Source organism: Pristiophorus japonicus, chromosome 6 (genome assembly GCF_044704955.1).
Source record: "Pristiophorus japonicus isolate sPriJap1 chromosome 6, sPriJap1.hap1, whole genome shotgun sequence".
In the NCBI taxonomy this organism is placed as follows: Eukaryota; Metazoa; Chordata; class Chondrichthyes; family Pristiophoridae; genus Pristiophorus; species Pristiophorus japonicus.
This window is the reverse complement of record NC_091982.1, coordinates 146539775-146611863: the sequence shown is the minus strand read 5'-3', so window position 1 is coordinate 146611863 and position 72089 is coordinate 146539775. Positions and strand designations below refer to the sequence as shown.

Sequence of the window (72089 nt, the reverse complement as noted above, 5' to 3'; positions counted from 1 at the left end):
GCAAACGTGGTGTCTTGCTGTTCTGGAACTTGCGTGATTGCCTTAGGGAGACAGAGGGGAATTTCCAAGAGGTTTACCTATATTGGCGGCTGTAATGCGTGCACCTGTGAGTATGCTCACAGGTGTGTAGGGCTGTTGTGGGCGTGGCTTGGAGCTGTGAACTTGTGGAGGAAGGTCTGCCTGCAAACTGAATCCCCAGGAGAGGAGGAAGGGCCCTACTGTTTCAACACCTTGAGGGAGAGGAGGAGAGGAAGAAGTACAACATTACTGCCAGAGAGTTGGAGAGAAGGGAAAAGAAAAAGCTGCAACTCAAAACATCATCATCTGTGTGGAAGGAGGGAGAGCCATCTACAACAATGTAGGGGTGGGTGTCTCCAAAAAGACTTTGTTTTGTAGGTGGAGGGAGAAAGAAGAGTATTAAGAAGGCTGGAATATTGTGAGGGGGGTGGGTTGGGGGGTGTAAGTGTGTGGGCTCTTGCCAATAACTAGGCCCCACACACCTCTAAAACACCTCTCCCCCATTGCCAGGCACGGGACAGTTGGAGCTGCCTGGGTGAAGTGTTATGTATTTAACCCCTTGTAACCTGTATTACACTACCTGTTGGAGTCCCAAGGGATCCCAGCATCCCTTGGGAGCACGGTATATAAGCAGGCCGCCCACGAGGTACCTGCACTCTGGAGTCTTATTGAAGAAGCTAAGATCACACTTGCTCATTGTACACAGAACTCAGTTTCATCCTTTATTATGAGTGTACCAATTGGCGATGAGATAATGAACAACCACACAAAAATGCAAAGAACAGTTGGGATCCTGGAGAAGTTCTCAGAAGTGGACGATTGGGAGGCCTTCGTGGTGAGACTCAACCAATACTTTGTGGCCAATGAGCTGGAAGGGAACGAGAATGCTACCAAACGAAGGGCAATCCTTCTAACTGTCTGTGGGGCAACAATCTATGGCCTCATAAAGAATCTCCTAGCTTCGGCAAAACTAACAGCTAAATCCTATGAAGAATTGTGTACGCTGGTCCAGGAGCACCTAAATCCTAAGGAAAGTGTTTTGATGGCGAGATTATCGGTTCTACATGTGTCAGCGGTCGGAGGGCCAGGAAGTGGCGAGCTATGTCGCTGAACTAAGGTGCCTCGCAGGACATTGTGAATTTGAGGGATTCCTAGAACAAATGCTGAAAGACTTTTTTGTATTGGGCATTGGCCATGAGGCAATCCTTTGCAAACTGTTGACTGTTGAAACTCCGAATCTAAGTAAAGCCATAACGATAGCCCAGGCATTTATGTCCACCAGAGACAACACCAAGCAGATTTTGCAGAGTAAAGAAGTTTCGGCCAGTACTGTGCACAAAGTAACGTCGGTTTCGAGCAGGAATATACATGGCAGAACGTACACACCGGCTGCTGCCCGACCTCAGATGACCCAGAGTCCACCATCAATCGTTAATGCGAGGCAGTTAACACCTTGTTGGCGTTGTGGAGATGATCATCGGCCCCATCAATGCCGCTTCAAGCACTATGCGTGCAACGGTTGCAGAGCAATGGGACACCTCCAGCGAATGTGCAGGCGAGCTGCAAACCCTGCAAACCTCCACGTTGCAGAGGAAAATCGATCCACTGTGGATCAGGCTGAATTGGAGACTCGTACCAAGGAGGCAGAAGTGTACGGGGCACACACATTCACTACAAAATGTCCACCAATAATGTTGAAAGTTGAACTGAACGGAATTCCAGTATCGATGGAACTGGACACGGGTGCGAGTCAATCCGTAATGAGTAAAAAGGCCTTCGACGGCTGTGGGGCAAAAAGACACACAGGCCCAAGCTCAGCCCCATTCATATCAAACTAAGGACTTACACCAAGGAACTAATCCCTGTAATTGGCAGTGCAGAAGTCAAAGTCTCCTATGATGGAACGGTACACAAAATCCCACTGTGGAGTGTGCCGGGGATGGCCCCACGTTGTTTGGCAGAAGCTGGTTGGGAAATATCCACTGGAACTGGGACGACATCCGAGCGCTTTCGTCCATCAACGATGCCTCATATGCCCAGGTTCTGAGCAAGTTCCCATCGTTGTTCGAACCAGGCATTGGAAGCTTCTCGGGGGCAAAAGTGCAGATCCATTTGGTTCCCGGTACTCGACCCATCCACCACAAGGCACGGGCGGTACCGTACATGATGCGTGAGAAAGTGGAAATTGAGCTGGACAGGCTGCAGTGAGAAGGCATCATCGCGCCGGTGGAATTCAACGAGTGGGCTAGTCCGATTGTCCCGGTACTTAAAGAGGACGGCACGGTTAGAATTTGTGGGGACTATGAAGTAACGATTAACGCTACAGGACCAGTACCTGCTACCCAAGGCAGACGACCTATTTGCGACCCTGGCTGGAGGGAAGACGTCCACCAAGCTGGACCTGACGTCGGCCTACGTGACGCAGCAGCTGGAGGAGTCTTTGAAAGGCCTCATCTGCATCAACACGCACAAAGGTCTGTTTATCTATAACAGATGCCCGTTCGGGATTCGATTGGCAGCGGCGATCTTCCAACGGAACATGGAGAGCCTGCTAAAGTCGGTTCCTCGCACCGTGGTTTTCCAGGACAACATACTGGTTACAGGTCGGGACACCATCGAACACTTGCAGAACCTGGAAGAGGTTCTTAGTCGGTTGGATCACATGGGACTCGGGTTGAAACACTCGAAGTGTGTTTTCCTGGCGCAGGAGGTCGAGTTCTTGGGAAGAAGAATCGCGGCAGACAGCATCAGACCCATCGACGCCAAGACGGAGTCCATCAAGAACGCACCGAGACCACAGAACGTGTCGGAGCTGCGGTCATTCCTGGGACTCCTTAACTATTTTGCTAATTTCCTACCTGGGTTAAGCACCCTGCTAGAACCTCTACATGCGATACTGCGCAAGGGAGATGACTGGGTATGGGGGAATTCACAAGAGGCTGCCTTTAAGAAAGTCAGAAATCTGTTGTGTTCAAACAAACTGCTTGTCCTGTGTAATCCTTGTAAAGATTAGTGCTAGCTTGCGATGCTTCGTCATATGGGGTCGGGTGTGTTATAACAGGCTAACGAATCGGGAATCTTGCAACCGGTCGCTTATACGTCCAGGAGTTTGTCCAAGGCCGAAAGGGCCTAAAGCATGATTGAAAAAGAGGTTCTGGCGTGCGTTTACGGGGTCAAAAAAAATGCACCAGTACTTATTTGGCCTCAAGTTTGAGCTTGAAACTGACCACAAGCCGCTCATATCGCTGTTCTCTGAAAGGATTAACACCAATGCACCAACACAAAGATGGGCGCTCACGCTGTCGGCATACAACTATGTAATCCGCCACAGACTGGTCACAGAGAATTGCGCCGATGCTCTCAGTGGGCTGCCATTGCCCACCACCGGGATGGAAATGGCACAGCCAGCAAACTTGCTCATGGTCATGGAGGCATTCGAGAACGAAAAGTCCCCCGTTACGGTCTGCCAGATCAGGACCTGGACCAGCCAGGATCCTTTACTGTCCTTGGTAAAAAACTGTGTCCTCCATGGGAGCTGGTCCAGTGTCCCAGCGGAGATGCAGGAGGCGATTAAGCCGTTCCACAGGCGCAAAGACAAAATATTCCTGCAGGCGGACTGTCTATTGTGGGGCAATCGCGTGGTCTTGACCAAGAAAGGCAGAGATACATTCATTTGTGAACTGCACAGCACCCACCCAGGCATTGTAATGATGAAAGCCATAGCCAGATCCCATGTGTGGTGGCCCAGCATCGACTCAGATTTAGAGTCATGCGTGCACCAGTGCAACACTTGCTCTCAGCTGAGCAATGCGCCCAGAGAGGCACCACTAAGTTTGTGGCCGTGGCCCTCCAAACCGTGGTCAAGGATCCACGTGTATTATGCGGACCCATTTCTAGGCAAAATATTTTCGGTTGTCGTGGACGCTTACTCAAAATGGATTGAATGTGCAATAATGTCTGTAAGCACGTCCACGGCCACTATTGAAAACATACGAGCCATGTTTGCCATGCATGGCTTGTCTGATGTCCTAGTCAGCGACAATGGGCTGTGCTTCACCAGTGTTGAATTCAAGGAATTCATGACCCGCAATGGGATCAAACATGTCACATCTGCCCCGTTCAAGCCTGCATCCAACGACCAGGCAGAACGAGCAGTTCAGACCATCAAGCAAAGCTTGAAACGTGTGTTAGAAGGCTCCCTGCAGACCCGGCTGTCCCGAGTGCTGCTCAGCTACCGCACCAGACCCCACTCATTCACCAGACCCCACTCATGAGCCGAGCTGCTCATGAAAATGGCGCTAAAAACAAGGCTCTCTCTTGTCCACCCTGATCTCCATGATCACGTGGAGGGCAAACGGCATCAACAAAGTGTGTACCATGACCGCGCAAATTTGTCACGTGATATTGAGATCAACGATCCTCTGCTTGTGTTCAATTAGGGACATGGTCCCAAATGGCTCACTGGCATGGTCACAGCCAAAGAGGGGAGTAGGGTGTTTCAGGTCAAATTGGCCAATGGACTAACGTACAGAAAACATTTGGACCAAATCAAATTGTGGTTCACCAACAGCCATGAACAACCCGAAGACACCACCAACACACACACAAGTGGTAACCGACATCGTGGTTGACCGCGAAGCCGAACTCACCATCCCCAGCAGCCCGGCAAGGCCGGTTGCCCAACAGCCCAGTGAAGAACTAACCAACCCACCCATACCCGCATTTGTACCGAGACGATCGACAAGGGAGTGAAAAGCTCCAGATCATCTCACCTTGTAAATAAGTGTACTATTGACTTCATGGGGGAATGATTTTATGTATTTAACCCCTTGTAACCTTGTAACCTACATCACACCTGTCCACCAGAGGGCCTACCTGTTGGAGTCCCAAGGGATTCCAGCATCCCTTGGGAGCACGGTATATAATCAGGCCACCACGAGGTACCTGCACTCTGGAGTCTTATTAAAGGAGCTAAGGTCACACTTGCTCATTGTACACAATACTCAGTTTCATCCTTTATTATGAGTGTTTCCACTAATTACATATTTGAGACCCAGTGGAGGACAGTGCCTGGGTAGTTCCAGCTATCCTGTGTGAAGACATCTTCTCCCCCCGCCAGAAGAATATTAAGACTTTGGGTAGACTTTCCACTTTACTCGCTAGCGCCCAAAAAATGGGCGATGTTCCAGCGATGGTCGATGTCTCAACCTTACCAATCGCTGGAACATCGCCCATTTTTCGGGGCGCGATTTTCCACTCGGCGATAGGCCAGCGATGTGAAATTGGTGATGCCAAAGGTCAGCGACGTAGTGGGCGCCCAGCGAATGGTCAGCCATGTGGAAGGCAAAAGCTTCCCTAGCAACGGCCTACTGCGCATGCGTGGGTTTTTTTTTGGTTGGCCATCTTTTCCCATGTTTCGGGAGGTCAGGGGCCATCCACACATGCCCAGAAGGGGGGGAGAAATCGAGAGAGGATTGAGAGAGAGAGAGAAAGGAGGAAGACAGAGACAGAGACAGAGAGAAGAGAGAGCAAGTTAGGGAAAGTGGTATGCCTGAGAGTGATGAAAGTCTTAGAGATGTGGCGACAAGGAGGAAGAGGTGCAAACTGTTTTCGGATGAGGCCAACGAAGCCCTCGTGGCGGAGGTCCACTTCCAGTGGGCCCAATTGACCAGGGGGTGGGGGAAGCATGGTGGAAAACCAGCACCACGGGCATGCTATCAGATATGGAGCGGGATTGCCGCTGTCGTCTCGTCTGCATCCCACGAAGCCAGGGGATCCAGCCAGTGCCACCAGTGCTGGAACAGCCTTGTGGCTTCAGCAAGAATAAGTATGATTTTACATTGTAATGATGCCAAGTCTAAGCAGAATTATAATTATCATAGTCAATCTCCTGGGTTGAATGTAAGCTTTTAATTCTAAATTTCTAAGATATATCATCCCTGCTAGGAGCTGCACATGGCTATGAACCTGTGCCCTTTTGAAGTCTCTCTGGCTGTTGTCACTTACACAGGGACCCAGCATGGACTGGGGGAGAGCTAGCTTTGCTCACTGTTTGGCCTGGGACAATTGTGGACATTAACTACTGTCACTGCCGAGTTCAATGTAGAAAGTATTCGAGAGAGATGTCTGCGTCAAGCATTTGCTCCTAAACACACCACTCTTTGTTATAACCGTGCATCAATTGTGGACACAAACCCTATTAGCATATAACGTTGGAAACTGTTCTATAAATGATATAACCTAGTCAAGTAGCTTATGCCATGCTCTCTTCACGTTTGCAGAGGAAGATATCTCAATCGGGCGCAGCAGAGGCGCACCGAAGGAGGCCCTCCTGTAATACAAACACTCACCGATGTTGCGGAACATGCTGCAGCACTAATGGGGGCCCACAGTCACACAGTCACCACCAGTTGCCAGACCCTCCCATGCGCCATGTGAGTAATGTATCAAATAGTGTTAAAGTAATGTTACATCATTTTATTATAAAAGACTAGACAAGTGATGTACTGTTCCCTTGTCAGCCATGGTTGAGCCACCTTCCCCGTTTTATTTTTACTCCAGACAGGGATGTACAATTGTTGAAGTTCGTTCATGTGATCTTTAAATGTTTGCCATTGACTATCCACCGTCAACCCTTTAAGTATCACTTGCCAGTCTATTCCAGCCAATTCACGTCTCATACCGTTGAAGTTACCCTTCTTTAAGTTCCGGACTCTAATCTCTGAACTAACTGTGTCACTCTCCATCTTAATGAAAAATTCTACCATATTATGGTCACTCTTCCCCAAGCGGCCTCGCACAACAAGATTGTTAATTAGTCCTTTCTCATTACACAACACCCAGTCTAGGATGGCCATCTCTCTAGTTGGTTCCTCGACATATTGGTCTAGAAAACCATCCCATATACACTCCAGGAAATCCTCCTCCACTGTATTGCTACCAGTTTGTTTAGCCCAATTTATATGTAGATTAAAGTCGCCCATGATAACTGCTGTACCTTTATTGCACGCATCCCTAATTTCCTGTTTGATACCATCCCCAACCTCACTACTACTGTTTGGTGGTCTGTACACAACTCCCACTAGCGTTTTCTGCCCTTTGGTGTTCCGCAGCTCTACCCATACAGATTCCACCTCATCTATGCCAATGTCCTTCCTTACTATTGCGATAATCTCCTCTTTAACCCGCAACACTACCCCACCTGCTTTTCCTTTCAGTCTATTTTTCCTGAATATTGATTACCCTTGGATGTTGAGTTCCCAGCCTTGGTCACCCTGGAGCCATGTCCCCGTAATCCCAATTACTTTATATCCGTTAACAGCTATCTGTGCTTTTAATTCATCCACCTTATTACGAATGCTCCTTGCATTGAGACACTGAGCTTTCGGCTTGTTTTTTTAACACTCTTTGTACTTTTAGAATTATGTTGTCATGTGGCCCTTTTTGATTTTTGCCTTTGATTTTTCTGCCCTCCAATTCTATTTTTCTCCTTTATACCTTTTGCTTCTGACCCCATTTTACTTCTCTCTGTCTCCTTGCATAGGTTCCCATCCCCCTGCCTTATTAGTTTAAATCCTCCCCAACAGCACTAGCAAACACTCCCCCAAAGACATCGGTTCCAATCCTGTCCAGGTGTAGACCATCCAGTTTGTACTGGTCCCACCTCCCCAGAACCGGTTCCAATGTCCCAGGAATTTGAGTCCCCCCCCCCTCTTGCACCATTCCTCAAGCCACATATTCACCCTAACTATCCTGCTATTTCTACTCTGACTAGCACGTGGCACTGATAGCAATCCTGAGATTACTACCTTTGAGGTCCTACTTTTTAATTTTACTCCTAGCTCCCTAATTTCAGCTTGTAGGACCTCATGCCGCTTTTTACCTATATCGTTGGTACCTATATACACCACGACAACTGGCTGTTCCCCCTCCCCCTCAAGAATGCCCTGCAGCCGCTCCGAGACATCCTTGACCCTTGCACCAGAGAGGCAACATACCATCCTGGAGTCTCGTTTGCAGCCGTAGAAACACCTATCTATCCCCCTTACAATAGAATATAAGATTAGTGAAGACAAATGTGGGCCCCTACAGTTAGAATCAGGGAATTTATAATAGGGAACAAAGAAATGGCAGACCAATTGAACAAATACTTTGGTTCTGTCTTCACTAAGGAAATAACCTTCCGGAAATACTAGGGGACCGAGGGTTTAGCGAGAAGGCGGAACTAAAGGAAACCCTTATTAGTCAGCAAATTGTGTTAGAAAAATTGATGGGATTGAAGGCCGATAAATCCCCAGGCCTGAAGGTCTGCATCCCAGAGTACTTAAGGAAGTGGCCCTAGAAATAGTGGGTGCATTGGTGGTCATTTTCCAACCTTCTATAGACTTTGGATCAGTTCCTATCAACTGGAGGGTAGCTAATGTAACCACACGTTTTAAAAAAGGAGGGAGAGAAAACAGGTAATTATAGACCGGTCAGCCTGACATCGGTGGTGGGGAAAATGTTGGAATCAATTATTAAAGATGTAATAGCAGCGCATTTGGAAAGCGGTGACAGGATCAGTCCAAGTCAGCATGGATTTATGAAAGGGAAATCATGCTTAACAAATCTTCTAGAATTTTTTGAGGATGTAACTAGTAGAGTGGACAAGGGGGAGGCAGTAGATGTGGTGTATTTGGACTTTCAAAATGCTTTTGACAAGGTCCCACATAAGAGATTAGTGTGCAAAATTAAAGCACATGGTATTGGGGGTAATGTACTGACGTGGATAGAGAACTGGTTGGCAGACAGGAAACAAAGATTGGAATAAACGGGTCTTTTTCAGAATGGCAGGCAGTGACTAGTGGGGTACCGCAAGATTCAGTGCTGGGACCCCAGCTATTTACAATATACATTAATGATTTAGATGAAGGAATTGAATGTAATATCTCCAAGTTTGTAGATGAACTAAGTTGGGTGGCAGTGTGAGCTGCGAGGAGGATGCTATTAGGCTGCAGGGTGACTTGGACAGGTTAGGTGAGTGGGCAAATACATGGCAGATGCAGTATAATGTGGATAAATGTGAGGTTATCCACTTTGGTGGTAAAAACAAGAAGGCAGATTATTATCTGAATGGTGACAGATTAGTAAAAGGGTAGGTGCAACGAGACCTGGGTGTCATGGTACATCAGTCATTGAAAGTTGGCATGCAGGTACAGCAGGCGGTTGGCCTTCGTAGCGAGAGGATTTGAGTATAGGAGCAGAGAGGTCTTACTACAGTTGCACAGGGCCTTGGTGAGGCCACACCTTGAATATTGTGTACAGTTTTGGTCTCCTAATCTCAGGAAGGACATTCTTGCTATTGAGAGCGTGCAGCGAAGGTTCACCAGACTGATTCCCGGGATGGCAGGACTGACTTATGAAGAAAGACTGGATCGACTAGGCTTATATTCATTGGAGTTTAGAAGAATGAGAGGGGATCTCATAGAAACATATAAAATTCTGACGGTATTGGACAGGTTAGATGCAGGAAGAATGTTCCCGATGTTGGGGAAGTCCAGAACCAGGGGTCACAATCTAAGGATAAGGCGTAAGCCATTTAAGTCTGAGATGAGGAGAAACGTCTTCACTCAGAGAATTGTGAGCATGTGGAATTCTCTACCACAGAAAGTTGTTGAGGCCAGTTCGTTAGATATATGCAAAAGAGAGTTAGATGTGGCCCTTACGGCTAAAGTGATCAAGGGGTATGGAGAGAAAGCAGGAATAGGGTACTGAAGTGTATGATTAGCCATGATCAGTAAGGACTACATCTAACTCCTTTTTGAATATATTTAGTGAATTGGCCTCAACAACTTTCTGTGGTAGAGAATTCCACAGGTTCACCACTCTCTGGGTGAAGAAGTTTCTCCTCATCTCGGTCCTAAATGGCTTACCCCTTATCCTTAGACTGTGACCCCTGATTCTGGACTTCCCCAACATCGGGAACATTCTTCCTGCCTCTAACCTGTCTAAACCCGTCAGAATTTTAAATGTTTCTATGAGATCCTTTCTCATTCTTCTGAACTCCAGTGAATACAAGCCCAGTTGATGCAGTCTTTCTTGATATGTCAGTCCCGCCATCCCAGGAATCAGTCTGGTGAACCTTTGCTGCACTCCCTCAAGAGCAAGAATGTCCTTCCTCAAGTTAGGAGACCAAAACTGTACACAATACTCCAGGTATGGCCTCAGCAAGGCCCTGTACAACTGTAGCAACACCTCCCTGCCCCTGTACTCAAATCCCCTCGCTATGAACGCCAACATGCCATTTGCTTTCTTAACCGCCTGCTGTACCTGCATGTCAACCTTCAATGACTGATGTACCATGACACCCAGGTCTAGTTGCACCTCCCCTTTTCCTAATCTGTCACCATTCAGATAATAGTCTGTCTCTCTGTTTTTACCACCAAAGTGGATAACCTCACATTTATCCACATTATACTTCATCTGCCATGCATTTGCCCACTCACCTAACCTATCCAAGTCACTCTGCAGCCTCATAGCATCCTCCTCGCAGCTCACACTGCCACCCAACTTAGTGTCATCCGCAAATTTGGAGATACTACATTTAATCCCCTTGTCTAAATCATTAATGTACAATGTAAACAGCTGGGGCCCCAGCACAGAACCTTGCGGTACCCCACTAGTCACTGCCTGCCATTCTGAAAAGTGGCCAGTTTGGTGAAATAGTGTTTGGATAAATGGTTTCTGAATAATGTAATATATACATGGGTAAAATACATGAAGGACAGAGACATGATGCGTTGCAAGTCCACGTGCTTGTTTATTAGGCCAGAGCGAACTGAGCATGCTCATATCGACCATGTGACAAATCATGTGATAATATATTACACTGTTTTCCCCCTTAAAAACTGAATACATTCCCCATTCAAATACAATAAAACCATTGACCCACCTTTCCCAGCATTACATGTAGCACATAACAATGACTCAGGCTTTTTTTCTTTTAAATGAACCACAAATCCAATTTAATAACAGCTTTGTGGAGCCTTCCTGATCTTCTTACAGAAAGTTTTGGTGTTGAACCAATTTTCGGGCTGTTTTGTTTTGGTTCCGAACTCAAAGATGATGCTGTTTCTATCTCAGACTTGGTTGAGTATATGTTTCACTTCAATACACTTTGTTGACAAGTGATTCAAGATCACTGTCCAATCCAGGCCAGTAAACAAAGCTTCTTGCAATTGATTTATACTGACAATTCTTGGGTGTTCAGTATGAAGTTCGGCCAGAATTCTATCTCTCAAAGAAGTAGGTCCCACTACTCTGTTTCCTCACTTGATACACCTTTACTCACGAGACAATTCAGTATGACGGTTATGGAATGATTTCAATTCTGTGTCCATACATTAATCAGTCCGTCCATTCAAGGTGTTTTCATACACACTTTTCAGTACTGATTCCTTTTGTGTTTCATCTGCAATCTCAGTTGCTTTCATGGGAAAGTCTTTGTCAACCACACCTAGCGTGAAAATCGTACCCTCACTCCCAACACATGAGTCCTCATGTGGCAATCTGGACAAGGCATCTGCCATTGCGTTTTGCTTTGAAATTCGATATTCAATCGTGTAGTCATATCGTGACAACAACAATGTTGCATTCGTGATGCGGCCATTGCAGGGATGAGGACAGTCCCTTGTGTGAGCTGATGGTGAGATACTGTTAACTCTCTTTGTCAACATTCAGCTGAGCATGAGCGTGTGACAGGTCAAGCTCGGAGATAATCTTTGACCCAGAGAGTGCTGTGTACAAACCTTGTGATGTAGGTAACGTTACTGTTCATCGTCAACTGCTTGGTTGTAGTAACTTTGTAGTCACTGCACAAGCGACAGTTTTATCTGCTTTGGGCATGACCACAATCGGGTTAATCTATTCCCTCCTGTCAGTTTTTACTAGCACGCCACTCTCTCTGAGCTTCACTAGCTCATCCTCCACCTCACTCTTCAATGTATAGGGACCGGCCTTGCCTTACAATCGACAGGCTTCACGCTGGACTTGATGCAGATATACGCGGCATACCCAGTGATGCCCTCATACTGTCGGTGAACATGTTCTCGTCCTTGTTCAGCCTCCCATTGTGTCGAGTCGCTTCCTTGGAGCATCTACACTGAAGATATTTTCCAGTCTAGTTTTAACTTTCTCAACCAGTCTTTGTCCGTGAGAGTTGGCCTGTTGTAGCTCTCTGCAATAATCGGCAGCTTTACTGACTGGCCATTGTGTCCAACTGTACATTCCCTTTGTCCATATCTCTAGGATTTCTCCGCAGTAGGCGGAAAAGTAACTCTTTGTAAGTGGTACTTGATTAAACTTACTGTCATATGTGTCCTTACTCATGATAGAGCAGTCTGCCGCCGTGTTGGTACATGTATCAATATATTGCTCATTGATCAAACATTTTGTACGGAAGTCATTCTCACGATTGCTAGCGTTGCCGCTAGTGACACAGATACTGTCGATGCCGAGTTCTTCAACATCAGGTGTGTTCGCTTCAATATTTTGAACTCCTCCCTTTTGTTGTCACTGCTTTGCATTGCCACGAGAATGGGTCTTACTTCCTGCTTTAGATCGAGCTCTGCAAGCTGCTGAAATATGGCCTTGCTTCTGGCAGTGAAAACACTTCACATTTCTGTATTGGCGAGTGATGTCCATTGGAGCGACAACAATTCACTGAACTGCTCTCACCGACATGCTTGTGACTCGGGCTTTAGGTTCAGCGGTGGTTTCGTGACTGTGGACCTGAGCTTCACTCGTCATTTGAGTTGGATGGATGTCCAACTAAGGGTGATTTTTCACATATGACACACCTTAGGTTCGGAGTGTTCGGTAACTTGGACGGTGTGCGCTCATCCACCAGTCCACACACAAACGTATCTCGCAACGCACGATCCAAAAATGTGCCGAAGTTACAATGCAAAGACAGATTCTTAAGAGCTACAATGTACTCACTGATGGTTTCACTATGTTTTTGGTTTCTGGTATCAAACTTATAGCTCTCTGCTATTTCTAATGGCTTTGGGATGCAATGGTCCTCAAGTTTCTCGACAATGTCTTAAAGCGATGCACCCTTCACTTTCCTTGGGGTGAGTAGGTTTTGTCAATGTTCTGCAGACACCTGTCCCAATCTCCGTTAGAAAAATGACTTCTTTTCTAATTGCTTTCTTTTGAGCTTAAACATTCTCAGCTGCACCTTCAGTCTCAATAATGTTATTAACCTTAAAAACATCTCCATCCGCTCAATGCAAGAACTGAATTGTTCGTGAGCTCGGTCGGACATGCCGAGGCTGCCGATGAATCCATGGTGTGGTCATGATTGTCGAACAGTGACTCAGCCAGTACCTGTGTCCCTGTGAGAATCAATGCCGCTGTTGCTCTCTATACAGACACGTGAAGGCGAAGTGCAGACCATTCTGCATGAGCATTAAATGGTAAAACATCACACAAATTCTGTTCAAGTGTCACATAGTCACTCAAACTTGTCCACTCGAAAGTTGAATGCAGTGTCCTTCCATGATCCCTAAAAATGGCTATGGGACTCCATCCTCGTCGCCACAATGTAATATTTGTGGGTAGAACCATTGAAGGGCAGAAACACGACAAATTACTCGTCCATGTGCTTGTTTATTAGGCCGCATTGAACTGAGCATGCTCTTATCAAACCATGTGATATTACATTATAACTAACTTCTACTGTTCCATTGATCAGACTAACTCGCTCAACAGGTTCTGGACTGGTCAATTTGACTTAACACCAACCCAACATATTATAAAACTGTAATGTGCCTTTGCTCACTCAGACCAACATTGCTATGACCGGAAGCTTGCCATCAAGTCACAAATATAAAGATGAATTTGTTCAGCTATTTCGTTAGAGAACGATAACTAAATGATGTGATCTGTTTTCTGCATAAACACGACTGTTAATATATTTAGTATAAAGGCACAGTGATAGAGCAGAATACTACAGAAAGTACAAACAAAAGACTTTCTATAGCACCTTTCCCAACGTCCCAAAGCGCTTTACAGCCAATGAAGTACTTTTTGAAGTGGAGTCACATTTGTACAGTCGGAAACACAGCAGCCAATCTGTGCACAGTAGATAATTTTTGTGACGATTGAGGCATCTCCGTCAGGACACCTAGGACATGCTGCTCTTCTTCAAAATAGTCCGATGGGATTTTTTACATCCTCTTTAGATGGCAGACGGGGACTCGGTTTGTTTCATCTGAAACTCGGTACATTCCTTCAGTACTGCACTGGAGTTCAGCCTAGATTTATGTGCTCAACTCTCTGGAGTGGAACTTGAACCCACAAACTTCTGACTCAGAGGCCAGAGTGCTACCCACTTTTATTTTTGCTACCCACTTAAAAAAAAATATTTAGTCAACATTAAAAACATTTACAACATTGTAACCATTCCATTGCATCATACAAATCCTTTCCACCATCCTGAACAGCCGTTCCTCCAACACATTATTAACATCAAAACCCGAAGTTTAATTTGTCTTCCATAACATATATTAATCTATTGTACTTTAAAAATTGATCATAACCAAACCTTCTTTCTAGAATATCCTCATCCCAAAAAGTTTCTTGCAGACACAACAGGTCCATGCCTTTAAAACACTGCAACAACTGCTGCAAATTCTTCTCCCCCCCCCCCGCCTCAGTCCATTCACATTAATCGAGACCAATGTAATCATGGCTCTTAATAAAGGAAGTGTGCCTGATAATCTCCCCATCATGTAATTTCTGGCTTTTCCCTCCTTCCCAATTTTTCAGACAGCTGTTGCTTTCTCCTGCAGCCTCCGGCTCTTCTTCACCTCCTGTTTGAACCTCCCCTGCCCTTTCAACCTCTTCCTTACATTAGGTTGCTGTGTATCGGCCAAAAAAGCCCCTAAAACCTGAAAAAACAACCCAGAAACCCTCCACCAACTTTTTACAAACTTACTCCAACTCCCTGCAGTAATCAAGTAACCAGCAGCACCTGCTCACTCCTAGCCTCTCCCATCCACGGAGCTATTGGCTGATCTCCGAGATGCGGAGGAACTTCTTCACCCAGAGAGTGGTGAACCTGTGGAATTCTCTATCACAGAAAGTTGTTGAGGCCAATTCACTAAATATATTCAAAAAGGAGTTAGATGAGGTCCTTACTATTAGGGGGATCAAGGGGTATGGCGAGAAAGCAGGAATGGGGTACTGAAGTTGAATGTTCAGCCATGAACTCATTGAATGGCGGTGCAGGCTAGAAGGGCTGAATGGCCTACTCCTGCACCTATTTTCTATGTTTCTATGTTTCTAATGGGCACCTCAGCAAACTTTACTAACATCATTCCTTCCTTAGCAAATCCATATTTGTTGTTCAGCAAATATATGTGTTGTGTATTAAAGCTGGGGGCTAGATTTTCCACTTTCTGGCTAAGGCCGAAAAAAATGGGCCTTGTTCCAGCGATGCGGGACCTATTGCCCATGCTGATCGCCGGCTCAAGGCCCATTTTTTTTTTTTGCGATTTTCCACTCGGCCTTAGCCCAGCGATGTCAAATGGGCGATGTCATTTCTCGGCAATCTCCTGATCGGCCAAAGAAAACGGAAGTGAATGAAAAAAAAACTTCCCTAGCAACGCATTACTGCGCATGTGCAGGTTGATTTTTTTTTTCAGGTTGATGCTTCTTCCCGCGTTTTGAGAGGTCAAGGGTCTTCACACATGCTCAGAAGCTCTGGGTGGGTCTGGGAGAGAGAGAGAGAGAGAGGAGAAAGGAGAAAGGAAGCAGATCAGAAAGTCTTATCCAAATTACAGATAAATTTAAAGAATGGAGGGAGGTGCAGGAAAGAGAAGGGCCAAACCCTTCAGCGAAGAGGCAAATGAGGCCCTCGTAAATGCTGTCAGCTCCAGGTGGGAGGATCTGACACGGGGTGGGCAGGAGAAACCTCCACCCCATGCATATCTCAGGATTTGGTCCGAAATAGCCAACATAGTCACATCGGCCGCCAATGAAACGCGCACACCGGACCAGTGACGCAAACGGTGGAACAGCCTACTGGCAGCTGCGAGAGTAAGTTGAAATTTATATTTATGTATTATTTAATGATCTAAATAGTAACTAGAATCTGCAATGTTATTGGGTTTCATTTAAACATAACTAAATTTTACGCAACCCAGCATAAAGTTAAATGTTGTAGTGCGAAATATGCAACGTAATGCTAATTTGTAATAGAGCATTTAAATCTGTCACTCTTATATGTCTTCAATGTCTTAAATTGCCTGATCCATTTGCTTATGCCATGCAATGTTATCGTATCATTTACAGAAGAAGATTTCAATGAATAATCGGGAGCAACGGAGGACGGATGGGGGTGCTGCCATGATGCACACACTAAGCCAGTACGAGGAGCTCGCGGTGTCCTTGGTGGGGCCAGAAAACCGTTCGGTCACATCCCGTGGTGTGGCCGAACCCACCCTTGAGACATGTGAGTAATGAGAAATGTGCATTGTGCAATGTGTGAATCATTAGTAAATATTGAAAATATCGTAGTTACGCATGTAATGTTATGCAATTATAATATAATCTGATATGTAATTGTGATGTACTATAGATCTTCGAATTAGGTCGTGTTAGGTCATGTTAAACCTTGTGATCACTTGTGCATATGGGGTAATGGAAAGCATTGCAATGTTTTCAGTTGGAGAAAAATTGTAATGTACTGAGTTGAATTGTTAAACGTTGTTTATCAAATTAAAGGTCAAGTGGCCATCGAGTCGGTGGAGTCCACTACCACCACCACTGAAACTTCGCCGAGATCGCAGGAGACTGAGGAGGAAGGGGAGCCACTGCGGACTCCTGCTGCTGTGGTATATCGGTAGGAGGAGGAGGAGATTGACAAGACGGAAGAAGAGGAAGAGATTTTTTTTCTGGGAGGGGACGACCTGTGGCCATCTCGGTTGAGATGGAAGAAGCACCGGGACCAAGTGGTGTGCAGGTGGCGACGCCAAGGCGCGTCATATTGCAAACGCCAACCCCACGGAGGTCCGGTCAGCTTGACGAGCAATCAAGCTCTCTGCCTTGGAGGGCCAGATGGAGAGCTTGATTTCCCTGTGCAGGGAGACGGTCGCGATTGGTTGCGACCTTATCCAGGAGTTCGCAGGATTCTCTGCGAACTGGAGCCAGTTTCCAGCATCCTGGAGTGAGTTCTGCCAGAACTTCTCGAACTGGTCTTCTGAGCCGTCACAGGCTGCTTGGGAGACCCTGGAGGTTATTTGGCAGCAGACAGCGGCAACCAATGGCCTACGGCATGTGCTGCTGGCTGGACACGACGCTGCACCCCAAGGTGTCGTGTCTGCTCGCAGCGACATCCTGAGCCGCAAGCGTGTATGGAGGGCACAATTCCTCCGGACTCGGAAGTGGAGCCTCAGGCTTCCGCTTCCTCTCTGTCACCTCCACCACGGCAGGAAGTCTTGACATCCCACTCTGCACGACGTCTTGGTGTCGGTTTGCGTAGACCAAAATGGGCGGGTGGAGTGCGAACACGGGATGGGATAGGATCTGGAGGGAAACGTGGCCGCAGGTAGGGAGGGGGGAGTGTTTCTCTATAGTTCACCTGTTTTAAAATGTTCACTTGTTATTACCAATTTATTATACTCTTGTTATTGTTATTGTTACTAAGTTGGCCAATTGTATTCAATAGTTAAATGTTCACTTGTTCACTTTTTATCATTTCTTAACTGTTCCCTTTCCATTCTTTCTGAAATGGTCACTTGTTAGCATGACTGAAATGGTCATTTGTTCTGTAAAATGTTCATTTCTTCTTCTTGTAACGTTTTGGGGATTTTGAGGGAAGGGTGGGTTGGTGCGAGGGGTGGGGGGTTGGAGGGAGGGTATTGTTCATTAGTTCTTTGTTTGTTAATAAAAAATTCTACAACTTTTGAACTTTCTCTTTTACTTACATAAGTTTTACAGTTCTTCATGCAGATTTGTTTGTTTATTCTGTTTCCCCACGGAATATCATTAAATAACTTCACTATGTAAAAGCTGTTTAATAAATAATTCCAATATATGCATAAATAAGGTGATAATACCTATTTATATTCCCTGTCCCAAATTTCTGAGTACAATTTGCATCAATTTTACTCTCTGAATAACTCAGAACAATTCTCCACCCTTCCTCAGAGGCGAAAAATGGCGTCCGTAGTGCCCATTTTCCTCTCTGAGGCCCTAAAAAAGCAACTATTTTTGAGCACTGTTTTGGATCTTGCATCGGCCCAGTGAAGTGCATGCTAAGTGCTGAAACTTGGGATGGGCCTTGTGTGGGCGATCATTTGGGCGATCATCTCAGTGATCAAAATGGAAACTTGGGGGCCTATTTTTCCGCCGATATTTTGGACCTAGTTTCCATTTTTTGCTCAAAATGGGCAATAGAGGTCTGTTTTGGGCCATAGATGGGCTTTAGATGGGCGATGTGAAGTGGAAAGTCTAGCCCCTTATTTCCAATTTCACTCCTGGTATATATTTTGTATAACTTCTAAACTCACATGAACCTGACTTGATATTTTCTATGTGAACAAGGAATGGTTGAAAGCAGTCTTGTGCTGGCATTGCCCTGCATTACCTGTCGATTCATGGGCTATGTTCAAGGCATGAGCCTGTGTTTCAAATCTAATTAAATTGTAATTTTCAGTGATTCCCTTTTTATGTCCTTCATGCTGTGTTTCTTCCTGGGCTACAATTTTAACAATTGGGTTCCTGTTCTGAGTTTGGCTTTTATATTTGGTCTCTTCTGCTCTGAGGTGTAATTTCTGGTTGATTAGTTCTGCCTCAGCTTTTCATGTGTGGACTCTGGTCCTTGGGATTGTCCATGTGTGGGCCCTGGTCCTTGGGGTTCTCCATGTATGGGCTCTGGTCCTTGGGGTTGTTCATGTGTGGGCCCTGGTCCTTGGGGTTTTCCATGTGTGGGCGCTAGTCCTTGGGGTTGTCCATGTGAGAGCCCTGGTCCTTTGGGTTGTTCATGTGTGAGCACTGGTCCTTTGGGTTGTTCATGTGTGGACTCTGGTCCTTTGGGTTGTCCATGTGTGGGCCCTGGACTTCTGGGCTGTCCATGTGTGGGCCCTGGTCCTTGGGGTTGTCCACGTGTGGCCTCTGGTCCATTGGGTTGTCCATGTGTTGGCTCTGATCTTTGGCTGAGTCGGAGTGTTTGACTTTCTGTTCTGGGCTGCCTTCCCAGTGCTTCCATTGATTGAACAATTTCTCTGCTTGAGTTCTTTTAAGATTTATTGTCATTGTTAAATCTTGTCCCATCAGCTCACTCATGTCCGTGGGCTTTGGTGCCCCTGTTTTGAGCTTTAGCGGAGTTCGAGCATTGTGTCTGTGTCGAAACTGTTTGTTGTGGAGCATTGTGGTGTATTGCAGTTCTGGAGTGATGATGCGAAGGCACTGCACCTTATTATTGTTGTTCAGCTGTGGGTTCAGATTATAACCGAGGATTCTTGCAATGCCAAACTGGAAAGGTTTGATGGCGGTGTCATTCACCATGGAGGGGTCAACAGCTCCATCACTGTGAAGGCAGACTTTCATCAGCCCAGTCCGCATTTGCCTCAGGGCCTCCACCTCTTGCTGCATTCTTTCTTTTCCAATTGTCTCGTCAATTTTCCGCCAGAATGTTCTATTGAAGTGACGGTAGAGAGCCCAGTCCAATGTGTTCCATTCCTTTATGTTTTCGATGGTCTCATCAGCCATATGTTGCTTGGTGTCATTGCTTCTAAAGTTGAGCTTAAAGGAAACCACATCATCAAGCTCCCAGCAAAGGGCTTCTTTTAGGAGAATCATTGATTCGTCAAAGTACTCGGTGATCAGAATGAGATTAAAGGTTCTCTCAATTTTGTTGACAACAAAGGACTCGTTACCTTTTGAGTAATTGCCGTTGTTATTGAATCCAAAGTCAAACCACAAAAGGTTCCTGGCATAGTGATTGTTTGTTCTACTGGCTTCATAATATCTCCAGGGATACTTGGCAAACTCACTCAAGGTTTCAGCATGAAGGAAAGCTGGAACAGAGAGCTTGTAATAAGTAAAAGTTGATTCCACCATTGCAGTTGGATTCCGAATGATTGAAAAGTAGAAAGTGTCATTGGGCATAACCATCTCCACCTGTGGGAAGCGAGACCACGTTAGGATCAACACATTAATCTAAGGAAATTACTCTTCTCACAATTTCTGACATCTACACGATTCTGCATAATGCACAACAGACATGGTTAGCAGTAAACCAGGTTTGTTCTTCATGATTGTACATGCACACGTGATGCAGGAACAGCACTACATCAAGGGCAAGTTGATCTCATTCCAGGACATTATAGGAAGCCTGTCGAAAAAATGTGATTGGTGCGATGATGTTAATGAGAATGTGACTGGTGCAAATATGATGGTAAGAATGTGATTGGTGCGATGATGATGAAAATGGAAATGTGATTGGTGCGATGATAAGAATGTGATTGGAGCGATGATGATGATGAGAGTGTGATTGGTGCGATGGTGATGAGAATATGATTGGTGTGATGATGATGATGATGAGAATGTGATTGGTGTGCTGATGATGATGAGAATGTGATTGGTGCAATGATCATGATGATGAGAATGTGATTGGAGCGATGATGATGATGAGAATGTGATTGGTGTGATGATGATGAGAATGCGATTGGTGCGATGATGATAATGAGAATGTGATTGGTGCGATGATGATGAGAATGGGATTGTTGCGATGATGATGAGAATGTGATTGGTGCGACGATGATGATGAGAGTGCGATTGGTGCGATGATGATGATGATAAGAGTGTGATTGGTGCAATGATGATGAGAATGGGATTGTTGCGATGATGATGAGAATGTGATTGGTGCGACGATGATGATGAGAGTGCGATTGGTGCGATGATGATGATGATAAGAGTGTGATTGGTGCAATGATGAAGATGCTGATGAGAATGTGATTGGTGCGACGATGATGATGAGAATATGATTGGTGCAATGATGATGAGAATGTGATTGGTGCGATGATGAGAATGCGATTGGTGCAATGCTGATGAAGGTGAGAATGTGATTGGTGCGATGATGATGAGAATGAGAGTGTGATTGGTGCGATGATGATGAGAATGTGATTGGTGCAATGATGAGAATGCGATTGGTGCGATGATGAGAATGCGATTGGTGCGATGATGAGAATACGATTGGTGCGATGATGAGAATACGATTGGTGCGATGATGATGATAATGAGAGTGTGATTGGTGCAATGATGATGAAAATGTCATTGGTGCGATGATGATGATGATGAGAATGCGATTCGTGCAATGATGATGATGAGAATGTGATTGGTGCAGTGATGATGATGAGAATGTGGTTGGTGCGATGATGATGATGACGAGAATGTGATTGGTGCAATGATGACGTTGATAAGAATGTGATTGGTGCAATGATGATGATGATGAGAATGTGATTGGTGCAATGATGATGATGAGAATGTGATTGGTGCAATGATGATGATAATGTTATTGGTGCAATGATGATGAGAGTGTGATTGGTGCGATGATAATGATAATGTGATTGGTATGATAAGAATATGATTGGTGCGATGATAATGATGAGAATGTGATTGGTATGATGATGATAATGTGATTGGTGCTATGATGATGATGATGAGCGTGTGATTGGTGCGATGATGAAGATGATGAGAATGTGATTGGTGCGATGATGATAAGAATATGATTGGTGCGATGATAATGATGATGAGAATGTGATTGGTGTGATGATGATGAGAATGTGATTGGTGTGATGATGATAATGTGATTGGTGCGATGATGAAGATGAGAATGTGATTGGTGTGATGATGATAATGTGATTGGTGCGATGATGAAGATGAGAATGTGATTGGTGCGATGATGAAGATAAGAATGTGATTGATGCGATAATGATGAGAATGTGATTTGTGCGATGATGATGAGAATGTGATTGGTGCGATGATGATGATGATGATGAGCGTGTGATTGGTGCGATGATGATGAGACTGTGATTGGTGCGATGATGATGATGAGAGTGTGATTGGTGCGATGATGATGAGAATGTGATTGGTGCGATGGTGATACTGAGAATGTGATTGGTGCGATGATGATGATGACCATGTGATTGGTGCGATGATGATGATGAGAGTGTGATTGGTGCGATGATGATGAGAATGTGATTGGTGCGATGGTGATGCTGAAAATGTGATTGGTGCGATGATGATGATGACCATGTGATTGGTGCGATGATGATGAGAATGTGATTGGTGCGATGGTGATACTGAGAATGTGATTGGTGCCATGATGATGATGAGAATGTGATTGGCGCGATGATGATGAGGATGAGAATGTGATCGGTGCGATGATGAAAATGAGAATCTGATTGGTGCAATGATGAGAATGCGATTGGTGCAATGATGATGAAGGTGAGAATGTGATTGGTGCGATGATGATGAGAATGAGAGTGTGATTGGTGCGATGATGATGAGAATGTGATTGTTGCGATGGTGAGAATGCGATTGGTGCGATGATGAGAATGCGATTGGTGTGATGATGATGATAATGAGAGTGTGATTGGTGCAATGATGATGAAAATGTCATTGGTGCGATGATGATGATGAGAATGCGATTCGTGCAATGATGATGATGAGAATGTGATTGGTGCAGTGATGATGATGAGAATGTGGTTCGTGCGATGATGATGATGATGAGCGTGTGATTGGTGCAATGATGATGTTGATGAGAATGTGATTGGTGCAATGATGATGATGATGAGAATGTGATTGGTGCGATGATGATGAGAATGCGATAGGTGCGATGATGATGATGAGAATGTGATTGGTGCGATGATGATGTTGATGAGAATGTGATTGGTGCAATGATGATGATGAGAATGTGATTGGTGCAATGATGATGATAATGTTATTGGTGCAATGATTATGAGAGTGTGATTGGTGCGATGATGAAGATGATGAGAATGTGATTGGTGCGATGATGATGACGAGAATGTGATTGGTGCGATGATGTTGATGAGAATGTGATTGGTGCAATGATGATGAGAGTGTGATTGGTGCGATGATAATGATGATGAGAATGTGATTGGTATGATGATGATAATGTGATTGGTGCAATGATGATGATGAGCGTGTGATTGGTGCGATGATGAAGATGATGAGAATGTGATTGGTGCGATGATGATAAGAATATGATTGGTGCGATGATAATGATGATGAGAATGTGATTGGTGTGATGATGATGAGAATGTGATTGGTGCGATGATGATAAGAATATGATTGGTGCGATGATAATGATGATGAGAATGTGATTGGTGTGATGATGATAATGTGATTGGTGCGATGATGAAGATGAGAATGTGATTGGTGCGATGATGAAGATAAGAATGTGATTGATGCGATAATGATGAGAATGTGATTGGTGCGATGATGATGAGAATGTGATTGGTGCGATGATGATGATGATGAGCGTGTGATTGGTGCGATGATGATGAGACTGTGATTGGTGCGATGATGATGAGAATGTCATTGCGCATGCGATGATGATGAGTTTGTCATTGGTGCGATGATGATGATGAGAGTGTGATTGGTGCGATGATGATGAGAATGTGATTGGTGCGATGGTGATACTGAGAATGTGATTGGTGCGATGATGATGATGAGAATGTGATTGGCGCGATGATGATGAGGATGAGAATGTGATCGGTGCGATGATGAAAATGAGAATGTGATTGGTGCGATGACGATGATGATGATAAAAATGTGATTGGTGCGATGATGATGCTGGTGAGAATGTGATTGGTGCGATGATGAGAATCCGATTGGTGCAATGATGATGAGAATGAGAGTGTGATTGGTGCGATGATGATGAGAATGCGTTTGGTGCGATGATGAGAATGCGTTTGGTGCGATGATGAGAATGCGATTGGTGCGATGATGATGATAATGAGAGTGTGATTGGTGCAATGATGATGTTATTGGTGCAATGATGATGATGAGAATGTGATTGGTGCAATGATGATGATGAGAATGTGATTGGTGCAATGATGATGATGAGAATGTGATTAGTGCGATGATGATGAGAATGTGATTGGTGCGATGATGATGTTGATGAGAATGTGATTGGTGCAATGATGATGAGAGTGTGATTGGTGCGATGATAATGATGATGAGAATGTGATTGGTATGATGATAATGTGATTGGTGCGAAGATGATGAGGATGATGAGCGTGTGATTGGTGCGATGATGAAGATGATGAGAATGAGATTGGTTCGATGATGATAAGAATATGATTGATGCGATGATAATGATGATGAGAATGTGATTGGTGTGATGATGATGAGAATGTGATTGGTGCGATGATGATAAGAATATGATTGGTGCGATGATAATGATGATGAGAATGTGATTGGTGTGATGATGATGATAATGTGATTGGTGCGATGATGAAGATGAGAATGTGATTGATGCGATAATGATGTGAGTGTGATTGGTGCGATGATGATGATGATGACCATGTGATTGGTGCGATGATGATGAGAATGTGATTGGTGCGATGATGATGAGAATGTGATTGGAGCAATAATGATGAGAATGTGATTGATGCGATAATGATGAGAATGTGATTGGTGCGATGATGATGATGATGACGAGAATGTGATTGGTACAATGATGCTGAGAATGTGATTGGACCGATGATGATGAGAATGTGATTGTTGCGATGATAATGATGATGAGAATGTGATTGGTGTGATGATGATGAGAATGTCATTGGTGCGATGATGATAAGAATATGATTGGTGCGATGATAATGATGATGAGAATGTGATTGGTGTGATGATGATGATAATGTGATTGGTGCGATGATGAAGATGAGAATGTGATTGATGCGATAATGATGTGAGTGTGATTGGTGCGATGATGATGATGATGACCATGTGATTGGTGCGATGATGATGAGAATGTGATTGGTGCGATGATGATGAGAATGTGATTGGAGCAATAATGATGAGAATGTGATTGGTGCGATGATGATGAGAAAGTGATTGGTGCGATGATGATGATAATGCGATTGGTGCGATGATGATGATGATGATGAGAATGTGATTGGTGCGATGATGATGATGAGATTGTGATTGGTGCGATGATGATGATGATGAGAATGTGATTGGTGTGATGAAGATGAGAATGTGATTGATGCGATGATGATGAGAATGTGATTGATGCGATGATGATGGTGATGAGAATGTGATTGGTGCGATAATGATGAGAATGTGATTGGTGCGATGATGATGATGATGACGAGAATGTGATTGGTACAATGATGCTGAGAATGTGATTGGACCGATGATGATGAGAATGTGATTGTTGTGATGATAATGATGATAATGTGATTGGTGCGATGATGATGAGAATGTGATTGGTGCGATGATAATGATGAGAATGTGCGATGATGATGAAGATGAGAATGTGATTGGTGCGATGATGATGAGAATGCGATTCGTGCGATGATGATGATGTTGAGAATGTGATTGGTGCGATGATGATGATTAGAAAGTGATTGGTGCGATGGTGATGAGAATGCGATAGGTGCGATGATGATGAGAATGTGATTGGTGCGATTATGATGATGAGAATGCGATTCGTGCGATGATGATGATGATGAGAATGTGATTCGTGTGCTGATGATGAGAATGTGATTGGTGCAATGATGATGATGAGAATGTGATTGGTGCAATGATGATGATGACGAGAATGTGATTGGTGCAATGATGATGAGAATGCGATTCATGCAATGATGATGAGAATGTGATTGGTGCAGTGATGATGATGAGAATGTGATTGGTGCGATGATGATGATGACGAGAATGTGATTGGTGCAATGATGATGATGATGAGAATGTGATTGGTGCAATGATGATGATGAGAATGTGATTGGTGCGATGATGATGAGAATGCGATAGGTGCGATGATGATGAGAATGTCATTGGTGCTATGATGATGTTGATGAGAATGTGATTGGTGCAATGATGATGATGAGAATGTGATTGGTGCAATGATGATGATAATGTTATTGGTGCAATGATGATGAGAGTTTGATTGGTGCGATGATAATGATGAGAATGTGATTGGTGTGATAATAAGAATATGATTGGTGCGATGATAATGATGATGAGAATGTGATTGGTATGATGATAATGAGATTGGTTGCGATGATGATGATGATGAGCGTGTGATTGGTGCGATGATGAAGATGATGAGAATGTGATTGGTGCGATGATAAGAATATGATTGGTGCGATGATAATGATGATGAGAATGTGATTGGTGTGATGATGATGAGAATGTGATTGGTGCGATGATGAAGATGAGAATGTGATTGGTGCGATGATGAAGATAAGAATGTGATTGATGCGATAATGATGAGAATGTGATTGGTGCAATGATGATGAGAATGTGATTGGTGCGATGATGATGATGAGCGTGTGATTGGTGCGATGATGATGAGACTGTGATTGGTGCGATGATGATGAGACTGTGATTGGTGCGATGATGATGATGATGAGAATGTCATTGGTGCGCATGCGATGATGATGAGATTGTCACTGGTGCGATGATGATGATGATAGTGTGATTGGTGCGATGATGATGATGATGACCATGTGATTGGTGCGATGATGATGAGAATGTGATTGGTGCGATGGTGATACTGAGAATGTGATTGGTGCCATGATGATGATGAGAATGTGATTGGCGCGATGATGATGAGGATGAGAATGTGATTGGTGCGATGATGAAAATGAGAATGTGATTGGTGCGATGACGATGATGATGATAAAAATGTGATTGGTGCGATGATGATGCTGGTGAGAATGCGATTGGTGCGATGATGAGAATGCGATTGGTGCAATGATGATGAAGGTGAGAATGTGATTGGTGCGATGATGATGAGAATGAGAGTGTGATTGGTGCGATGATGATGAGAATGCGATTGGTGCGATGATGAGAATGCGATTGGTGCAATGATGATGAAGGTGAGAATGTGATTGGTGCGATGATGATGAGAATGAGAGTGTGATTGGTGCGATGATGATGAGAATGCGATTGGTGCGATGATGAGAATGCGATTGGTGCGATGATGATGAGAATGCGATTGGTGCGATGATGAGAATGCGATTGGTGCGATGATGATGATAATGAGAGTGTGATTGGTGCGATGATGATGAGAATGTGATTAGTGCGACGATGAGAATGTGATTGGTGCAATGATGAGAATGCCATTGGTGCGATGATGATGAAGATGAGAATGTGATTGGTGCGATGATGGTGATAATGAGAGTGTGATTGGTGCAATGATGATGAGAATGTGATTGGTGCGATGATGATGTTGATGAGAATGTGATTGGTGCAATGATGATGAGAGTGTGATTGGTGCGATGATAATGATGAGAATGTGATTGGTGTGATAATAAGAATATGATTGGTGCGATGATAATGATGATGAGAATGTGATTGGTATGATGATGATAATGTGATTGGTGCGATGATGATGATGATGAGCGTGTGATTGGTGCGATGATGAAGAAGATGAGAATGTGATTGGTGCGATGATAATGATGATGAGAATGTGATTGGTGTGATGATGATGAGAATGTGATTGATGCGATGATGATGGTGATGAGAATGTGATTCGTGCAATGATGATGATGAGAATGTGATTGGTGCCGTGATGATGATGAGAATGTGGTTGGTGCGATGATGATGATGACGAGAATGTGATTGGTGCAATGATGATGATGAGAATGTGATTGGTGCAATGATGATGATGATGATAATGTTATTGGTGCAATGATGATGAGAGTGTGATTGGTGCGATGATAATGATAATGTGATTGGTATGATAAGAATATGATTGGTGCGATGATAATGATGATGAGAATGTGATTGGTATGATGATGATAATGTGATTGGTGCTATGATGATGATGATGAGCGTGTGATTGGTGCGATGATGAAGATGATGAGAATGTGATTGGTGCGATGATAAGAATATGATTGGTGCGATGATAATGATGATGAGAATGTGATTGGTGTGATGATGATGAGAATGTGATTGGTGTGATGATGAAAATGTGATTGGTGCGATGATGAAGATGAGAATGTGATTGGTGTGATGATGATAATGTGATTGGTGCGATGATGAAGATGAGAATGTGATTGGTGCGATGATGAAGATAAGAATGTGATTGATGCGATAATGATGAGAATGTGATTTGTGCGATGATGATGAGAATATGATTGGTGCGATGATGATGATGATGAGCGTGTGATTGGTGCGATGATGATGAGACTGTGATTGGTGCGATGATGATGATGAGAATGTGATTGGTGCGATGATGATGATGACCATGTGATTGGTGCGATGATGATGATGAGAGTGTGATTGGTGCGAAGATGATGAGAATGTGATTGGTGCGATGGTGATACTGAGAATGTGATTGGTGCGATGATGATGATGACCATGTGATTGGTGCGATGATGATGAGAATGTGATTGGTGCCATGGTGATACTGAGAATGTGATTGGTGCCAGGATGATGATGAGAATGTGATTGGCGCGATGATGATGAGGATGAGAATGTGATCGGTGCGATGATGAAAATGAGAATGTGATTGGTGCGATGATGAGAATGCGATTGGTGCAATGATGATGAAGGTGAGAATGTGATTGGTGCGATGATGATGAGAATGAGAGTGTGATTGGTGCGATGATGATGAGAATGTGATTGTTGCGATGGTGAGAATGTGATTGGTGCGATGATGAGAATGCGATTGGTGCGATGATGATGATAATGAGAGTGTGATTGGTGCAATGATGATGAAAATGTCATTGGTGCGATGATGATGATGAGAATGCGATTCGTGCAATGATGATGAGTATGTGATTGGTGCAATGATGATGATAATGTTATTGGTGCAATGATTATGAGAGTGTGATTGGTGTGATGATAATGATGATGAGAATGTGATTGGTGCGATGATGATGATGAGAATGTGATTGGTGCGATGATGATGACGAGAATGTGATTGGTGCGATGATGTTGATGAGAATGTGATTGGTGCAATGATGATGAGAGTGTGATTGGTGCGATGATAATGATGATAATGTGATTGGTATGATAAGAATATGATTGGTGCGATGATAATGATGATGAGAATGTGATTGGTATGATGATGATAATGTGATTGGTGCGATGATGATGATGAGCATGTGATTGGTGCGATGATGAAGATGATGAGAATGTGATTGGTGCGATGATGATAAGAATATGATTGGTGCGATGATAATGATGATGAGAATGTGATTGGTGTGATGATAACGTGATTGGTGCCATGATGAAGATGAGAATGTGATTGGTGCGATGATGAAGATAAGAATGTGATTGATGCGATAATGATGAGAATGTGATTGGTGCGATGATGATGAGAATGTGATTGGTGCGATGATGATGATGATGAGCGTGTGATTGGTGCGATGATGATGAGACTGTGATTGGTGCGATGATGATGAGAATGTCATTGCGCATGCGATGATGATGAGTTTGTCATTGGTGCGATGATGATGATGAGAGTGTGATTGGTGCGATGATGATGAGAATGTGATTGGTGCGATGATGATACTGAGAATGTGATTGGTGCGATGATGATGATGAGAATGTGATTGGCGCGATGATGATGAGGATGAGAATGTGATCAGTGCGATGATGAAAATGAGAATGTGATTGGTGCGATGACGATGATGATGATAAAAATGTGATTGGTGCGATGATGATGCTGGTGAGAATGTGATTGGTGCGATGATGAGAATCCGATTGGTGCAATGATGATGAGAATGAGAGTGTGATTGGTGCGATGATGATGAGAATGCGTTTGGTGCGATGATGAGAATGCGTTTGGTGCGATGATGAGAATGCGATTGGTGCGATGATGATGATAATGAGAGTGTGATTGGTGCAATGATGATGTTATTGGTGCAATGATGATGATGAGAATGTGATTGGTGCAATGATGATGATGAGAATGTGATTGGTGCAATGATGATGATGAGAATGTGATTAGTGCGATGATGATGACGAGAATGTGATTGGTGCGATGATGATGTTGATGAGAATGTGATTGGTGCAATGATGATGAGAGTGTGATTGGTGCGATGATAATGATGATGAGAATGTGATTGGTATGATGATAATGTGATTGGTGCGATGATGATAAGAATATGATTGATGCGATGATAATGATGATGAGAATGTGATTGGTGTGATGATGATGAGAATGTGATTGGTGCGATGATAAGAATATGATTGGTGCGATGATAATGATGATGAGAATGTGATTGGTGTGATGATGATGATAATGTGATTGGTGCGATGATGAAGATGAGAATGTGATTGATGCGATAATGATGTGAGTGTGATTGGTGCGATGATGATGATGATGACCATGTGATTGGTGCGATGATGATGAGAATGTGATTGGTGCGATGATGATGAGAATGTGATTGGAGCAATAATGATGAGAATGTGATTGGTGCGATGATGATGAGAAAGTGATTGGTGCGATGATGATAATGCGATTGGTGCGATGATGATGATGATGATGAGAATGTGATTGGTGCGATGATGATGATGAGATTGTGATTGGTGCGATGATGATGATGATGATGAGAATGTGATTGGTGTGATGAAGATGAGAATGTGATTGATGCGATGATGATGAGAATGTGATTGATGCGATGATGATGGTGATGAGAATGTGATTGGTGCGATAATGATGAGAATGTGATTGGTGCGATGATGATGATGACGAGAATGTGATTGGTACAATGATGCTGAGAATGTGATTGGACCGATGATGATGAGAATGTGATTGTTGCGATGATAATGATGATGAGAATGTGATTGGTGTGATGATGATGAGAATGTCATTGGTGCGATGATGATAAGAATATGATTGGTGCGATGATAATGATGATGAGAATGTGATTGGTGTGATGATGATGATAATGTCATTGGTGCGATGATGAAGATGAGAATGTGATTGATGCGATAATGATGTGAGTGTGATTGGTGCGATGATGATGATGATGACCATGTGATTGGTGCGATGATGATGAGAATGTGATTGGTGCGATGATGATGAGAATGTGATTGGAGCAATAATGATGAGAATGTGATTGGTGCGATGATGATGAGAAAGTGATTGGTGCGATGATGATGATAATGCGATTGGTGCGATGATGATGATGATGATGAGAATGTGATTGGTGCGATGATGATGATGAGATTGTGATTGGTGCGATGATGATGATGATGATGAGAATGTGATTGGTGTGATGAAGATGAGAATGTGATTGATGCGATGATGATGAGAATGTGATTGATGCGATGATGATGGTGATGAGAATGTGATTGGTGCGATAATGATGAGAATGTGATTGGTGCGATGATGATGATGATGACGAGAATGTGATTGGTACAATGATGCTGAGAATGTGATTGGACTGATGATGATGAGAATGTGATTGTTGCGATGATAATGATGATAATGTGATTGGTGCGATGATGATGAGAATGTGATTGGTGCGATGATAATGATGAGAATGTGATTGGTGCGATGATGATGAAGATGAGAATGTGATTGGTGCGATGATGATGAGAATGCGATTCGTGCGATGATGATGATGTTGAGAATGTGATTGGTGCGATGATGATGATTAGAAAGTGATTGGTGCGATGGTGATGAGAATGCGATAGGTGCGATGATGATGAGAATGTGATTGGTGCGATGATGATGATGAGAATGCGATTCGTGCGATGATGATGATGATGAGAATGTGATTCGTGTGCTGATGATGAGAATGTGATTGGTGCAATGATGATGAGAATGTGATTGGTGCAATGATGATGATTAAAATGTCATTAGTGCGATGATGATGAGAATGCGATTCGTGCAATGATGATGATGAGAATGTGATTGGTGCAGTGATGATGATGAGAATGTGATTGGTGCGATGATGATGATGACGAGAATGTGATTGGTGCAATGATGATGATGATGAGAATGTGATTGGTGCAATGATGATGATGAGAATGTGATTGGTGCGATGATGATGAGAATGCGATAGGTGCGATGATGATGATGAGAATGTCATTGGTGCTATGATGATGTTGATGAGAATGTGATTGGTGCAATGATGATGATGAGAATGTGATTGGTGCAATGATGATGATAATGTTATTGGTGCAATGATGATGAGAGTTTGATTGGTGCGATGATAATGATGAGAATGTGATTGGTGTGATAATAAGAATATGATTGGTGCGATGATAATGATGATGAGAATGTGATTGGTATGATGATAATGAGATTGGTTGCGATGATGATGATGAGCGTGTGATTGGTGCGATGATGAAGATGATGAGAATGTGATTGGTGCGATGATAAGAATATGATTGGTGCGATGATAATGATGATGAGAATGTGATTGGTGTGATGATGATGAGAATGTGATTGGTGCGATGATGAAGATGAGAATGTGATTGGTGCGATGATGAAGATAAGAATGTGATTGATGCGATAATGATGAGAATGTGATTGGTGCGATGATGATGAGAATGTGATTGGTGCGATGATGATGATGAGCGTGTGATTGGTGCGATGATGATGAGACTGTGATTGGTGCGATGATGATGAGACTGTGATTGGTGCGATGATGATGATGATGAGAATGTCATTGGTGCGCATGCGATGATGATGAGATTGTCACTGGTGCGATGATGATGATGATAGTGTGATTGGTGCGATGATGATGATGATGACCATGTGATTGGTGCGATGATGATGAGAATGTGATTGGTGCGATGGTGATACTGAGAATGTGATTGGTGCCATGATGATGATGAGAATGTGATTGGCGCGATGATGATGAGGATGAGAATGTGATTGGTGCGATGATGAAAATGAGAATGTGATTGGTGCGATGACGATGATGATGATAAAAATGTGATTGGTGCGATGATGATGCTGGTGAGAATGCGATTGGTGCGATGATGAGAATGCGATTGGTGCAATGATGATGAAGGTGAGAATGTGATTGGTGCGATGATGATGAGAATGAGAGTGTGATTGGTGCGATGATGATGAGAATGCGATTGGTGCGATGATGAGAATGCGATTGGTGCAATGATGATGAAGGTGAGAATGTGATTGGTGCGATGATGATGAGAATGAGAGTGTGATTGGTGCGATGATGATGAGAATGCGATTGGTGCGATGATGAGAATGCGATTGGTGCGATGATGATGAGAATGCGATTGGTGCGATGATGAGAATGCGATTGGTGCGATGATGATGATAATGAGAGTGTGATTGGTGCGATGATGATGAGAATGTGATTAGTGCGACGATGAGAATGTGATTGGTGCAATGATGAGAATGCCATTGGTGCGATGATGATGAAGATGAGAATGTGATTGGTGCGATGATGATGATAATGAGAGTGTGATTGGTGCAATGATGATGAGAATGTGATTGGTGCGATGATGATGTTGATGAGAATGTGATTGGTGCAATGATGATGAGAGTGTGATTGGTGCGATGATAATGATGAGAATGTGATTGGTGTGATAATAAGAATATGATTGGTGCGATGATAATGATGATGAGAATGTGATTGGTATGATGATGATAATGTGATTGGTGCGATGATGATGATGATGAGCGTGTGATTGGTGCGATGATGAAGAAGATGAGAATGTGATTGGTGCGATGATAATGATGATGAGAATGTGATTGGTGTGATGATGATGAGAATGTGATTGATGCGATGATGATGGTGATGAGAATGTGATTCGTGCAATGATGATGATGAGAATGTGATTGGTGCCGTGATGATGATGAGAATGTGGTTGGTGCGATGATGATGATGACGAGAATGTGATTGGTGCAATGATGACGTTGATAAGAATGTGATTGGTGCAATGATGATGATGATGAGAATGTGATTGGTGCAATGATGATGATGAGAATGTGATTGGTGCAATGATGATGATGATAATGTTATTGGTGCAATGATGATGAGAGTGTGATTGGTGCGATGATAATGATGTGATTGGTATGATAAGAATATGATTGCTGCGATGATAATGATGATGAGAATGTGATTGGTATGATGATGATAATGTGATTGGTGCTATGATGATGATGATGAGCGTGTGATTGGTGCGATGATGAAGATGATGAGAATGTGATTGGTGCGATGATAAGAATATGATTGGTGCGATGATAATGATGATGAGAATGTGATTGGTGTGATGATGATAATGTGATTGGTGCGATGATGAAGATGAGAATGTGATTGGTGTGAGGATGATGATAATGTGATTGGTGCGATGATGAAGATAAGAATGTGATTGATGCGATAATGATGAGAATGTGATTTGTGCGATGATGATGAAAATATGATTGGTGCGATGATGATGATGAGAGTGTGATTGGTGCGATGATGATGAGAATGTGATTGGTGCGATGGTGATACTGAGAATGTGATTGGTGCGATGATGATGATGACCATGTGATTGGTGCGATGATGATGATGAGAGTGTGATTGGTGCGATGATGATGAGAATGTGATTGGTGCGATGGTGATACTGAGAATGTGATTGGTGCGATGATGATGATGACCATGTGATTGGTGCGATGATGATGAGAATGTGATTGGTGCCATGGTGATACTGAGAATGTGATTGCTGCCAGGATGATGATGAGAATGTGATTGGTGCGATGATGAGAATGCGATTGGTGCAATGATGATGAAGGTGAGAATGTGATTGGTGCGATGATGATGAGAATGAGAGTGTGATTGGTGCGATGATGATGAGAATGTGATTGTTGCGATGGTGAGAATGTGATTGGTGCGATGATGAGAATGCGATTGGTGCGATGATGATGATAATGAGAGTGTGATTGGTGCAATGATGATGAAAATGTCATTAGTGCGATGATGATGAGAATGCGATTCGTGCAATGATGATGATGAGAATGTGATTGGTGCAGTGATGATGATGAGAATGTGATTGGTGCAATGATGATGTTGATGAGAATGTGATTGGTGCAATGATGATGATGATGAGAATGTGATTGGTGCAATGATGATGATAATGTTATTGGTGCAATGATTATGAGAGTGTGATTGGTGTGATGATAATGATGATGAGAATGTGATTGGTGCGATGATGATGATGAGAATGTGATTGGTGCGATGATGATGACGAGAATGTGATTGGTGCGATGATGTTGATGAGAATGTGATTGGTGCAATGATGATGAGAGTGTGATTGGTGCGATGATAATGATGATAATGTGATTGGTATGATAAGAATATGATTGGTGCGATGATAATGATGATGAGAATGTGATTGGTATGATGATGATAATGTGATTGGTGCGATGATGATGATGAGCGTGTGATTGGTGCGATGATGAAGATGATGAGAATGTGATTGGTGCGATGATGATAAGAATATGATTGGTGCGATGATAATGATGATGAGAATGTGATTGGTGTGATGATGATAATGTGATTGGTGCCATGATGAAGATGAGAATGTGATTGGTGCGATGATGAAGATAAGAATGTGATTGATGCGATAATGATGAGAATGTGATTGGTGCGATGATGATGAGAATGTGATTGGTGCGATGATGATGATGATGAGCGTGTGATTGGTGCGATGATGATGAGACTGTGATTGGTGCGATGATGATGAGAATGTCATTGCGCATGCGATGATGATGAGTTTGTCATTGGTGCGATGATGATGATGAGAGTGTGATTGGTGCGATGATGATGAGAATGTGATTGGTGCGATGGTGATACTGAGAATGTGATTGGTGCGATGATGATGATGAGAATGTGATTGGCGCGATGATGATGAGGATGAGAATGTGATCAGTGCGATGATGAAAATGAGAATGTGATTGGTGCGATGACGATGATGATGATAAAAATGTGATTGGTGCGATGATGATGCTGGTGAGAATGCGATTGGTGCGATGATGAGAATCCGATTGGTGCAATGATGATGAGAATGAGAGTGTGATTGGTGCGATGATGATGAGAATGCGTTTGGTGCGATGATGAGAATGCGTTTGGTGCGATGATGAGAATGCGATTGGTGCGATGATGATGATAATGAGAGTGTGATTGGTGCAATGATGATAATGTTATTGGTGCAATGATGATGATGAGAATGTGATTGGTGCAATGATGATGATGAGAATGTGATTGGTGCAATGATGATGATGAGAATGTGATTAGTGCGATGATGATGACGAGAATGTGATTGGTGCGATGATGATGTTGATGAGAATGTGATTGGTGCAATGATGATGAGAGTGTGATTGGTGCGATGATAATGATGATGAGAATGTAATTGGTATGATGATAATGTGATTGGTGCGATGATAATGATGATGATGATGAGCGTGTGATTGGTGCGATGATGAAGATGATGAGAATGTGATTGGTGCGATGATGATAAGAATATGATTGATGCGATGATAATGATGATGAGAATGTGATTGGTGTGATGATGATGAGAATGTGATTGGTGCGATGATAAGAATATGATTGGTGCGATGATAATGATGATGAGAATGTGATTGGTGTGATGATGATGATAATGTGATTGGTGCGATGATGAAGATGAGAATGTGATTGATGCGATAATGATGTGAGTGTGATTGGTGCGATGATGATGATGATGACCATGTGATTGGTGCGATGATGATGAGAATGTGATTGGTGCGATGATGATGAGAATGTGATTGGAGCAATAATGATGAGAATGTGATTGGTGCGATGATGATGAGAAAGTGATTGGTGCGATGATGATGATAATGCGATTGGTGCGATGATGATGATGATGATGAGAATGTGATTGGTGCGATGATGATGATGAGATTGTGATTGGTGCGATGATGATGATGATGATGAGAATGTGATTGGTGTGATGAAGATGAGAATGTGATTGATGCGATGATGATGAGAATGTGATTGATGCGATGATGATGATGATGAGAATGTGATTGGTGCGATAATGATGAGAATGTGATTGGTGCGATGATGATGATGACGAGAATGTGATTGGTACAATGATGCTGAGAATGTGATTGGACCGATGATGATGAGAATGTGATTGTTGCGATGATAATGATGATGAGAATGTGATTGGTGTGATGATGATGAGAATGTCATTGGTGCGATGATGATAAGAATATGATTGGTGCGATGATAATGATGATGAGAATGTGATTGGTGTGATGATGATGATAATGTCATTGGTGCGATGATGAAGATGAGAATGTGATTGATGCGATAATGATGTGAGTGTGATTGGTGCGATGATGATGATGATGACCATGTGATTGGTGCGATGATGATGAGAATGTGATTGGTGCGATGATGATGAGAATGTGATTGGAGCAATAATGATGAGAATGTGATTGGTGCGATGATGATGAGAAAGTGATTGGTGCGATGATGATGATAATGCGATTGGTGCGATGATGATGATGATGATGATGAGAATGTGATTGGTGCGATGATGATGATGAGATTGTGATTGGTGCGATGATGATGATGATGATGAGAATGTGATTGGTGTGATGAAGATGAGAATGTGATTGATGCGATGATGATGAGAATGTGATTGATGCGATGATGATGGTGATGAGAATGTGATTGGTGCGATAATGATGAGAATGTGATTGGTGCGATGATGATGATGATGACGAGAATGTGATTGGTACAATGATGCTGAGAATGTGATTGGACTGATGATGATGAGAATGTGATTGTTGCGATGATAATGATGATAATGTGATTGGTGCGATGATGATGAGAATGTGATTGGTGCGATGATAATGATGAGAATGTGATTGGTGCGATGATGATGAAGATGAGAATGTGATTGGTGCGATGATGATGAGAATGCGATTCGTGCGATGATGATGATGTTGAGAATGTGATTGGTGCGATGATGATGATTAGAAAGTGATTGGTGCGATGGTGATGAGAATGCGATAGGTGCGATGATGATGAGAATGTGATTGGTGCGATGATGATGATGAGAATGCGATTCGTGCGATGATGATGATGATGAGAATGTGATTCGTGTGCTGATGATGAGAATGTGATTGGTGCAATGATGATGATGAGAATGTGATTGGTGCAATGATGATGATTAAAATGTCATTGGTGCGATGATGATGAGAATGCGATTCGTGCAATGATGATGATGAGAATGTGATTGGTGCAGTGATGATGATGAGAATGTGATTGGTGCGATGATGATGATGACGAGAATGTGATTGGTGCAATGATGATGATGATGAGAATGTGATTGGTGCAATGATGATGATGAGAATGTGATTGGTGCGATGATGATGAGAATGCGATAGGTGCGATGATGATGATGAGAATGTCATTGGTGCTATGATGATGTTGATGAGAATGTGATTGGTGCAATGATGATGATGAGAATGTGATTGGTGCAATGATGATGATAATGTTATTGGTGCAATGATGATGAGAGTTTGATTGGTGCGATGATAATGATGAGAATGTGATTGGTGTGATAATAAGAATATGATTGGTGCGATGATAATGATGATGAGAATGTGATTGGTATGATGATGAGATTGGTTGCGATGATGATGATGATGAGCGTGTGATTGGTGCGATGATGAAGATGATGAGAATGTGATTGGTGCGATGATAAGAATATGATTGGTGCGATGATAATAATGATGAGAATGTGATTGGTGTGATGATGATGAGAATGTGATTGGTGCGATGATAAGAATATGATTGGTGCGATGATAATGATGATGAGAATGTGATTGGTGTGATGATGATGATAATGTGATTGGTGCGATGATGAAGATGAGAATGTGATTGGTGCGATGATGAAGATAAGAATGTGATTGATGCGATAATGATGAGAATGTGATTGGTGCGATGATGATGAGAATGTGATTGGTGCGATGATGATGATGAGCGTGTGATTGGTGCGATGATGATGAGACTGTGATTGGTGCGATGATGATGAGACTGTGATTGGTGCGATGATGATGATGATGAGAATGTCATTGGTGCGCATGCGATGATGATGAGATTGTCACTGGTGCGATGATGATGATAGTGTGATTGGTGCGATGATGATGATGATGACCATGTGATTGGTGCGATGATGATGAGAATGTGATTGGTGCGATGGTGATACTGAGAATGTGATTGGTGCCATGATGATGATGAGAATGTGATTGGCGCGATGATGATGAGGATGAGAATGTGATTGGTGCGATGATGAAAATGAGAATGTGATTGGTGCGATGACGATGATGATGATAAAAATGTGATTGGTGCGATGATGATGCTGGTGAGAATGCGATTGGTGCGATGATGAGAATGCGATTGGTGCAATGATGATGAAGGTGAGAATTTTGATTGGTGCGATGATGATGAGAATGAGAGTGTGATTGGTGCGATGATGATGAGAATGCGATTGGTGCGATGATGAGAATGCGATTGGTGCAATGATGATGAAGGTGAGAATGTGATTGGTGCGATGATGATGAGAATGAGAGTGTGATTGGTGCGATGATGATGAGAATGCGATTGGTGCGATGATGAGAATGCGATTGGTGCGATGATGATGAGAATGCGATTGGTGCGATGATGAGAATGCGATTGGTGCGATGATGATGATAATGAGAGTGTGATTGGTGCGATGATGATGAGAATGTGATTAGTGCGACGATGAGAATGTGATTGGTGCAATGATGAGAATGCCATTGGTGCGATGATGATGAAGATGAGAATGTGATTGGTGCGATGATGATGATAATGAGAGTGTGATTGGTGCAATGATGATGAGAATGTGATTGGTGCGATGATGATGTTGATGAGAATGTGATTGGTGCAATGATGATGAGAGTGTGATTGGTGCGATGATAATGATGAGAATGTGATTGGTGTGATAATAAGAATATGATTGGTGCGATGATAATGATGATGAGAATGTGATTGGTATGATGATGATAATGTGATTGGTGCGATGATGATGATGATGAGCGTGTGATTGGTGCGATGATGAAGAAGATGAGAATGTGATTGGTGCGATGATAATGATGATGAGAATGTGATTGGTGTGATGATGATGAGAATGTGATTGGTGCGATGATAAGAATATGATTGGTGCGATGATAATGATGATGAGAATGTGATTGGTGTGATGATGATGATAATGTGATTGGTGCGATGATGATGAGAATGTGATTGGTGCGATGATGATGAGCGTGTGATTGGTGCGATGATGATGATGATGATGAGAATGTCATTGGTGCGATGATGATGAGAATGTGATTGGTGCGATGGTGATACTGAGAATGTGATTGGTGCCATGATGATGGTGAGAATGTGATTGGCGCGATGATGATGAGAATGTGATTGGTGCGATGGTGATACTGAGAATGTGATTGGTGCCATGATGATGATGAGAATGTGATTGGCGCGATGATGATGAGGATGAGAATGTGATCGGTGCGATGATGAAAATGAGAATGTGATTGGTGCGATGACGATGATGATGATAAAAATGTGATTGGTGCGATGATGATGCTGGTGAGAATGTGATTGGTGCGATGATGAGAATGCGATTGGTGCAATGATGATGAAGGTGAGAATGTGATTGGTGCGATGATGATGAGAATGTGATTGTTGCGATGATGAGAATGTGATTGTTGCGATGATGAGAATGCGATTGGTGCGATGATGAGAATGCGATTGGTGCGATGATGATGATAATGAGAGTGTGATTGTTGCGATGATGAGAATGCGATTGGTGCGATGATGAGAATGCGATTGGTGCGATGATGATGATAATGAGAGTGTGATTGGTGCGATGATGATGAGAATGTGATTAGTGCGATGATGAGAATGTGATTGGTGCAATGATGAGAATGCCATTGGTGCGATGATGATGAAGATGAGAATGTGATTGGTGCGATGATGATAATGAGAGTGTGATTGGTGCAATGATGATGAGAATGTGATTGGTGCGATGATGAGAATGCGATTGGTGTGATGATGAGACTGCGATTGGTGCGATGATGATGGAGATGAGAATGTGAATGGTGCGATGATGATGAAGATGAGAATGTGATTGGTGCGATGATGATGAGAATGAGAGTGTGATTGGTGCGATGATGATGAGAATGTGATTGGTGCGATGATGATGAAGATGAGAATGTGATTGGTGCGAGGATGATGATAATGAGAGTGTGATTGGTGCGATGATGATGAGAATGTGATTGGTGCGATGATGATGAAGATGATAATGTGATTGGTGCGATGATGATGAAGATGAGAATGTGATTGGTGCGATGATGATGAGAATGAGAGTGTGATTGGTGTGATGATGATGAGAATGTGATTGGTGCGTGATGAGAATGTGATTTGTGCGATGATGATGAGAATGTGATTGGTGCGATGATGAGAATGCGATTGATGCGATGATGATGAAGATGAGAATGTGTTTGGTGTGATGATGATGAAGATGGTGAGAATGTGATTGGTGTGACGATGAGGAGAATTGATGCTTCGGAGAATGTGACCAGTGCGATGATGATGATGAGAAAATGTGATTGTTTCGAACATGAGAATGTGATTGTTGTAATGATGATAATGAGAATGCCATTGGTGCAATGATGAGGAGAACGTGATTGGTGCGATGATGATGATGAGAATGTGATTGGTGTGATGATGATGATGAGAATGTGATTGGTGCGATGATGATGAGAATACCTTTGGTGCGATGATGATGATGTCAATGTCATTAGTTGCTCTGGGAATATTATTGGTGAAGCCTGTTCTGCCAGTTTCAGTACAATTCCGTTAACTAATCTTCGCACCTCTCCACGTGGAATGGCACTGTCCCAACACATTCTCATCTCCACGAGATGAAATAGTTGAAATTGGACTGTTCTTCTTGCATTTCTGTTCCTCCCTGCTTCCATGGGCACCTGTCTCTCTTTACTAACAGGCTCATTGACCTACCTGTGGTAAGTAGAACCTCAGGTGATTACACATGATGTCGTATTGCATACTGGCACCTGGGAAATCTTCCACCTCTGCTGCGGAGAATTGCTTGGGATAGCCAAACTGGAACCCCTTATGGCGTGGGAGTGCGAAGGTCAGATTCCTGGCCTCTCCGAACCGGTACAGAATATTTAAGATGGTGCTGCTGGCAGTTTTGTGGGTTTTTAAGAACATTATATGAGTCTTCGGTTGACAGGAAAGTTGCTGCTTCACTGGAGCACCATTAGATGTGTCGGCAATACTTGTGTTTCTGTTGGTCTCTGACACTTTCTTAACTTTCAGATTCACAACAAAATGTTTCCTAAAAGAAAGACAGAAATTCAGTCTTAGCAACAGGAACATTTACTGCACAGTACAGTATAGAAATACAGCAACACCGGAGATCAAATTTACAGCACCATTAGCAAACATAAATATAGAAATACAGGAACACCGGAAAATAGAAATACAGGAACACTGGGGAATGGAATTACAGTAACACTGGAGGACAGAAGTAGCAACATGCATAGAACTGATCACCTGTTGCTCTCATTCTTTAGCTATATTAATTTGTTTGTATCTAGAAAGCTATGGTTAAGGTGTAAGGAAAAGGGTGTTGTAGACAACAATGTCATAACAAGGAATGCTGGGATAACTAGGGATTAAGTCAAGGAATATGGGCAGTACTGGGTAAGTTTAGATATATCAGCAGTCGAGTGGGAGAAGCAGTGGTGTTTCATAAGAACATAAGAATTAAGAGCAGGAGCAGGCCATGCGGCCCCTCGAGCCAGCTCCGCCATTCAATAAGCTCATGGCTGATCTTTCACCTCAACTCCACTTTCCCGCCCGATCCCCATATTCTTTGATTCTCCTAGAGTCCAAAAATCTATCTATCTCAGCTTTGAATATAGTCAATGACTCAGCCTCCACAGCCCTCTGGAGCAGAGAATTCTAAAGATTCACAACCCTCTGAGTGAAGAAATTCCTCCTCATCTCTGTCTTAAATGGCCGACCCCTTATCCTGAGACTTGTGCCCCCTAGTTCTAGACACACCAGCCAGGGGAAACAACCTCTCAGCATCCACCCTGTCAATCCCCCTCAGAATGGTACATGTTTCAATGGGATCATCTCTCATTCTCCTAAACTTCAGAGAGTATAGGCCCAATCTACTCAATCTCTCCTCGTAGGACAACCCTCTCATCCCAGGAATCAATCTAGTGACGCTTTGTTGCACTGCATCTCACGCATCTAACCTTTCTCAGATAAGGAGACTAAAACACAGTACTCCAGGTGTGGTCTCACAAAAGCCCTTTACAATTGTAGTGAGACTTCTTTACACTTATACTCCAAACCCTTACAATAAAGGTCAACATGTCATTTGCCTTCTGGGGCTGAAATTCGGTGGCGTTGCGTTTGGGACGCAAAGTTTTAAAAGATTGACAATTTTAGGCCTACGAGATGGGCGACAAAATTGTGGGAAATTGGGCACTTTCCCCTCAGAAATGCAGCGAAGCGGTATCGGAGGTGCTAATGGCCTCAGGGGTGCGCTGCAGGGGTGCTATTACCACAGCTGCACCCAATTTCAGCTGACTTTCATTCACTGATAATGAGGTCGCTGTGCATTCCAGTTCTTAAAGGGGATGTCGTTTCTGGCACCTGGTCAATGTCATCATTTGTTCAGTTGCAAGGAAGGTGAGCGATGGCTGCTGCAAGACCTTGTGTAAGGGCCGCTCGATTCAGTAACCTGGCATTGGAGACATTGGTGGGGGCAGTGGAGAGAAGGAGGGAGGCACTGTTCCCTTCATCTGGGAGAAGGCCAACTCCACAGGAATTTAGGGCTATGTGGGCAGAGGTGGCTGCGGAGGTGTGGATAGAACCCCCACACAGTGCCGCAAGAAATTCAACGACCTCACTCGGGTGGTCAAGGTGAGTACATGTTTCCACAACTCTTACATACCAGCTTCTGAGCCTCTGTCTGTGCACACACTGCAAACCAGCACTTAACCCAGCAGGCAACCATCAACCATCTGAACCTATTCACAGTCACAGCCTCTTTTCCTGCCTTGCCCACATTCACAGCTATTTAACCACGGCAGGCATATCTTCCACATACATTGCTGGACCCTTACATAGGTTCCTGTGTTTTGCAGGCCAAGATGGTACACAACAGGATGGAGCAGCAACAGACTGGGGGGGGGGGGGGGTTGGGGCACGGGGAAGCTGAACTGTTCCAGCTTTTCGGTCTGAAGGAGCGAGTGCTGCAGCTCATTGGGCAGCAGGTGGTGGGTGCCGTGGCCATCGGAGACATCGAGCCCACTGGGGGCAACAATGGTATCTTTATGACTTTCCACCTCCTCATTCTGTCTGCCTTCCTTGCTCCATTCCTGCCCACCTGCCCTCACCTTAACGCGACTCTTGTACCATTTATGTTTTCAGATAATCAGCCAGCAGATGAGCAGCCTGTGCCCCCCCAACCCAATCATGAGGGAGTAGAACAGGGGGAGGAGGAGGATGAGGATGGGGATGGGGAGGAGGTGGAGGAGGATGAGGTAAGCATTGTGTCGCTGCTTCGCTCACCCACAGGCACCAGCTCAGATACTGGCATCATGCATTCATTAGAGGTTAGCTTAGGGCAGGGGTCTGCACTGGTTGATGCACTGGGGCTTAGTGGGCTGTAGCATGGTCAAGGGGAAAGGGAACGTCAGGAGCCATTTCCCCGGAGGGCGAGTTCGCACATGAGTTCTGCTGCACAGGACTCAGATGAAGATCTCGATGGGGAGGCGTTCATACAAAGGGTGATGGCCATGCACTCCGAGCTAATAGGTGCAATGGCCAGGGTGCCCGAGAGCCTCTCGGCAGTAGTAAGGAGCATGGAGGAGTCCGACTCCTGCATTGTACAGATCTCTGCACGCACCGTGGAGCCCATCATTGCCAGTGTACAGATGATGGCAGACTCCCAGACAGACAGTGCAGATCCAAACTGTTATGTATGTAAACCTGTAAATATCATGTCTAACCACCAGAGGGCTTATCGCCTAGAGTCCCAAGGGATCCCACGATCCCTTGAGAGCACCTGTATATAAGGAGGCCTCACAGGCTGGAGAGGCACTCTGAGATCTGTAATAAAGGACTATGGTCACACCTTACTTTGAGTTTGCAGTATCTAATCTGACTCTTTACTCAAGACATAACAACTGGCGACAAGATACCGATGACGAACACCATCGCAACAATGCAGAGAACTGTGGGCATCCTGGAGAAATTTTCGGAGGGAGATGATTGGGAAACTGTCGTGGAGCGACTTGACCAATACTTTGTGGCCAATGAGCTGGAAGGAGAAGCGAACGCTGCCAAATGAAGGGCGATCCTCCTCACCATTTGCGGGGCATCACCGTATTGCCTCATGAAAAACCTGCTTGCTCCAGTGAAATCCACAGACAAGTCATACGATGAGTTGTGCACACTGGTCCGGGAGCATCTAAACTCGAAGGAAAGCGTTCTGATGGTGAGGTATCGGTTCTACACATACAAGAGATCTTGAAAGCCAGGAAGTGGCGAGCTACGTTGCAGAGCTAAGGCGCCTTGCTGGACATTGCGAATTCGAAGGACACATGGAGCACATGTTCAGGGACTTCTTTGTACTTGGCATTGGCCATGAAGTAATACTTCTCAAACTTTTGACCCCAACCTTGAATAAAGCCATAGCGATAGCACAGGCGTTTATCTCCACCAATGACAATACCAAGCAAATTTCTTAGCACACTAGTGCTGCTGCAAGTATTTTGAACAAAGTATGGTAGTTTTCGAATCGAAATGTACATGGCAGGAATTACACGCCTGCAGCTGCACGTCCGCAGATGAATCAGAGTCCACCATCAAGGGTGGTGAATCCAAGGCCATTAACACCTTGTTGGCGCTGCGGGGGTGATCATCATTTCCATTCATGTCGCTTCAAAGGATATGTTTGCAAGGGCTGTGGAACAATGGGACACCTCCAACGCATGTGCAGGCGAGCTGCAAACCTTGCTAATCCTGCAAACCACCATGTTGCAGAGGAGGACAGATCCACGGTGGATCACGACAAACCAGAGCCTCAGACCAAGGAGGCAGAGGTATATGGGGTGCACACATTTACTACAAAGTGTCCCCCAATAATGCTGAAGGTTGAATTAAATGGACTCCCGGTGTCCATGGAGCTGGACACGGGCGCAAGCCAGTTCATAATGAGCAAAAAGACTTTCGATAAATTGTGGTGCAGCAAGGTTTCAAGGCCAGTCCTGACTCCCATTCGGACTAAACTGAGAACGTATACAAAGGAACTGATTCCCGTAATTGGCAGTGCTACCGTAAAGGTCTCCTACGCTGGAGCAGTGCACGAGTTACCACTCTGGATGGAACCGGGCGATGGCCCCAGACTATTCGGCAGGAGCTGGCTGGGAAAGATACGCTGGAATTGGGACAACATCCGTCAACGACACCTGATGTGCCCAGGTCCTAAGCAAGTTCCCCTCGCTGTTCAAACCAGGCATCGGGAAGTTCCAAGGAGCAAAAGTGCAGATCCACCTAATTCCGGGGGCACGACCCTTCCATCACAAAGCGAGAGCAGTACATTTCATGATGAGAGAGAGGGTGGAGATCGAGCTGGATAGGCTGCAATGAGAGGGCATCATTTTGCCGATCGAATTCAATGAGTGGGCCAGTCCGATTGTTTCAGTCCTCAAGAGAGATGGCACCATCAGAATCTGTGGTGATTACAAAGTAACTATCAATCATGTCTCACTGCAGGATCAATACCTGCTACCAAAGGCAGATGACCAATTTGTGATGCTGGCGGGAGGGAAAACATTCATGAAGCTGGACTTGACCTCGGCCTACATGACGCAAGAGCTGGAGGAATCATCGAAAGGCTTCACCTGCAGTAACACGCACAAACGTCTCTTTATTTACAACAGATGCCCGTTTGGGATTCGATCGGCCGCGGCGATATTCCAGAGGAACATGGAAAGTTGCTGAAGTCGGTCCCGCGCACCGTGGTCTTCCAGGACGACATGCAGGAAGAAATAAAGCCGTACCAGCGGCACAAAGATGAAATGTCTATACAGGCAAACCGCCTGTAGTTGTGCCAAAAAAGAGCAGGGACACTTTCATCAGTGATCTCCACAGCACTCACCCAGGCATTGTAATGATGAAAGCGATAGCCAGATCCCACGTATGGCGGCCCGGTATCGATGCAGACTTAAAGTCCTATGTGCACAAATGTAATACATGTTCCTAGATAAGCAATGCACCCAAGGAGGTGCCACTAAGTTTATGGTCCTGGCCCTCCAAACCGTGGTCTAGGGTCCATGTCGATTATGCAGGCCCATTCTTGGGAAAAATGTTTTTAGTGGTTGTAGATGCATATTCCAAATGGATTGAATGTGTGATAATGTCGACAAGCACGTCCGCTGCCATCATTGAAAGCCTACGGGCCATGTTTGCCACGCACGGCCTGCCTGATGTCCTTGTAAGTGACAATGGCCCATGCTTTACCAGTGCCGAATTCAAGGAATTAATGACCCACAATGGGGTCAAACATGTCAAGTCTGCCCCATTTAAACCAGCTTCCAATGGTCAGACAGAACGAACAGTTCAAACAATCAAGGAGTGCTTGAAAAGGGTAACCGAAGGCTCACTGCAGACTCGCTTATCCCAAGTCCTGCTTAGTTACTGCACAAGACCCCACTCGCTCACCGGGGTTCTTCCCACTGAACTGCTCATGAAAAGAGCACTTAAGACAAGGCTCTCATTAGTCCACCCTGATCTACACAAACAGGTAGAGAGCAGGCAGCTTCAATACATATCATGATCGCGCAAATGTGTCACGCGAAATTGAAATAAATGATCCTGTATTTGTGTTGAATTTTGGACAATGTCCCAAGTGGCTTGCTGGCACTGTTTTGGCCAAAGAGGGGAGTAGGGTGTTTGTGGTCAAACTCGCAAATGGACTCACCTGCAGGAAACACTTGGACCAAACCAAACTCAGATTTACGACTATCCAGAACAACCCTTTTTCGACCCTCCAACACATGCACAAGCGGTTGACCACGAAGCAGAACCCATCACCCGCAGTAGCCCAGCAAGACTCACCACCCCCGGAGGGCTTATCCCCTGGAGTCCCAAGGGATCCCACGATCCGTTGGGAGCACCTGTATATAAGGAGGCCTCACAGGCTGGAGAGGCACTCTGAGATCTGTAATAAAGGACTACGGTCACACCTTACTTTGAGCTTGCAGTATCTAGTCTGACTCTTTATTCAAAATATAACACAAACCTCATGGTGCATGTCATGGCCGATGTAGCAGTTTTTATTGCAGCACAGGCGGAAGCAATGCAACGTCTTGATGCTGTAATAGTGAATGGTTGCTCACGTGGAAGCTCAGGCTGCTCTCATGCAGACTCAGCTGGCTGCCACGCAAGCTCTGACTGTTGCCATCATCACTGGTCTTCCACAGTTCACCGGGGATCGCACGGTGTCACAGCAGGCCACCGATCTGTGCTCCATCAGACTGGGAGGGTTGCTGAGGTGCTCCCTTGGGGGAGTGGCACTGGGTCAGTGGAGCAGGAACCAGCTGTCCTCTCTCAGGTTGACAGCATTCCTGATCCCACCACTGCCACTCCGCCATTGCACTTCTCGCTGCCTATCACCCAGCCAGCCCAGACTGCCACCGCCCAGCCTGAGGTGGTGCAGTCTACAGCTGGTTGAGACCGTCCTACAAGGGCCATCTGTGTTCTCCGGCTCGGACAACCAGCAGCCTTCCACCGGCTGTCGAAAAAGGGGCAGTAAAGGAAATGCACAAGGGTGATAATTAAATACAGTTAGAGATTTTATTGTTGTTTCATAAATGGTGATTAGAATGATTAATGTTTGCTGTTGTCTCTCATTTCAGTGTTTGGGCTTTGGTATGGAAGGCCAAATTGATGTGGTGATGGGGATGTCTATAGGAACCGTGAAGTGGGATCAGTGGGAACGAGCTCTGATGAGATGGTCGTGGACCTCCCTTGCAGGATCGCGCTGGAGTTGCTGCCTCCTCTGTCGTGGCTGTTGCTGCTCCTGCTCCTCCTCATCCTCCTCCTCCTGGTCCTCCTTCTCCTCCTCTTCCTGAGATGGTGCAGCTATGCCTGGTGGCAATGGCTGTGCCCTCATGATGGCCAGTTTGTGCAGCGTGCAGTAGACGATCAAGAATAGGAACACCCACTCAGGCGAGACATGCAGAACTCCTCCTGAGTGGTCAAGGCAATGGAACTGTTGCTTCAGCACTCCGATGGTCTGCTCAGTGATGTTCCTGGTGGCGGCATGGCTCTCAGTGTATAAGCGCTGGGCAGGAGTGGTGGGGCTACGGAGGGGAGTCCTGAGCCAGGTGGAGAGCGGATAGTCCTTGTCTCCGAGCAGCCAGCCGCAAGCTTCACGTGATGGTTGGAAATGATCTGGCACACTGGTCTGAAGGCATCGTGGCTGCTGCCAGGATAGCAGGCATTGACGGTGTGGATTCAGCATGTGTGGTCGCACACCAGCTGCCCATTCGGTGAATGGTAGCCTTTGCGGTTATGGAATACCTCAGGGTTGTGATGCGGTGCCTGCAAAGCAATGTAGGTGCAGTCAATGGCGCCCTGCACCATGGGGAAGCCCGCTATCCTGGCAAAGCCATATGCACGCTCGTGCTGCTTCTCTCTGCTCATGGGGAAGGAAATGTTGTCCCTTCTTCTTCTGTACAGAGCATCTGTGACATCACGGATGGAGCATTGGATGGCAAACTGGGAGATTTTGGTGATATCTCCTGTTGCTCCCTGGATAGATCCATTAGCATAGAAATTGAGGGTGATGGTGACCCTGACTGCCACTGAGAGAGCCGTCCTCACCCTAGTCTGAGGCTCGGGGTCTGGTTGCAGTAGATGGCAGAGCTCTGTGACCACGTCCTTCCTGGAACGCAGCCTTCGTGCACACTGCTCCTCAGTGAAATTAACGTAGGAGAACTGCTGCCGGAGTACTCTGGGAGGGCAAGGCCTTCTGTGCCCACCCTTGTGGCACCTTCTTCCTCTGGCAACATCTTTGATGTGCTTCTCCCTGTGGTGCTGGATGTGGTCCTCTGTGCCTCTCCCTTTCCCTCTCTCTGTGCCTCTCCCTTTCCCTCTCTCTGTGCCTCTCCCTTTCCCGTGCCCTGTGGCATGCTCCATTGGCCTCTCCCTGTGACATACTCCCTCTCTTAGTCGTAGCCTTTCTCTCTTCCTCTCCTGACGCCTTTCCCTCTGTAATTGGCGGCGCCGTTGCCTTTCACAAAGCATCCTCTGACGGTGAAGTCGGAGCAGGTGGCCGACTGCCAGCACAGACCCCACGAAGCGACAGAAATGGTACAATGTCGAAAGTGCTGTGAGTGATATAGGGGGAAAGCTAGAAGGCAGAACAATAGTCGAGCAAAAATTCGCTGCTATCGGTGCAGCAGCCACACTGACTAACTGTTACAAACCAGAACTAGGTAATGGCCGACTGCAACTCCACAGCTCAAGCTATCGCTGTCATCGCCAGGTGCTAAGGTAGGTTGCACGCAGGCAATTTTTGTAGTGCCTTCGCAAAACCACTGGCCAATTCCACACTGGACGATTTTCTCGCCGCACCCGGGTGGAAAATATTTTGTGCCCCGTTAGCATCTCCCGGAGGCACTAACAGCCGTCGCTAAAAGGGCCAATTTCGGACCCCTGTGTTTCTGTAGGATACCGAAATCTCTCTCAACACCAACATTTAATAGCTTCTCACCAGTTAAAAACGATTCTGTTTTTCTATTGTACCTACCAAAGTGAATAACCTCACAATTCCTCACATTATACTCCATCTGCCAGCTTACTGCCCACTCACTTAACCTGTTCATATTGCTTTGCAACATCTTACAGTCCCACCAAGTTTTGTATCGTCAGCAAATTTGGATACATTGCACTTGGTCCCTTCATCTAGGTCATTGATGTAGATTGTAAATAGCTGAGGCCCCAGCACTTGCGGTACCCCACTAGTTACAGCCTACCAACCGGAAAATGACCCGTTTATCCCTACTGTCTGTTTTCTGACAGTTAACCAATCCTCTGTCCATGCTATTATATTACCCCCAACCCCATAAGCTCTTATCTTGCATAGCAACATTTTAACATCAACATCAAGCCAGGCGACCATCGATGGTTCAATGAGGAGTGCAGAAGAGCAGGCCAGGAGTAGCACCAGGCATACCTAAAAATGAGCTGCCATCCTGGAGAAGCTGCAACACAGGACTACATACACACTAAATAATGGAAGCAGCATGCCATAGACAGGGCTAAGTGATCCCACAAACAACGGATCAGATCAAAGCTCTGCAGTTCAGCCACATCCAATCGTGAATGGTGGTGGACCATTAAACAACTGATGGGAGGAAGCAGCTCCATGAATATCCCCATCTTCAATGATTGTGGAGCCCAGTACACGAGTGCAAAAGACAAGGCTGTAGCATTTGCAACCATCTTCAGCCAGAAGTGTCGAGTGGATGATCCATAATCGGCCTCCTCCTGAGGTCCCCACCATCACAGAAGCCAGTCTTCAGCCAATTTGATTCACTCCACATGATAAGAAATGGCTGAGCGCACTGGATACAGCAAAGGCTATGGGCCTCGACAACATCCCGGCTGTCGTGCTGAAGTCACGTGCTCCAGAACTAGCCCTGCCTCTAGCCAAGCTGTTCCAGTACAGTTACAACACTGGCATCTACCCGACAATGTGGGAAACTGCCCAGGTATGTCCTGTTCACAAAAAGCAGGACAAATCCAATCTGGCCAATTACTGCCCCATCAGTCTACTCTCAATCATCAGCAAAGTGATGGAAGATTTTGTGGACAGTGCTATCAAGCAGCATTTATTCACCAATAACCTGCTCACCGATGCTCAGTTTGGGTTCCACCAGGACCACTCGGCTCCAGACCTCATTACAGCTTTGGTCCAAACATGGACAAAAGAGCTGAATTCCAGAGGTGAGGTGAGAGTGACTGCCCTTGACATCAGGGCAACATTTGACTGAGTGTGGCATCAAGGAGCCCTAGTAAAACTGAAGTCAATGGGAATCAGGAGGAAAACTCTCCACTGGCTGGAATCATACCTAGCACAAAGGAAGGTGGTTGTGGTTGTAGGAGGCCAATCATCTCAGCCCCAGGACATTGCTGCAGGAGTTCCTCAGGGCAGTGTCCTAGGCCCAATCATCTTCAACTGCTTCATCAATGACCTTCCCTCCAACATTAGGTCAGAAGTGGGGATATTCGCCGATGATTGCATAGTGTTCAGTGCCATTCGCAATTCCTCAGATAATGAAACAGTCCATGCCCGAATGCAACAAGACCTAGATGACATTCAGGCTTGGGCTGGTAAGTGGCAAGTAACATTCATGCCACACAAGTGCCAGGGAATGACTATCTCCAACAAGCGAGAGTCTAACCACCACCCCATGACATTCAATGGCATTACCATCGCTGAATCACCCACCATCAACATCCTGGGGGTCACCATTGACCAGAAACTTAACTGGACCAGCCATATAAATATTGTGGCAACAACAGCAGGTCAGTGGCTGGGTATTCTGCGGTGAGTGTCTCACCTCCTGACTCCCCAAAGCCTTTCCACCATCTACAAGGCACAAGTCAGGAGTGTGATGGAATACTCTCCACTTGCCTGGATGAGTGCAGCTCCAACAACACTCAAGAACTTCGACACCATCCAGGACAGAGCAGTTCGCTTGATTGACACCCCATCCACCACCTTAAACATTCACTCCCTCCACCACCAGTGCACCGTGGCTGCAGTGTGAACCATCTACAATATGCACTGCAGCAACTCATCAAGACATCTTTGACAGCATCTCCCAAACCCACAACGTCTACCACCTAGAAGGACCAGGGCAGCAGGCGCATGGGAACACCACCATCCTGACTTGGAAATATATTGCCGTTCCTTCATTGTCACTGGGTGAAAATCCTGGACTCCCTCCCTAACAGCATTGTGGGAGCACCTTCACCACATCTAGAGGGCGGCTCACCACCACCTTCTCGAGGGCAATTAGGAATAGGCAATAAATGCTGGCTTGCCAGCGACAGCTACATGCCAGAACAGAATTTTTTAAAAAACTTTTATGTGGCACCTTATCAAATGCCTTTTGGAATCCAAATATACTACATCCACTTGTTCCCCTTTATCTACTCTGCTAGTTACATCCTCAAAAAATGAATGTTTGTTAAGCACAATTTCCTTCCTGTATTGAGACGGACACTGTTGTAATGAGGGAGTGGCTCTGTTTAAGTACTTTGTAGTTCTTTCTGTCAATCTGACGCTCTTAAGAATATAACCTACAAAATAAGGAGCAAATAGCGCCATTCCATGTGTTATGTCTGTAATGCACTTATGAATGACTCCATGAGGCAATGTGTTGTACTCAAACTGTAGTGACCTTGGTCCTTTATTCATAACTCCAGAGTGAGGCACAAGCATGGTGAGCAGCCTTTTATTCTGGGCCCTGCACACCTATGCAGGTGATCCTCATGTCTCCCACTGCAGTGCCCTCTGGTGGACAGCCTCTGCCACAGGGGCAGGAAACCCCGGTCTCCACCAGTTGCACCCTCTAGTGGTGCCAGCATAATATATACACAGTGTAAACCTTATTGATAGTACATCAGGTAACAAGTCTCCATCTTATGCAACTATACAGTGACTACACAGAGAGTATATCTATAGTCTGCATATTTAACACCATGCATTTGAACTGATGCCAGCTTGGACAATTTATCCTGGACTCAGCCTAATCTATCTCTGGAGGAGAGATTGGGTCGACTGGGCCTGTATTCACTAGAGTTTAGAAGAATGGGAGGGGATTTCATTGCAACGCATAAAATTCTGACTGGGTTGGATAGACTGGATGCGGGGAGGATGTTTCCCCTGGCTGGGAAGTCTAGAACAAGGGGGTCACAGTCTTAGGATACGGGGTAGGAAATTTAGGACCAAGATGAGGAGACAATTTTTCACTCAGAGGGTGGTGAACCTGTAGAATTCTCTACCACAGAAGGCTGTGGAGGCCAAGTCACTGAATATATTGAAGAGGGAGATAGATAGATTTCTAGAAACAAAAGGCATCAAGGGGAATGAGGAGAAAGCGTGTGGTGTTGAGGGAGGATCAGCCATGATCATATTGAATGACGGAGCAGACTCGAAGGGCAAAATGGCCTACTACTGCTCCTATTTTCTATGTTTCTATGTTTCTGGAGAGAAGTAACCAGCAAAGCCTTCAGGATCAAGCCCCTAAAAAAGTAAGCAAATGGAATTCTAAAGCCTTACAGCTCCCACCAAGCACACCTAACAGGTGACTTGTCCATCGGCCCAGCAACAAAGAAACTGTCATGTTCTATAAACTGTCTCTCTATCCTTGTTCTTCCATCTTGTTATTTGTAATGTATTTGCTTCATGGATTCTTGGCTTAAGAATTCATAGCAACACATTGCTATTAAGAACTAGTTGGTTTATGAACAAAGGTTTAACAATCACACTACACAGTACCAGTTCATTCACCAGGCTCACAACTACCTGCCCCATCATGGATCCCCCACTCCCCTGCCCACTCCCCATAACCCTTGACTCCCTCGTAGTTCAAAAATCTGTCTATCTCCACCTTAAATATACTCAATGACCCAGCCTCCACAGTTCTCTGCGGCAGAGAATTCCAAAGATTCACGACCCTCTGAGAGAAGAAATTCCTCCTCATTTCTGTTTTAAATGGGCAACCCCTTATTCTGAAACTATGCCCCCTAGTACTAGATACCCCTACGAGGGGAAACATCCTTTCTGCATCTACCCTGTCGAGCACCCTCAGAATCTTATACGTTTCAATAAGATCACCTCTAATTCTTCTAAACTCCAATGAGTTCAGGCCAAACTTCCTCAACCTTTCCTCACACGATGTGATTGATGCGATGATGATGATGAGAATGTGATTGGTGATTATAATGTATTTGCTTCATGGGTTCTTTGCTTAAGAATTCATAGCAACACATCGCTATTAAGAACAAGTTGGTTTATGAACAAAGGTTTAACAATCACTCTACACATTACCAGTTCATCCACCAGGCTCACAACCACCTGCCTCATCGTGGATCCCCCCGAACCCAACTGGCTGGGGTTTTATTGAGCCTTGTGAACATCACGTGACTAGCTAAGCCACTCACCATTCAACAGCTCTACAACTATTTTAAATGTAACTTTAAATCAAGTGCCCCTTTTGGTAAGGGCACTAGAACCCACAAATTTCCAAATAAAACTTCAAAGGAAACTTAGTTCAAATTAAAATTTGGTTGCTGGTGGTCATAGAAACATAGAAACATAGAAAATAGGTGCAGGAGTAGGCCATTCAGCCCTTCGAGACTGCACCGCCATTCAATGAGTTCATGGCTGAACATGCAACTTCAGTACCCCTTTCCTGCTTTCTCGCCATACCCCTTGATCCCCCTAGTAGTAAGGGCTACACCTAACTCCTTTTTGAATATATTTAGTGAATTGGCCTCAAAAGCTTTCTGTGGTAGAGAATTCCACAGGTTCACCACTCTCTGGATGAAGAAGTTTCTCCTCATCTCGGTCCTAAATGGCATACCCCTTCTCCTTAGACTGTGACCCCTGGTTGACTTCCCCAACATTAATAAGAACATAAGAACATAAGAATTAGGAACAGGAGTAGGCCATCTAGCCCCTCGAGCCTGCTCCGCCATTCAACAAGATCATGGCTGATCTAGCCATGGACTCAGCTCCACTTACCCGCCCGCTCCCCATAACCTTTAATTCCCTTATTGGTTAAAAATCTATCTATCTGTGATTTGAATATATTCAATGAGCTAGCCTCAACTGCTTCCTTGGGCAGAGAATTCCACAGATTCACAACCCTCTGGGAGAAGAAATTCCTTCTCAACTCGGTTTTAAATTGGCTCCCCCGTATTTTGAGGCTGTGCCCCCTAGATCTAGTCTCCCTGACCAGTAAAAACAACCTCTCTGCCTTTATCCTGTCTATCCCCTTCATTATTTTAAATGTTTCTATAAGATCACCCCTCATCCTTCTGAACTCCAACGAGTAAAGACCCAGTCTACTCAATCTATCATCATAAGGTAACCCCCTCATCTCCGGAATCAGCCTGGTGAATCGTCTCTGTACCCCCTCCAAAGCTAGTATATCCTTCCATAAGTAAGGTGACCAAAACTGCACGCAGTACTCCAGGTGCAGCCTCACCAATATCCTGTACAGTTGCAGCAGGACCTCCCTGCTTTTGTACTCCATCCTTCTCGCAATGAAGGCCAACATTCCATTCACCTTCTTGATTACCTGCTGCACCTGCAAACTAACTTTTTGGGATTCATGCACAAGGACCCCCAGGTCCCTCTGCACCGCAGCATGTTGTAATTTCTCCCCATTCAAATAATATTCCCTTTTACTGTTTTTTTTTCCAAGGTGGATGACCTCACATTTTCCGACATTGTATTCCATCTGCCAAACCTTAGCCCATTCGCTTAACCTACCTAAATCTCTTTGCAGCCTCTCTGTGTCCTCTACACAACCCGCTTTCCCACTAATCTTTGTGTCATCTGCAAATTTTGTTACACTACACTCTGTCCTCTCTTCCAGGTCATCTATGTATATTGTAAACAGTTGTGGTCCCAGCACCGATCCCTGTGGCACACCACTAACCTCCGATTTCCAACCGGAAAAGGACCCATTTATCCCGACTCTCTGCTTTCTGTTAGCCAGCCAATTCTCGATGCATGCTGATACATTTCCTCTGACTCCGCGTACCTTTATCTTCTGCAGTAACCTTTTGTGTGGCACCTTATCGAATGCCTTTTGGAAATCTAAATACACCACATCCATCGGTACACCTCTATCCACCATGCTTGTTATATCCTCAAAGAATTCCAGTAAATTAGTTAAACATGATTTCCCCTTCATGAATCCATGTTGCGTCTGCTTGATTGCACTATTCCTATCTAGATGTCCCGCTATTTCTTCCTTAATGATAGCTTCAAGCATTTTCCCCACTACAGATGTTAAACTAACCGGCCTATAGTTACCTGCCTTTTGTCTGCCCCCTTTTTTAAACAGTGGCGTTACATTAGCTGTTTTCCAATCCGATGGCATCTTCCCAGAGACCAGAGAGTTTTGGTAGATTATAACGAATGCATCTGCTATAACTTCTGCCATCTCTTTTAATACTCTGGGATGCATTTCATCAGGACCAGGGGACTTGTCTACCTTGAGTCCCATTAGCCTGTCCAGCACTCCCCCACTAGTGATAGTGATTGTCTCAAGGTCCTCCCTGCCCACATTCCCGTGACCAGCAATTTTTGGCATGGTTTTTGTGTCTTCCACTGTGAAGACTGAAGCAAAATAATTGTTTAAGGTCTCAGCCATTTCCACATTTCCCATTATTAAATCCCCCTTCTCATCTTCTAAGGGACCAACATTTACTTTAGTCACTTTTTTCCGTTTTATATATCGGTAAAAGCTTTTACTATCTGTTTTTATGTTTTGCGCAAGTTTACTTTCGTAATCTATCTTCCCCTTCTTTATTGCTTTCTTAGTCATTTTTTGCTGTCGTTTAAAATTTTCCCAATCTTCTAGTTTCCCACTAACCTTGGCCACCTTATACGCATTGGTTTTTAATTTGATACTCTCCTTTATTTCCTTGGTTATCCACGGCTGGTTATCCCTTCTCTTACCACCTTTCTTTTTCACGAATATATTTTTGTTCAGCACTATGAAAGAGCTCCTTAAAAGTCCTCCACTGTTCCTCAATTGTGCCACCATTTAGTCTGTGTTTCCAGTCTACTTTAGCCAATTCTGTCCTCATCCCACTGTAGTCCCCTTTGTTTAAGCATAGTATGCTCGTTTGAGACACTACTTCCTCACCCTCAATCTGTATTACAAATTCAACCATACTGTGATCACTCATTCCGAGAGGATCTTTTACAAGGAGATCGTTTATTATTCCTGTCTCATTACACAGGACCAGATCTAAGATAGCTTGCTTCCTTGTAGGTTCTGTAACATACTGTTCTAAGAAACAATCCCGTATGCATTCTATGAATTCCTCCTCAAGGCTACCCCGTGCGATTTGATTTGACCAATCGATATGTTGGTTAAAATCCCCCATGATTACTGCCGTTCCTTTTTCACATGCCTTCATTATTCCCCTGATTATTGTCCGCCCCACCGTGAAGTTATTATTTGGGGGCCTATAAACTACGCCCACCAGTGACTTTTCCCCGTTACTATCTCTAATCTCCACCCACAATGATTCAACATTTTGTTCATTAGAGCCAATATCGTCTCTCACAACTGCCCTGATATCATCCTTTAATAACAGAACTACCCCACCTCCTTTCCCTTCTTGTCTATCTTTCCGAATTTTCAGATACCCCTGTATGTTTAATTCCCAGTCTTGGCCACCTTGCAACCACGTTTCAGTAATGGCCACAAAATCATACCCATTTGTAATGATTTGTGCCGTCATCTCATTTACTTTGTTTCGAATGCTGCGTGCGTTTAGGTAAAGTGTTTTAATACTAGTTTTTAAACCATGATTTTTAGTTTTGACCCCTCCTGCAGCCCCTTTATATTCATACATATTGTCCCTTCCTATCACCTTGTGGTTTACACTTACCCCAGTGCTACTCTGCTCTGTTGATGATGCACTCCAGTGCCCCAACAGCTCTACAACTATTTTTTAATATAACTTTAAATCAAGTGCTACCTTTTGATAAGGGCTCGTGCCGATTCCTCCGGGACCGCCCACCTGCTGCCCACATTCTGCCCGGCGGGAGATTGGTCACGGAGGTTCCGCCGGCGTCATGTCCTGCCGCCTGCCCATGCCGGAGGATGGAAATCCGGCATTTTCCTCAGGGATGATGGACTCCGATCGACCTGCCGCCTGCCAGAAGGACCGCTGGCAAAAAGCAGGTGTGAGCTGGCCGTGAGTCGGGCGGCAGGGAGAATCACTCAGAGAGCTGCAGCGCTGCACATCCCGGGTATCCTGCACATGCTGCAGCATCATCAGTGGCACTGTTAGCAAAAACTTTGCTGGATGTTGTTTTATTTTATTGATAATGCTTTTGTTTAAGTGGTATCTGATAAAAATCGTGAGCCGGCCCGACCTGTGTGAGAACACCACCGCAGGTCGGGGCTATAAATAGAGCTGGAGCACTGGGCCCTGGAACATCGTGGGCAGAGGTGCGGCGGATGAGTGTACGGGGCCCAGAAGAGCCAAGGACCCGGGGCAGCAGGGGCCAGCCCACACTGCGATATGTGTGCGCATTTGGTTCATGCAGCAGAGCAAGTCTCCAGTTGTCCTGGTTCAACCCTTGCCACTTGATAAAGGCCTAGCTCTGTTGAGCCCGTGTGGCGGCTGATGTGCAACAACATCCACGCACAGGTATCTTCCACCCCCTCAATTGGAGTTCAGGACTGGAACATCGGGTCCTTCATTGAAACATCTGTGAACTCTTGGGGAAGCAAGTCACCCTCGTTCGAGGAACCACCTATGATGCTCTGATAAAAGCAACTAAAATGTGTGCAAGCTTATGGTAACCATTATTTTTTCACCTTGCTGAAACACCTTCATTTAAAACCACAATGGCCAAGGCCAAATAATGCTCAATAACAGAAAAGTATGCAGCATGTCACATTTTGTAAAGCCAAGCTCATTAATAAATTCTGTGACACAGTCATTGTAAGAGTTCTCAGAGAAGAATTAGAGATAACATAGAAGGTCAGAGGCACAGACTTAAAATGATCTGAGCTGCAGACTGTCACAGCATTTGTATGGGAGGGAAAGGGTATAAAGTAACAGCTATTCGACTTTGGGGGCAGCGCTAGTGCAGAGGAAACTGAGGAAGGACTACGGTCAACAGAACCAACCATTGAGGTTTCAAAAAATAGACTGTCACTTTCACCTTGTTAAGTATTATTTCTTTGTACTGCAATAAATATTTCTTGTTGCCCATTATTACACTTCATTGAAATTCTCGTGTGAGCACAGAACCCAACGGTACAAAGCAGTGGGAATTTCATCCGGTCATTTTCACTTGACTGAAATCCCAGTGACAACAGTTCCTTATACGTTTGTATTTCATTTTTCCTAATTTAATTTACCTACTTTTAACGCCATGAAAGATGCAAGTTTAGCATAGTCTGAAATGATGTGTCTTTGTACCGACATTAAACTGGCAGTATAAGCTCAGACTTGGCTTCCAACCTGTACCCACATCAGAGAGAAACTCCCCGCAGAGGGTAGTCTCACATCATTGTGCGGAGAATGAAAGTCAAGTGCGGTGTCAAACCCGATGGGCACCCTTGGATACCTTGTAAGAAAAAAAAGACCTACATTTAAATAGCACCTTTCACAACTTCGGGACCTCCTAGGATGCTTTATAGCCAATGAAGTACTTTTGAAGTGTAGTCACTGTTGTAGGAAACAAGACATTGCACTCAGCAAGATCCCACAAACAGCGATGTGATAATGAACTGATTTAGTGAAGTTGGTTGAGGGAGCGATGTTGGCCAGGACACCGGGGAGAACCCCCTCCATCCCCCCCTTACTCTTCTCCCACCAGTACTGATACGTCCTTACTACACAGTATAAATGCACACGAGGCCCATGCTTGAGAGAAGGTCAGTCTGTGACCTGTCCTTTATTCCTTAGCACTCAAGTGATGAAGGTGGGTGGAGCTTCCCCTTTTATACCTGAAGATCCAGGTTAGGAGTGTCTCCCACCTAGTGGTCAGTGTTCTCACGGTGTACAACTTAGGTCAGTTTATACATGGGTTACAATGCTGGTTGAATACATGACATCACCTCCCCCACCAAAGTCTTATTGGGATCACAGGTTGAGTCTCTCTGGTGGTTTACGCTCCCTTGTAGAGCGCCTGAGTTGGGGCTCCGGTTGTTGGGCGCTGGCCTGAGTGTCTGCTGTTTGCAGTGCCTCAGGCCTGTCCGGACTGCCCATAGTGACTGGGCTCTCCTCCCTTTGGTTCCTGTGTTCGGTCACCTGTGGTGGAGTGAACTCTATATCGTGTTCTTCCTCTGCTTCTTCTATGGGGTTGCTGAACCTCCTTTTTGTTTGATCCACATGTTTGCGGCAGATTTGTCCATTGGTAAGTTTAACTACCAGAATCCTATTTCCCTCTTTGGCAACCACAGTGCCTGCGAGCCATTTTGGCCCTGCAGCGTAGTTGAGGACAAAAACAGGATAATTTAGATCAATACATCGCGCCCTCGCATTCCTGTCATGGTAGTGATATTGTGACTGGCGCCTGCTCTCGACAATTTCTTTTATGGTGGGGTGTACAAGGGATAATCGGGTTTTGAGCGTCCTTTTCATTAGTAGCTCTGCGGGTGGAACCCCTGTGAGCGAGTGTGGTCGTGATCTATAGGCCAACAGGAGACGTGATAAGTGGGTTTGTAGGGAACCCCCTTGGATTCTGAGCATCCCCTGTTTGATTATCTGCACTGCTCGTTCTGCCTGGCCGTTTGAGGCCGGCTTGAACGGTGCCGTTCTAACATGGTTAATTCCATTGCCTGCCATGAAGTCCTGGAATTCAGTGCTTGTGAAGCACGGGCCATTGTCGCTGACCAAGATGTCCAGTAGACCGTGGGCGGCGAACATTGCCCGTAGACTTTCTACCGTGGCAGAGGATGTGCTTGAATTTAAAATGTCACACTCGATCCATTTGGAGTAGGCGTCTACTACAACCAAAAACATTTTCCCCATGAAAGGACCTGCGTAGTCCACATGGATGCGTGACCAAGGCTTGGCGGGCCATGGCCAGGGGCTAAGGGGGGCTTCCCTGGGCGCATGGCCCAGCTGGGCACACGTGTTGCACCTGCGAACACAAAGTTCCAGATCTGCGTCTATCCCTGGCCACCAAACGTGTGACCTGGCAATTGCCTTCATCGTGACAATGCCCGGGTGCCCATTGTAGAGTTCTCTGATGAACACCTCTCTGCCCATCTGGGGCATGACTACGCGGTTTCCCCACAGTAGGCAATCGGCCTGAATCGAGAGTTCATCCTTGCGCCTGTGAAATGGTTTAAATTTCTCAGGGCATGCCCTGTACGTGGCTGCCCAGTCCCCATTCAGGACACATTTCTTGACTAGAGACAATAGCGGGTCTCTATTTGTCCAGACTTTAATCTGACGGGCTGTCACGGGTGAGCCTTCGCTTCCGAAAGCTTCAACAGCCATGACCATCTCAGCACCATGCTCGGTAGCCCCCTCAGTGGTGGCTAGTGGGAGCCTGCTGAGTGCATCGGCGCAGTTTTCGGTGCCCGGTCTGTGCCGAATTGTGTAGTCATAGGCAGCTAACGTGAGTGCCCACCTCTGTATGCGGGCCGATGCATTTGTATTTATGGCCTTGTTGTCGGCCAAAAGGGACGTTAGGGGTTTGTGATCTGTCTCCAGCTCAAATTTCCTGCCAAACAGGTACTGGTGCATTTTCTTTATCGCATATACACATGCGAGCGCCTCCTTTTCTACCATCCCATAGCCCCTTTCTGCCTGGGACAGACTCCTGGAGGCATAAGCTACTGGCTGTAACTGAACCTTGGCATTGACATGCTGCAACACACACCCGACACCATAGGACGACGCATCGCACGTTAACACAAGTTTCTTACATGGGTCATATAGCGTTAACAGATTGTTGGAACATAACAAATTACGTGCTCTATTAAAAGCCCTTTCCTGGCTGTCCCCCCAGACCCATTCGCGACCTTTGCGTAGGAGCACGTGTAGCGGCTCTAGCAGCGTGCTCAATTTGAGAAGAAAGTTACCAAAATAGTTCAGGAGCCCCAGGAACGAACGCAGCTCCGTCGTGTTACGGGGTCTGGGTGCTCTCTGGATCGCTTCCGTCTTGGATGCAGTAGGGCTGATCCCGTCTGCTGCTACCCTCATCCCCAGGAATTCTACCTCTGGAGCTAGGAAGACGCACTTCGCCTTTTTCAGTCGCAGACCTACCCCGTCCAGTCTGCGTAGCACCTCCTCCAGGTTGTGGAGGTGTTCTTCAGTATCGTAACCCGTAATGAGGATGTCGTCCTGAAAAACCACCGTCCCTGGCATCGACTTGAGGAGGCTTTCCATATTTCGTTGGAAGATCGTGGCGGTCGAGCGAATCCCGAACGGACATCTGTTGTACTCAAACAACCCCTTGTGTGTCGTGATGGTGGTCAGCTTCTTCGACTCACTCGCCAGCTCCTGGGTCATGTAAGCTGAGGTCAGGTCCAATTTTGAAAAAAGTTTGCCACCGGATAGCGTCGCAAAGAGGTCCTCCGCTCTCGGTAGCGGGTACTGGTCTTGGAGTGACACCCGATTGATGGTGGCCTTGTAATCGCCACATATCCTGACCAACCCATCCGCCTTGAGCACCGGTACAATCGGGCTCGCCCAGTCACTGAATTCGACTGGCGAGATGATGCCTTCCCTCAACAGGCGGTCCAATTCGCCTTCTATCTTTTCCCGCATCACGTACGGCACCGCTCTGGCCTTGTGGTGTACTGGTCTGGCGTCCGGGTTTATGTGAATCACTACCTTGGCCCCCATGAAAGTGCCAATGCCGGGTTGAAATAATGAGTCAAATTTGTCCAGGACCTGTGAGCATGATACTCACTCCACAGAGGAAATTGCATTGACATCGCCCCATTTCCAGTTCATGACAGCAAGCCAACTCCTCCCCAGTAGTGCGGGACCGTCCCCTGGGACAATCCAGAGTGGCAACCTGTTCTCCGAATCTTTGTGGGTCATGACTACCGTGGCGCTGCCTAGCACCGGAATGATCTGCTTTGTGTAAGTCCGTAGCTGTGCGTCAATCGGCGATAATTTTGGCCTCCTGGCCTTGGATGCCCACAACTTTTCGAACTGTTTGATACCCATCAGGGACTGGCTGGCACCCATGTCTAACTCCATTGATACTGGGATGCCATTGAGGAGCACTTTCATCATTAACGGTGGCGTCCTGGTGTATGAACTGTATGCGTGCTCCACATGAACTCGCTGAACTTCAGCTTCCAGCGATTTCCCCCACTGTCCATTTCTGCAATTTCTGCAGGTATTTTGCTCATCTCTGCAAACTCCGGCTAAATGTATGCCTCCATGCCTCCAGCATGAGTTGCGGCTTGAAACAAAAGGTCCCTTGCCAGTCGATCGTCCCTGACTGCCCCTGTTATTGTCCTTGAGTGCACCATTAACAGGTGTTGATGGCCCCATTACTGGCCGCATTGTCCCTTGCAATGGCGTGAATCGCTATTCAGCTTGCCATTGTCTCTGTCGAACTCTCCCTCTGGGTTCGACTACATGTTGGGGCATGCCTGACTGCCCTTGTCTGCCTGGAGAACTGTGTGCTGCTTTAACAATGTTGAATCTCTGTCCCAACCATCCCTTAACACAGTACCTCTCGTCTGTTCTGCTAGTGGCCATGCTCGCGTGATTTAAATCCCAGTTTCTTGTCGCCATTGATACGTCCTTACTACACAGTATAAATGCACACGAGGCCCATGCTTGAGAGAAGGTCAGTCTGTGACCTGTCCTTTATTCCTTAGCACTCAAGTGATGAAGGTGGGTGGAGCTTCCCCTTTTATACCTGAAGGTCCAGGTTAGGAGTGTCTCCCACCTCGTGGTCAGTGTTCTCACGGTGTACAACTTAGGTCAGTTTATACATGGGTTACAATGCTGGTTGAATACATGACAAGTACAATGGGCAATGTTCCCTGTAAGCTGCACGTTGTTCCACACGGCCCGTGTCTCTTAATGCGTGGTCCCTTTAAATGTCTGCGCATGCGCGGCATTTACAGTGTGAAAGCCGGTGAGTGGCCTGCGTGGGACCTTTCAGATTACTGCACGGTTGTGTGTGTGCACACGCACCTGAGTGAGACCATTGGCCTTGGGATCTTTGACATCTACCTGAGCAGGCAGAAGGGGCCTCGGTTTAACATCTCATCAAAAACACGGCACCTCTGACAGTGCAGCACTCCCTCAGCGCTGCACTGGAGCGTCAGACTGGATTATGTGCTCAAGTCTGTAGCGAGGGATTTGAAACCCACAAACTTCTGACTCAGGCAAGAGCGTAACCCCCATTGATTACTGACACCTAAACCCACCTCACCTAATATAAATATTCAGGGTGCAGGAATTCTCCCGCACTGCTTTCTAAACACAAACATTCTTGCCTGTTGGGAAAAGATAATAAGCAGGTGCATTACACACTTCTGGGCAAGACCATTACACAGCCAGCCAGGCAGGGCTACAACAATGTGAACATGCTTCTATCCGACCGGAATCCAAACTGCAGCTACCATCCCCAGTTTAACTGTACCCTTAAACCCCTCTGCCATTTCTTAGTCTAGCTGTCTTCTACTAATCAGCTGGCTGCATGGCTTTGTGTCATCTGAAACTTTTGCAATAAAAAGGGTTCCCTTCGCGACATCATTGGTGAATGGGGCATTATGAAGCAGTTTGGATTGCGTGAGGTTCAATGGTTACCTGTAATGATTGGATACTCTGATCACCTGGATTGTGAAACCGATGACAGCGAAGATGGTTAAAACCACCAATATCCTGTACAGGGAGGGCATGGTCCGCTTCCCCTGCACAATAAGACATGATCATTAGTTCATTCAAAGCCCCCCTGCCATTCCCCAGACCCCTCCCCATAACAAAACCCCTCCAGACCCCTCCCCATAACACAACCCCTCCAGACCCCTCCCCATAACACACACCATTCCCCAGACCCCTCCCCATAACACAATCCCTCCCCATAACACAACCCCTCCCGACCTCTCCCCGTTACACAACCCCTCCAGACCCCTCCCCATAACACACACCATTCCCCAGATCCCTCCCCATAACACAATCCCTCCCCATAACACAACCCCTCCAGACCTCTCCCCATAACGCAACCCCTCCCCATAATGCACACCATCCCCCAGAATCTTCCCCATAACACAACCCCCCCCCCACAACAAACACCATCCCCTAGACCCCACAGCGCACACCATCCCCCAGACCCCTCCCCATAACACACCCTCTCCATAACACAACCTCCCCAGACTCCTCCCCATAACACACCCTCTCCATAACACAACCCCCCCCAGACCCCTCCCCATAACACATACCATCCCCCAGACCTCTCCCCATAACACATACCCCCAGACCCCTCCCCATAATGCACACCATCCCCCAGACCATTTCCAAAAATCATAAACTGAAATAGTTAAGTGATGACGAGAAAGGAACGATGAATGGCTCACCAAAAGTGGAGCAGTGCTGAGGGGGGAATGAGGGGAGCAAAGGATTTCAGAATCCAGGTACATAAACAGTCAGCTCTCAGCGCCAAAAACCAATCAGAAGACTAATGGGGCAGTGGACTTCATGAGTAGAAGTTTATAATAACTATTTAAAATATTGAAGCAAAGGCGTCCTGTGTAGTTAAACAGGCCTGCCCTGATTCAGAGTCTTGTGTTCAGTTTTGGTTGCTTTGGGAAGTTTTATTATTTTAAAGATGCTATAAATAAAAGGTCTTGCCCCACCCTTAAGAAGGATTTACTGGCCTTATGGAAAGTCCACTGATGACTCCCCAGGGTAGTACCCAGGAGACGAGACTGGGTAAACTTGGGTTATATTCTCTGGAGGGAGGATCTTATCGATAGGATAGATAGGGTACAAATCTTCCCTCTGAGAGTGGAATCCAGAAAAAGGGCACATAATCTTAGAATTTACACTATCCCAGTTAACAGTCAATCCAGGAAAGAAAATTGCTTCACACACAGGGTTACGAGACTGTGGAATGGACTGCTCCAGAAACCCAGATATACTCATCCGAGATGTTTCAAAGGGAGAAAGAGAAAGAGAGAGAGAATGAAAGGCAGGAGGGATGGAAGAAAGGAAAGAAAGACTTGGATTTATATCGTGCTTTTCACAACGGGGGACATCCCAAAGCCCTTTACAGCCAATGAAGTACTTTTGGGGTACAGTCACTGTTGCAATGTAGGAAACCCGGCAGCCAGTTTGCACACAGCAAACTCCCACAAACAGCAATACGATAATTGGGATGTAAAGCGATATGGAGGAAGGGAAGGGAAGGGAATTGGTATTGAAGAGATAGAATCGCCATGACCAACAAAAATGGCAGAATGGGGTCAGTGGGCCACTGCAAGCTTCTATGTTTTTTTCTGCACAACTGTAATTTTCTGCCATTTGACTAAATGAATTGCATAGCTCGCCCCACTATAGTCCTGTACAACTTAAAACTGTGACCCTGGTCCTGCCTCACCCATGTAACTGAAACAAACTATCAACTGGAACACAACTTATTCCCTTCATCATCTTATAAAGCTCAATCATAGCACCTCGAAGTCTATGCTCGCTAAATTCCCAATTTGGGGCTAGATTTTCGGTTTGTCGCTGCCTCTGTTTTTGCCCAGAAGGGGCGGCAATGGCAGCGGTAAACACTTCTGGGCGGACGGCCAGCCTCCAGTGCCCCGCGGGGATTTTCGGGGGCTGGTTTCGCTGAGGCGCGGAGCATTACCGCCAGGAAGAGGCGAGCTGGAGTGCAAAGCCCCTGGTTGCGACACAGGCTCGATTTTTGGCTCCCGTCCGACCCGTAGCGCTCCATAGAGCGCCGTGCTAGGGCCGCCTGGCCGAGCTGTAGTGGCTGCACTGAGGTAGGTAATGTCACAAGTAGTGTAATTGGTTTTTTTTGTGATTTATGTTGTGCTGGCGTGAATTATTTATTGGGAATGTTTTTGGTGGGTTTTTTTCAGGTTTTTTTCCCCCTCCAGGCCTCTCTTACAGCGCTCCAAGGCCGGCTGTTTAGCTGGGGATTTTTCCATGCTCAGCTGGCCTAGCGCCCTGAAAGAGGTGAGTAACGCCTCCCTTAGCGCTCCACCCCACACTCAGGGCCCCGCTGCCCAATTTTGCTGATTGAGGCGCAAACTGTTCCCGGGCACAAACCTTACCGCCCCGCCGCCATTACCGCCCCAAAATCAGCAAAGCTGAAAATCCAGTCCTTGCAACTCCTTTAGTCTATATTGGTAACAAAGATACTCCACATGCTGCTTGGCTAAGGTAAGGTGCCCAATTCAAACACAGGTATCATGCAGCAGTGAAACAGACGTTAATTCCAATTCCCATGTGCCTCACCCATGGACTCATGCAGCACAATAGGAGGTCGATCCGCCCATGCTGGTGCCAGCTCTCTGAAAGAGCTATTCAATCAGTTTCCACTCCTCTGCTCTAGTCCAGTAGCTCTGCAAATGTTTCTGCTTCAAGTATTTATGCAACTTCCTTGTGAAAGTTACAATTGAATCTGCGTCCACCGCCCTTTCAGGCAGTGCGTTCCAGATCATAGTTTGCATTGCGTAACAGCCACATTAGACACCAAGTAATCATCGGAGGGTCTGCGGGACTGGGAGCAGAGAACTTGATCGAGGCGGGATCAGAGTGAAAGGAGAGGCCTGAATGTGTGAGCAGTTCACAACAACAACAACAACTGGTATTTATATAGCACCTTTAACGTAGTGAAGCGTCCCAAGGCGCTTCACAGGAGTATTATGAAATAGAAAATTTGGCAAGCCACATAAGGAGAAATTAGTGCAGGTGACCAAAAGCTTGGTCAGAGTGGTAGGTTTTAAGGAGCGTCTTAAAGGAGGAAAGAGAGATAGAGAGGCGGAGAGGTTTAGGGAGGGAGTTCCAGAGCTTGGGGCCCAGGCAACAGAAGGCACGGCCACCAATGGTTGAGCGATTATAATCAGGGATGCTCAAGAGGGCAGAATTAGAGGAGAGGTTGTGGGGCTAAATCTGTGTCCTCTGGTTCTCGACACAGATGTCAGGTGTATATTAGATAGAAATAATAACACAAAAGGTTGGATTACAAATGAACAATACTTACAGAAGAGAGAAACTGAAAAGAAATTCAATATAGCAAATCACAGGCCCCCCTCAAACTCCCAGCAATAGCTCATCCTTCTGATGCTGGCTCGGATAAGTCCTTTAGTTACTCTCTGTGGTGTGCCCAGCTCAACTTGTACATTCACTGGAGATAACTGTACAAAGAAGCAGTACCAAGACCTTCCCCTCCTTGTGTCTTGGTTGCTCAGCTGAAGTAAGCTTGTCGACTTCTGGACGAAAGCTGTGACAACATATACACACATGAGTCCCCCAGAACGAGAAGCATTCCCAGTGTTGTGCTTTGTTTGACAATAGATTGACGCTGATTTTTAATATCTTTGGTAAACAAGCAATGCAGTCTCAGATTAGGCAGAGTACGGACGCAATCAATGGATTTACATCAAACGGTTCAATTTCTTTAAATAAATATTTCATAATATGGAAGGAAATCTCTTAAATGCAATTAAATTATTCCTCGTGATTCAGGCTTGAGCATATTGTCCAAATACAAGTTTATTACTCAGACACCAATAGTATAATAACTATTATGGTTGCACAATAGACTCTTACAACCTGGTTTCCTGCAGACCCGAGGTGATCAAGCCTGGTGTTGGACCTCTGACCAACCCGGGAGCTCTCTTACAAAAGACATTCGATAGGGTGCCACATAAAAGGTTATTACACAAGATAAGGACTCATGCGATTGGAGCATGTATTAGCATGGATAGAGGATTGGTTAACGGACAGAAAACAGACTGTAGGAATAAACAGGCCTTTTTCTGGTTGGCAGGCTGTAACTAGTGGGGTGCCACAGGGATCCGTGCTGGGGCCTCAGCTTTTTACAATCTATAATACTGACCTAGATGAAGGGACCGATTGTAATGTATCCAAGTTTGCTAACGATACAGTGCTAGGTGGAAGTGCAAGAGGACACGAAGGCAAAGGGGTATAGACACGTTAAATGAGTGGGCAATAAGGTGGCAGACGGAGTATAATGGAGACATGTGAAGTTATTCACTTTGGTAGGAAGAATAGAAAAACAATAGAAAATTATGAAATGTTGGTGCTCAGAGAGATTTAGGTGTCCTTGTACAGGAAACACAGAAGGTTATCATGTAGGTACAGCGAGCAATTAGGAGGGCAAATGGCGTGTTGGCTTTTATTGCAAGGAAGTTGGAGTGCAAGAGCAAGGAAGTCTTGTTACAATTGTACAGGGCTTTGGTGAGATCACACCTGAAGTACTGTGCACAATTTTGGTCTCCTTAACTGAGAAAGGACATACTTGCCTTAGAGACGGTGTAACAAAGGTTCACTAGATTGATTCCTGGAATTAGAGGGTTGTCCTATGAGGAGAGATTGTGTAGATTGGTCCCATACTCTCTGGAGTTTAGAAGAATGAGAGGTGATCTCATTGAAACATAAAAGATTCTGAGAGGTAGATGCTGAGAGGTTGTTTGAGTCAGAAGGTCATAGGTTCGAGTCCTGCTCCAGAGACCGGAACAGAAATTCTAGGCGGACACTCCAGTGCAGTGCTGAGGGAATGCTGCACTGTTGGAGGAGCCACCTTTCAGATGTGATGTTAAGATGTACACCCAAGATGCCCTCTAAGGTGTACATAAAAAAAGTCCCATGGCACTATTTGAAAAAGAGCAGGGGAATTCTGGTATCTGGGCAAAATTTATCCCTTCAACATCTAAAAAGATTACATGGTCATTTATATCATTGCTATTTGTGGGAGCTTATTGTGTGCAAACTGGCTGTCATGTTTCCTACGTTACAGTGACTATATTTCGAAAGTACTTAAATGATTCCAAAACACTTTGTGACACCCCAAGGTCATGAAAGGTGCTATATGAATGCAAATCTTGGGGGTCAAAATGCGGTCCTGCCGTTTTTGAGCTGGTGACACCGGCCGAGCGCTGATTTTAACGGCAGGCGGTAGGTGTCACCTCAAACTGCAAAATTCAGTATTTTTTCCCGCCAACCGTGGCGATGCACACTCACCCTCGGTGGCCCATGGAGCGGGAGCACAGGGGACCGACCGAATTTCCCCGCGGCAGGCTGCCAGCAAGCGAGTTAAAAACAAAAATGGGAAAAAAAGTTTCCGACACTTTCCCTCACGGACACCCACACTCCCCACTGGTCCCATTAATACATCAATGCTAAAAAGTATAAACATCACCACTTACCTTGACCCCTTGACGCCCCCGCCCTGGGATCCCCGATGTCCCACCACCTTTCCCAGGCTGAGTGGACGCCTGCCGGAAAGGCCACCGAACTTACCAAATATCACAGCGACGGCGGCAAGGGGGCATTGCACGCTCGATGATGTCATCACGTGGGTGGCGGCTGAGCGCGCAGCGATATGTCTTGGCACCGCCCCCACTGCCCAACTAAATTTACCGTCAGCCCAGGAACCTGCTCCCCTTCCAACGGTAAGCACTTAGCCGTCCATCTCTATGGTAACGGGTGGCGTTAGAAACAAATTTCGACCCCTTACTTTTTTTTAAACAGGAGATGAGCTAGTTTAAGAATAATGAAAAGCACAGAGAAAGAGATGAGCCGCGGAACAATGTAGGAACAGAAGGTAACGACCCTGAGGATGGACAAGAGTGGGGCTCAGAAAACTCACTGGCATGAATGGAAGTCTGTCAGAAGGTTTTTACTGACACGAAAGTTAGCTCTTTCTCCAACTATTAAGCACACTCATGAACACACAACTGTACTCAGTGTGCTGCAGCCAATGCACAACTGAGCAGCCAATCGGGAATACCTGCTGATTCA

The 72089-nt window shown here is 45.2% G+C and overlaps 1 protein-coding gene across 1 annotated transcript; it reads right to left on the bottom strand.

Annotated features, from left to right (window-relative positions):
* Positions 1-18999: 18999 nt before the first annotated feature.
* On the bottom strand, positions 19000-45228 carry LOC139266191 (galactose-3-O-sulfotransferase 2-like). Its single transcript, XM_070884024.1, has 3 exons — positions 45038-45228; positions 42282-42624; positions 19000-20187 (listed from the first exon to the last, which is right to left on the bottom strand). The coding sequence occupies exons 1-3, from the start codon at positions 45226-45228 to the stop codon at positions 19000-19002; spliced, it is 1722 nt and encodes a 573-aa protein (XP_070740125.1).
* Positions 45229-72089: the final 26861 nt, after the last annotated feature.

Coding starts and splice junctions, on each gene's coding strand:
- LOC139266191 (XM_070884024.1), bottom strand. CDS start 45,228: ATGGGCTCCACGGTGCGTGCAGAGATCTGTACAATGCAGGAGTCGGAC. Junction 42,625..45,037: donor TCCTGTGCAGCAGAACTCAT/GTGCGAACTCGC, acceptor TCTTTCTTTTAG/GAAACATTTTGTTGTGAATC. Junction 20,188..42,281: donor TGAGGTTCTACTTACCACAG/GTAGGTCAATGA, acceptor CGCTTCCCACAG/GTGGAGATGGTTATGCCCAA.